The 71,410-nt window shown below is 43.6% G+C and overlaps 1 protein-coding gene across 1 annotated transcript; it reads left to right on the top strand.

Moving 5' to 3' along the window:
* The first annotated feature begins 22,729 nt into the window (after positions 1-22,729).
* Ube2d2 (ubiquitin conjugating enzyme E2 D2) lies at positions 22,730-62,114 on the top strand. The gene is made up of 7 exons (XM_057789037.1): positions 22,730-23,219; positions 47,368-47,431; positions 54,597-54,628; positions 54,708-54,785; positions 54,866-54,971; positions 56,612-56,705; positions 60,451-62,114. The coding sequence occupies exons 1-7, from the start codon at positions 23,196-23,198 to the stop codon at positions 60,494-60,496; spliced, it is 444 nt and encodes a 147-aa protein (XP_057645020.1). The 5' UTR covers positions 22,730-23,195; the 3' UTR covers positions 60,497-62,114.
* Positions 62,115-71,410: the final 9,296 nt, after the last annotated feature.

The raw sequence follows: 71,410 nt of genomic DNA, 5'->3' as shown, positions 1-71,410 counted from the left end.
CTACTTCCTGAAACCACTCTGAGCAGAGTTTGGTGGAAGAAGCCTGGAAGAGGAGGGGTGTTCAGGGAAAGGACCACGCCTATAACTTAGCTCAGAATGGCAGGCTGTGCAGATATCTGAACTCTAAATCCTGAATCCCGTTTTGCTCAGTCCCCCCAGACTCCCTGGGCAGGTGGCTCTAATTCTCTCCTTGTTTTTTGTTTGTTTTTACAAGTATAGCTATTTATTTATTGTTGGGGTACTAAAATAAATTATTTGTTCTCTCCTTTAACCATGTGCATACCAGGGATCCAGCACAACCTTAGGCTTAGCAGTAAGCCCCTCTTCCCTGCAAGCCATTGGGCCAGCTTGGTATCCTTCTAGTACGTGAGGGTGATCTGAATTCAAAGAGGTACACTAACTTTACCAAAGTGAGTGAGACCTTGAAGCCCGTGAGTTGCTCGGAAGCTGTTGGCTCTGTGCCTTGTTTTAGAAGCAGATGGGAAATGCTGGGATGGTGGCTCCTGTGGTTTCCCTGGCACAGGGAGAATCTGGTTGCTGCCGCCCCGGGGCAGGAAGAAAGTCCGCTCCTGAACTCCACCCCGCATCACAAGCAGACACAGAAAAAGACAGACTTTCAAAGATTCCCCTTGCCTCCCAGGAACATTTTGGCTTCCTGGAAAGTCTCTGAGTTTTTTAAAACAAGTTCCTTAAACTGCAGGGAACTTCCTAACCACACTTTCCCTTCCCACAGCTGGCTCACATAAAGGGTTATAAGGGTAGATGAAAACAGGAGACATATGATCATTCCTTGCAGTAGGAATCTAGGTGATTTTTATTCTGTTTTCCCTTTAATCACTACATGGAAGAAAAAATTATGTGTATGATATATACTGTATACAGTAGCACAGAAGGGTGGGCATGATGTAATCCCAGCACCCGGGGTGCACGACTGTAATCCCAGCACCAGGACCTGAGATGGGGAGTTTCAGGAAAGCCTGGTCTACATAGTGAGCAATAATAACAAAGTATTCGTCAAGAAAGGGCCAGAGAGATGGCTCAGAGATTAACAGTCTTGGCTGTAGCTGAGCAGTGGTGGTACATGCCTTTAATTCCAGCACTCAGGAGGCAGAGGCAGGTGGATCTCTGTGAGTTTGGGGCCAGCAGTCTGGTCTATAGAACTAGTTCCAGGTCGGGCGGTGGTGGCACACGCCTTTAATCCCAGCACTTGGGAGACAGAGGCAGGTGGATCTCTGTGAGTTCGAGACCAGCCTGGTCTACAAGAGCTAGTTCCAGACAGGCTCCAAAACCACAGAGAAACCCTGTCTCGAAAAACAAAAACAAAACAAGACAAAACAAAACAAAACAAAAAAACTAGTTCCAGAAAAGAATCCCCGTCTAAAAAAAAAAAAAATAGTCCTAGTTTCATTTCCAGAAGAACTAAGTTAGGTTTCAGTATCTATATCGTGGTTCACAACCATATCTAATTCCATTTTCAGGGATTTGATGCCTCTTCTGGTCTCTTCTAGCATGAATCATGAAAGCAGTACATGCAGGCAAAATATCATACACATTAAATAAGTAAGTAAGTAAATATATAGATATGCCTGTTTGTTGTTTAATATCCAGTTAGAAGCAAACTTTTTGGCATTGCCTCTGTCTGGGCCTGTCTTCTACTTGGTCCCTCCCCTTTATTCATCTGCTACTCTGGGCAATGGAATGGATGCCTGCTACAGAAGGTGCTGATACAGGTTCCTCAGGAACAATTGGATGTGCCTGCAAGTCAGGGGCAGGGAATGAAGGAGACGGAGAGTCTTAGTTCAAGTTTTTATAGCTGTGACAAAACACCATGGCCAAGAAGCAGGGGCTGATGCAGAGGCCATGGAGGGGCCACTTACAGGTTTGCTTCCCATGGCTTGCTCAGCCTGCTTTCTTACAGAACGCAGGACCAGCAGCCCAGGGATGGCACCAACCACCATGGACTGGTCCCTTCCCCAATGATCACTAAATGAGAAAATGCCTTATAGTTGGATCTCATGGAGGCATTTCCTCAGCTCAAGGTCCTTCCTCTGATGACTCTAGCTTGTATCAAGTTGACACACAAAACCACTCAGTGGCCTGGCGGTGGTGATGCACACCTTTAATCCCAGCACTGGGGAGACAGAGGCAGGCCGATCTCTGTGAGTTCAAGGCCAGCCTGGTCTACAAGAGCTAGTTCCAGCACAGGCTTCAAAGCCACAGAGACACCCTGTCTCGAAAAACAACAAAAAACAAAAGCAAACACCCAGTACACCAAGGAAGCAAGGAAGCCAGCAGCGCCTGCTGAATGCACTGTGATCTACAAGCTAACTTGGACTGATTAGCGAAAGGTCATATGGGGTGGGAGAGAAAGTTGCTGAGGGACGTGGCCACTGCCTGGGCCTTTAAACATCCTGCACAGGATCTCATTTAGCCCAGGGGGTCTTCAGTCTCCCTGTGTAGCTGAGGATGACCTTGAGCTCCTGATCCTCCTGCCTCTACCTCCCAAGTGTGGGGATTGCAGATATGGACACCACGCCAGTGCTGCACGTCCTTTATCCAGTGCATCCTCCTAGAGACTACGCTATGCATGAGCACGTCTGCTGGCGGATCTGTCAGGCCAGGACTTGAACTGGCACCAACACTGAGCAGGGCAAATGGGGATAACTATTCAAGTAAGTACTTAACTACATACACGATGAGGACTACCAGAGATGTATTCGGTTTGCTGCTCTGGTAGGCAACCAAAATGTCCAAGTCCAGACCTTCCTGCAAATGTGTCATTTAAGCCAAATTAGGAAGAGGTATGGGAGCGATGGGGCCAGCAGGTATAAAACATTCTGAAAAGAGCACTATTAGCCCTGGGGTCAGCTAGATCTTGGCCAATGGAGGATGGAAATATTGAGAACATTTCAGGAGAGGCCTCTAGATACTCTCTCCAAGACTGCAATAACTGACATAAACTTGGTGGCTTAGAGCAACATAAATTAAACCAGGCAATGGTGGCACATGCCTTTAATCCCAGTACTCAGGAGGCAAAGGCAGGAGGATTTCTGTGAATTCGAGGCCAGTCTGTTCTAGAGAGGGAGTTCCAGGACAGCCACAGTTGTTACAGAAAAACCCTGTCTCAAAAAAAAAAAAATAAAAAAATCCATAAATCTATTCTCTCAGAAGCTTGGTGTCCAGAAGTTGGGGACCGAGATGTCTGAGGACTCAAGGAGCATCTCTCCTTGCTTCCTTTACTGCCAGCAGTCCTAAGCATCCCTTGGTTGGCAGGAACTGAGCGTCCACCTCCATCCTCAGGTGCTGTACTTCTGGGCGTCTGTCTTCACCTGGCGTTTCTTCTTCCATGGTCAGATTGATTAGGGCTCCACCCAGCGTTGTCTCAGTTACATTCAGAGACGTCTAAAAAATGTCCACCAATAGGCTGATTCTTTCTTTCCTTCTTTCTTTTGTTCATTCGTTCATTCTTTCTTTTTTCCCCCTTTGGTTTTTCCAGACAGGGTTTCTGTGTTTAACCCTAGCTGTCCTAGAACCCTCTCTGTAGACCAGGCTGGCCTGAAACTCACAGAGATCCGCCTGCCTCTACCTCCCAAGTGCTGGGATTAAAGGTGTGTGCCACCACCACCCAGTGAAGGTACTAAGTGGTGGGGACTTAGTCTAACCACGATGTATAAAGATGAGGCATTTCAGGGGTGATTAGGGATAGAGGAGGTCATTAGGGTGAAACATCTATTATGTAATACTGGTGGATTCATAAGAAGAACAGAAGGACCAGTGGAAGTACATATATCTCTTGTCTCCGCCAGGTATCGTGGTATACTCCAGTATCTCTAGCACTTAGAGAGTGGAAGCAGGAAGTTCAAGGTTATCCTTGGCTATCTACTGAGTTTAGGACAGCCTGGATTGAAGAAGAACCTGTCTCGCAAAACAAAATGAATAAATAAATATGCCTATCTTTGGCCCCATAATGCCCTGCCGCGGTATTTTGCCAGCAAGAAAGTTAATACTGAGTGAGGTCCTTTGACCTTGGACCAGAACCACAAATTGAAAATAAACTTGTTTTCTTTATAACTTACCCAGTTTGTACTGTGCCCTTAGCAACCGAAAACAGACACAGGCGTACATACTAGAGGATAGGACTTTAGCTCATCTCCTTGGGGACACAATCAAATTCCTAACCTGATCAGTAATATAAGAAGCCTGAAGATTTGACTAGCACCCTGAGGCCAGGCCTGTGAGATACCGTGTGGCAAGGCTTGCGTGCGACTGTCCTCAACATACAGACAGACCGACTTTGCAGACAAGCAAGGAGCTTGGATCTGTCCAAGACTGACCAATCTCATCAGCAAGGAGAAGGCCACGGAGGGAAGCTAGCTTCAGGTCGCTGTCTGGCACTCAGGCTGCTACTCTCAGGCAGTTCTTGGAGCTGCTGCTTCCGTCCAGACACCCGGAAGTGCTGGTCTGAACAAGTTCTTATTTCTATCTCCAGGCCCGTTCTGTCTCCTCTGACACTAAGTGATGTTCTTTGGAGAGAAATAACCTCATTCACCCATTTAGAGGAAGTTTCATCCTGACAAAGTGTAACTGTGGCCAGTGGCCTCTGACCTCTCAGTATCACTCCGGCCCACACAATCTCAGCATCACTTAATCCTCACGGGATATCAACATTGGAAAACTTTTAATATCAGTGACCGTATCGAATCTGTAATCCAGTCTAACTTCTATGTCTCCTGGCTGTGTGACCTTCGCCAGATGTGATGATATTACGCCATAATCCCAGTATTTAGGAGGCTGAGGCTGGAAGACAGTGAGACTAGTCTACAAAGCATGATTAAATAGCATAAATCATGCTTGATCTTAGACAAAAGGCAAGAAATGATAGGAGCATAAAGCACATTTTTGGAGGCAGGCAGTGGTGGTGCATGCCTTTAATCCCAGCACTTAGAGGCAGAGGCAGGTGGGATCTCTGTGAGTTTGAGGCCAGCCTGGTCTACAAAGTAAGTTCCAGGACCACCAGGACTACACAGAGAAACCCTGTCTCAAAAAACAAAATTAAAAAAAAAATTCTATTTGTGGTATGATTGAATCATCACCATTTTCGTAATTTTTCCATCACCCCAGATAGAAACACATACGATACCCACTGAGTAACAATTCTCTCTTCCTCTCTTCCTGCAGCTCTGGTTGATCTCTATGTTATGCTCTAACCTCTAACTTCTGCCTTTTCCAGATGTTCTTTTCAGACCATGTGGGGCTTGCTTGTTTCTATTTTTTCGAGTTATTATTAATGGTGTGTGTGAGTGTGTGTGTGAGTGTGTGTGTGTATCCCAATGGCTGGGTTTTGTAACAGGACCCCAGACCATTAGCACAACTGACTCCATGATGAAAGTACCAGTCCATAAAACTGAGCACATAGCTCCACCAGTCAAAATGAAAACAAAACCCTAATCTGTCAGATTCCTTAGTTCTAGAAAAGTTTCTAAATATACTAACCTTGCTTTTGCTTTTTAGCTTCTGTAGTTCTGCTTCTGGCTAACTGTCCTTGGTAACTGAAGTATGTCAACTCAGAATATGGTGTGTGTGTGTGGGTGTGCGCATGTGTGTGTGTGTGCGCACGCTTAACAGCTCATTCTGGGAAAAGCTCAGGGCTGCACTGGGATCCTGAACACCCAGCATAGTTGCCAACCAGCTAATAAAGACCTTTTTTTTTTTGGCTTAAATCCATGTCTGAGTAGTTTTCTCTGGTGAATACCCACAACAGGTTTCATCACAGCAATGTCAAACAATGTGAGTGTGTTAGCAGATTTTCTGCGGCTTCAGACCCCCCCTCTTTCCTCCACCCTTTCCCGTAAGTGCCCCTCAGTCTCCTTTCTGCTTTCACTTCACACTTCACAAGGCTCTTTTTGCCCTTCCCCCCACTTCCTCAGTACCTCTACCCCCTCTTGGTCTCCTTTCTAGTTGTTTAGGGGTTTTTTGTTTGCTTTTAATGGTTTTAATCCAATTTACAGGGCTTTATATACTACATGTATGAGAGCCACTAGATGGTGGCACGTGTCTCTAATCCCAGCACTTGGGAAGCAGAGGCAGGCGGGTCTTGTGAGTTCAAGGACAGCCTGGTCTACAGAGCAAGGTCCAGGATAGGCTCAAAAGCTACAGAGAAACCCTGTCTCGAAAAAAATACTACAAGCCTGGATCAGAAGTTCAAAGTCATCCTTAGCGGCACAGTAAATTCCAGAAAAGCCTGGACTTCCTGAGCTCCTGTCTCAGTACAGGAGAGGGTATACAGGTGTCTCAGTGTATAAAGGAGTTATTACTAAGTCTGACAACCTAAGTCCTGAGTTTGATCTCAGACCTACATGTTGGAAGGAGAGAACTCTTTTCCAAAAGTTGTTCTCTGACCTCCACACCTGTTTGCACACACAGACTAATAGATAAGTAAATGTAATTGCTAAATTTAATTTTAAAAAGCTTCAGGAGGACCGGGTGGTGGTGGCACACGCCTTTAATCCCAGCACTTGGGAGGCAGAGGCAGGCGGATCTCTGTGAGTTCAAGACCAGCCTGGTCTACAAGAGCTAGTTCCAGGACAGGCTCCAAAACCACAGAGAAACCCTGTCTCGAAAAACAAACAAACAAACAAAAAGCTTCAGGAGGGGGAGAAAGACTCTGTGTGTGTGTACTTATATGTACATATATATGTATATATATATTTTATATGTGTGTGTGTGTATATATGTATATATACACACACACATACATACACACACACACACAGAAGGCTAAATCAGGAGAAGCTCAGGTTCCAGGTCACCCAGAACTACAGAGTGAGTTCAAGGCCAGCTTAGGCAACCCTAGGGAGACAATCTCAAAATCAAAAGTAAAAAAGGGCTGGGTATGGAACTCAGTGTTGGCGTTGGGTAATAGCATTTGGTCATGAGGAACTGAGTCAGGCTATGCTGGGCAATAGCCCCTAGTCATAAAGAATGGATTAGCCCCAGCCTGAATCATTCTGCTCCACCTGTATATGGAAAAGAACCCACCCTGCTCCTAGTCAAACCACAAAAACACAGCTGTAACTTCCTGGTAGCTACTCACACACATGTGTCTGTATATATACCTGCCCCTCAGCCCCTCTAAATGAGCTCAGCCTTCATCTTGCGGTAAGACTGAGACCCCTCTCTGTTCTAACAAAGCAGCCTGTTGAGATCAAGTGCTTTCTGGCTCTTTGTTTTCTACAACAAACTTTCTGTAATCTGTCCACAGAGAGACCTCCCTCAGGAAGTCCCCTAGGCCTCTTGCCTCTGCCTGCCAAATGTTGGGGTAACAGGCATGCACCACCACTCCCAACTTGTTTTTATAGTGTGTGTGTGTGACATGCACATGTGAACACGCCTGTGTGCAAAACCCAAACGAGGTCCTCTGGTGTCCTCTAGCACCGTTTGCCTTATTCCTTCCAAGAAAGGTCTTCCTGAATTCAAATTCATATCTTGTATTTTCAGCTTGTCTAGCATCCAGAAAGTCCCAGAGATGCTCCTGTCTCTATCCCTCAAATATTGCTGTTGCAGCATATGACAGATCATGCCTAGCTTGTTGCATGGATGCTAAGATCTGAACTCAGGTCCCAAGGTTGTACAGCAACACGCTTAACCATGGAGCCATCTCTTCAGCTCCCTTTATGGGTTTTGTTCTGTTTTGATGTGACTATTGTTTTGTTTTGAGAAGGACCACTATATAGTCTTGGCTACCCTTGAAATCATAAAGATCCTCGTGTCTGCTTCCACAGTGATAGAGTTAATGGAGTACACCACCATCCTGGCTTGTGTGTGCATGTGTGTTTGAGTGTGTGTTTGTTTTAACAAGTTTTCACCTAGCCCAAGCTAGACTCAAATTCAGTATATAACCCTGGCTTGTCTTGAATTCCTTATTCTCCTGCCTTAGCCTCCCATCTTCTGGGATTACAGGTATGAGCCATCATACCAGGCTTTATCTGTTTCTTGGTTTTTTGTTTTTTTTTTTAAATTTTTATGATTTATTTATCTTTATTTTATGTGCATTGGTGTGAAAGTGTCAGATCCACTGGAACTGGGTTTTCAGACAGTTGTGAGCTGCCATGTGGGTGCTGGGAATTGAACCCAGGTCCTCTGGAAGAGCAGTCAGTGCTCTTAACTGCTGAGCCATCTCTCCAGCCCCTGTTTCTTGGTTTTGTTTGTTTGTTTTGAGACAGGGTTTCTGCCTGTAGCCCTGGCTCTCCTGGAACTCGCTCAGTAAACCAGGCTGGCCTCAAACTCAGAATTGCTTATCTTTGCCTCCCAAATGCTGGGATTAAAGGTGTGTGCCATCACCACGTGGTTCTATTTTTTTTAAAGATCTACTTATTTATTTATTATGATTTTATTTAACTATTTATTTGCCTTTGTGTATGTCTGTGAGGTTGTCAAACCCCTGGAACTGGAATTACCGGCAGTTGTGAGGTGCCATGTGGGTGCTGGGAAGTGAACCATGGTCCTCTGGAAGAGTAGCCAGTGCTTTTAACAACTGACTCATCTCTCCAGCCCCTAAGATTTATTTTTATTATCTTGAATTACGTGTTGGTTGCATATCTGCACGTGAGTGCAGGTGCCTGAGGAGGTCAGAGTCCATGAGTCACTGGAGCTGGACGCACGGAAGGTTGTGAGGTCCCTGATTTGGGTGCTGGGAAGGGAACAAATGCTCAGCTGCTGAGCCATTTCTTCAGTCCCTCTTTGTTTTTAGGCGGGGTCTCACTCTGTAGCCCAGGGTGGCCTCAAGTTATTCTTATAAATATGACTCACCAGGCCCACCAGTCCTTGGCTTCTTGGACAGACTATAAGCCGTTGGCGGACAAAACTTAACCTTGTTCACTTGCTGAAGTCATCCTAAAGCCAAAGCACAATAAGTGTCTTTAGATCAGAAACTAGTGTCAAGTAAACTCAGGGGAGCCCAGCAATTCCTCTAAACCTTGAAAGAGTCTTCCCCTTTTGACCATAGACCGCATGCATAAGGGAAGCTAAAGTGAGTGTCAGACATGGGCTGGAAACTAGGAAATGCTTTCTAATGACACACACTACATTGGGTGAGAGTAAGAGGCGCTTACAAATGGGTTTGCAGGAAGCCTGGTGAGCTCTGTGAGGCACGAGCTACAGAAAAATTCCAAACCGATCTTAGGTCCTACATCCCTGAGGTCCCAGGCCAGCTAGGCCGTTAAGGAAGTCACAAGGGTGTCTTGGTCGTGGGAGGAGGGGGAGGGGTGTTTTTTTCCCACTCTGGGAACTTGCGTTCTGATTCAGGCTGGTGGAACACAGCTGGTCTAATTCAATTCACATTTCCCCATCTGACTGCCTCTTCTCAGGTCTGTGAGATGCCATGTGACTGGCACTAGTGACACCTGGTGGCCAGTTAAAGTAAAAGGCAGCTGTCTATTGGGTTCAGGTTTGTAAGCCAGGGCCTAGTACAAGATCTGACGTAGAGAAGACCCTATCTTTTGAAAGGTAAAAGAATGACTGGACACGGACTGTAGGAGGGGGTGGGGGGATGCTGTGTCCACATGCTGGAGGCCCACCATGGGATCAAGCAGGACCCTAAAAGGGGCCAAACAATTCACCTGCTCAGGCATGTTCATGAGGGAGCCTCTGGTGGTTTCTCCTGTCCCTCTTCTGTGCCTGTCCTGTGTCCCAGGGACACCTGTGAGGCAGGTAAAGAGCTATTTGAGGAAAGCTGCACCTGCCTCTGGGCTCAGTTGTGCTAGGAGCTATGAATAGAGCCCAGGGGCTTGGGCTAGGAACGACTGAGCAACACTCCTTTCAGGAGGAGGCCTCTGGGGTGGAGTTCTGCAGCAGGGTGCATGCTCAGCATCCATGAGTCCTCACCAAAGGGAGGAAGGGAAGGAGGGAGGGAGGACAAAGAGAGGGCTCGGAAGCCCAGGGAAGGCAGAAAGGTAACAACCAGACTGCCTCAGAACCAGGGCTCTTAGACTCTCTAAGACAGAAAACAAAAGGAGTCCCATGAAACAAGCAAGGCCCCTTAGACGCAGACAGGAGGTGTGACATCTACCACGGACTCTGGTGCATACCCTTGCCCTTCAACCAAGGAACTATTGTCTCCCTAAACTGAGGGGGAGTCCCCTCTCAACCCATCTATGTCCCTTCCACCAAGCCCTCTGCCTTATCCACAGCTCTCCAAGGGTATGAACTGACTTTCCCTCTCAGAACCTTTTCCTTGACCACAAAAGATTGCTGGAAATGTGAAAGAAACTAAATGCCAAGTACTTAGAAGAGTGTTTGGTGCATGACAGACATCTAATATGATCTGTAACTACCCAGTACTTGAAAAGTTGAAGTAAGAGAATTTTTGCCACAAGTTCAAGGTCATCCTGGGTATGTAGTGAGTACCAGGATGGCCTGGATTGGGCTACAGAGTGAGACCCTCTCTCTCAAAATATTAAAATGGGGGTGGGGGAGGCCAGGGAGTGGGTAGAACACTCTCCTAGCATGCATGAAGTCCTGGGGTCAGTCATCAGGGTGTGGCCGTTCTACGCTGTAATCTCGGTACTTGAGAGGTGGAGTTCAAGGTCATCCTTGGCTACAGAGTAAATTTGAGGCTAGCCTAGGCTACAGGAGACCTTGCCTCCAAAAAACAAAAATACTAAACAACACTGCTATTGGCATTGCTATCTTCTTTAAGACCCAATTTAAATCTTGCCCATAATCCTCAATTAAACGGCAACATCCTCAAAGACAGAGGCAAAGGAAGGATAGGACCTCACAGCAGTCAGTGTTAACTTCACACAGCATCTCTTGTTATCTTGGCATCAGTCCTAGGGCTGGACAGATTCTTGCTCTCACCTGAGCTTGCTTTCAGTTTTCATTCCTCCAGGCTATACTGAGCTATTTATCTGGGCTGGGCTTGATTTTTCTCTGATAGATCAAAAGCCAGAGGCACTGTGCCATTGGAGTACAAAGATACTATCTCCAGTTGCCCTGGGTGAGACACTCAAACCCCTAGCTCAGGAAGATAAAGCGTTGAGGTCTCAGAGAAGAGAGCTGAATCGTGGGCCTTGGGAGGAAGTGTAGCCCCAAACTAGACCTCTGTGAATGACAGCTGAGGGAAACTCTTAGAGTCCTTTATGCCCAAATCACTTTCTGGGTTTCTGTTGCCCTTACTCCTGATGCCAGGTCCTCATATATATTATCTTAGCTTAGACTATGCCCAAATAGTCATCCATTCCATCCTCAACAAGTATTTACTGAGTCTCTTCTCCCTGGTGGCACCTAGAGCACCGGGCTTGCTCCAAGAGCAGTGCTCAGTAGGTGGAATTTTGAGTCAGCTTTTTGCACAGCTAGAGTGTGTACTCTTCTTGTCGGTACTGGGACAGTCTTGTACACAGAGTGAAAGCCCAGGACTTCGGGAGAGCAGGATTGGGCTGACCTTTCAACTCAATTTAAAGGATCAGTCGTGTCCTTTGAAAAATGCAACCTGTGTGAGCCTTGGTGTTCTTGAGTCCCTACAGCACCGGCTGCACCATTAGCAACTTGTTTGCGAACATGTTTGGTGGATCTGGGGTAGCGACTCAGAAACTGCACACTTAACAAACCCCAGTAGCGAATTTGGGGCAAGTGAAGACTGTGGGTCCACAACCGAGGGAAAGAAGGGCTGTTGGGCTCCGGGGGCCTGGTGGAGGAAAGGAGGTAGGATCTGATGCAGGGATTTGAGCTTTATATCCCACGAAAGTCCCCAAAACAGATTCTTTACAAAGATCTCTCCTCCAGCTGCTGAGCAAGAAATAGTGAAGTGAACCCGATTGCTGGCTGAACGACACCCATCGCGGTGTCCGGGCAACGGCCAGAGTTCACTGGATGATGAGGATGGTGCTGCAAGGTTCTCGGAAACGCACTGTCGGATGTCCAAGACCCAACTCAGGAGGTCCTCCACTCGTGGTCAGAGTTCCCCAAAGGACATTACCAGATAGGCGGAGGCCCCAAAGGTGTTAATCCCTCCCTCTGCCCTTTGGTAAATTGTGCCCCCGGCTCGCCTTCCCGGCATGCCTCCCGGGAGTGACCTCATCGGCTCGGTGCCGAGAGCTAGGCTTCGCTAGATGGCGCTGCTCTCAGTCGAGAGCTTAACTGTAGTTGGTCACCGGGCACCATCTGGCCTTTGATCACTGCTGACTGCTTGCTCCCAGCTCACGTCTCTGCTTTTCCACGCTTCCCTCAGGCGCCCAAATCAGGAGCCTGGGCTTCATACCGCATCCTTGGGAGCACTTATCCTCAAATGGACAAGTAGGCAGAAGCGGTCGAAGAATCTGTTGTTCTGTTTCGGAATAGTCTTGGAGCTCTTTCCTGAGGACACCCAGTCGGCCCCAGCGGACAGTCTCCAATTGTGACTCCAGGAGACTATCTTCCAGGACCTTGATTTACCTTAAAATGAGATGGAAATATATAAAAACTATCTTAAAATATTGTTAATGGTGGTGGGGCATGGGGCTGCCCCACGCAGCTGCCTGAGTTGTTGTTTTTGGTGTGGGTGTATGTGTGATGCTTGTGTGGGCACTACTTACCTGTGTATGTACATATGAAAGCCAGAGGTCAATTTTGGGTGTCGTCTATCACTCTTTGTGATATTTAGTACGTGTACATGGGTGTAAGATGCCTGCAGAGGCCAGAGACATCGGGGTCCCTCCGAAGTTTCAGTTACAGCCAAGTGTGAGCCACTGACTGGGGACTAGAAATGGAAATCTAAGTCTTAGAAAAGGCAGGATGTATTTTTAACCCCTGAGCAATCTCTCCAGCTTCTCATCTTAGTTGAGATGGGGCTGCCTCATTTAACCCGGAACTTGCCATTTCAGCTGAACTAGGGGGGCCACTTCATTGGCCCTCAGCACTGGGGTTAGCCCAATTTTACTGGGTGCCGAGGATCCAGATCCAGGTCGCCATGCTTGATCAGCACTTTACCACCATCTCCTCTGGCCATGAGTTCAGAGACTACACTCTAAGATCTTATTTAGAGTCTCACTATGTAACTTTGGCTGGTCTGGAACTCACAGAGGCCTGCCTGATTCTGCCTCCCAAGTGTTAGAATCAAAGGTGTGCTGACCAACCTGCCTGGCAGAAGATGGGATTCTGTGTGTGTGTGTGTGTGTGTGTGTGTGTACCTGTGCACACCACCCTTGAGCACATCCCTAAGATTCTCAGAAGAACTGTTGGATACTCTGGAGCTACAGGCTGCAGTGAGCTGCCTGATGTGAGTGTTGAGAACAAAGCTCCAGTCCTCTGGAAAGCAGTAAGCGCTGCTGCTGAGTCACCTCTCAGTCCCAGAAGCCAGGATTCTTTATGGCACTGTCAAAAAGAATTTCAGGGCGGGGGAATTTCAGAATGAGCTTCTATGAAGCAGAAGTGGAATTTATTTAAAAGAGGGTTTTTGGAGCCAGGCGATGGTGGCGCACGCCTTTAATCCCAGCACTCGGGAGGCAGAGGCAGGCGAATCTCTATGAGTTCAAGACCAGCCTGGTCTACAGAGCTAGTTCCAGGACAGGCTCCAAAGCCACAGAGAAACCCTGTCTCGAAAAACAAAAACAAAAAAAAAACAAAAAAGAGGGTTTTTGGGTTTTTTTTGTTTGGTTTTTCGAGACAGGGTTTCTTTGTGTAGCTTTGGAACCTGTCCTGGAACTCGCTTTGTAGCCCAGGCTAGCCTCAAACTCACAGAGATCCTCTGCCTCTGCCTCCTGAGTGTTGGGATTACAAGCCTGGGCCACCACCGCTCAGCTAAGAAGAGATTTTTTAATATAGATGTTAGCATGGATTTAATAGAAAGGTGTTTGGGGAAAGGATAAGATACAACCTGGGTATGGGCTTCTCAGGGAAGAATCTTGCTTAACTGACTTACAGTGACCATATGTACAATTTCAGGCTTGCTAAGAAACTTTCATTTTTATCTTTTGCCTTTTCAACAAATAAGATTATAGGGTGGCTTTGGTGATACTTGGATAGAATTATAGTCTGTTAGGATAAATTCATGGGTCACAAGGGTTGCACGTGGGGATGAAGAGGTAGGTAGCATTTACTGTAAATGGGATTTCTGTGTGATTCATAGAAAACTACAGGTTTGCTGAGCGTGGTGGCGCATGCCTTTAATCCCAGCACTCAGGAGGCAGAAGCAAATGGACTTCTGTGAGTTTGAGACCAGCCTACACAGTGAGTTCCAGGAAAACCAAGGCTACAGAGAGGGACCTGTCTCAACACTACCGATCCCAAACAAACAAGCCCTGCAGGTTTATAGCTAGGGAAGGAGAAAGACCACATCCACTTAGGTGTCAAGTGTAACTCATTGCTATTTTAACATTCTGTTTTGTTTGTGTACTTGGGACTAAACCCAGGGCCTCTCACAGCCTAAGTATGTGCTCTGCCACTGAGTTAAGGGCCAACTTTTAGGGATTAAAGGTAGCACTACTTCTTGGTATGCTGTGGGGGGGTCAGTGGAAGACGGTTGGAGAGGTGCAATCTGGGGTACAGGAGAAGAATGAAGGAGAAAAGTAGCACACACTTCCCTAGGATCTTCAGGTTTTGATAGGGCTACCTCCCAGGATGGGACTGAGTCAGGTATCCTGGGAAAACTGATGTAGGCTCTCTGAGGCGATTGCTGCGGGCTCATTTGAATAAGCAGGTCCAGCTATGGAAATGGGTGCTCGTGAGTCCACTGTCTTCTGGTATCTGATGCCCTGAAAGCCAGAGAAAGATGAACATCAGGCCAGTCAGATATAGGCAGTGCAGATATAGACCCACAGACCCCACAAGGACTGAGTCTAGACCCCAGAGATACCCACCTGTAAGTAATCTACTATGCCATGCCAGTGTCCTTCCAGATCATCAAAGTCTTCACGGGGCTTATTTTCAGATTCTCACGGCAGAGACGTGGCACACCAAGGCTCTCTGCCAGGATGCTGCAGAGTTTATTATTATGTCAAGATTAGCTTAGCAAATTCACACCCAAAGACGAAACCCCTAATATAGGGTACATTGCCTTATACACCTTTTTGTCATTTTCCTTTTATATTTTAGTCCCCCTTTTCTCTCTTACATGGTAACACACATTCCAACTGAGCGCTCTGTGTTACGTGGTTATGACAGTCACACGTGTACACACAGATACTGATTATGCCATGTTGCCTTCCCTTTCTCCTAGGCGGGCCAGGGGCTCAGAACGTACAAGTCCTTGACTATCTCAGCCCTTCCCCAATACTCAGCATCATGTGAACCAGACAGTCAGACTTGAGCAGAGCAAGGCCCTCAGATGGCCAGATAGAACAATATCATCTTTTCCTTCCTTGCAGTCTAGTGGAGGAGATAAGTAAACCATGAGAACAAGATGTGACAGTGTAACTATCCTGGCAGGACTAAAGATATTCTAAAGAGACACTTGTGTTTCTTTGACTATCGGATTATTGAAACAATAGTCCCCGAGATAATTGGAATTTCCCCTGGAATCTAACGCTGGGAGAAGGAAATACAGACGGGCCTTTTGACAGTCTGTGTTAGGGAGGAGATAAACCCAGTGGGAGGTAGAGAGGGCTGAGCAGCCAGCAGTCAGCCTGGACAAGATTCCTAGGGAGCCTGGGAATAGGAAACTCGAACATAACCATGGGATCGGTCAGTCAGCCGTGTAAGCAGGTTCCCTGAATGCTGGCTGACCCTGGCACCCAAGGCTTCCCAGGGGATTCAGAGAAATGTTTATCACCAGAAGTGGGGTGTTAAGATTCTCTCCACATGTCTCTAAACTTACATGGAAACCATCCCTCTCTCACAGCACTGGTTTCTCGGCGTGAATCCGATCACCAAAGGCTGCAGAGATGGGTGTTATCTTTATTCCCAGTTTATGGATAAGGAGACCGGGGCGGAAAAGAATTTCAGTCATTTTTGTCATAATCAGATAGCTTGCAAACGGTGGGGCCAGACTCTGTTTGCTTCCACCCCCGGCTCTACCACGATGGGTTGTTGGGGTCAGATCCAGATCTCCCAGGAAGGGAGAACCTGACGAAAGGGGACTTGAAACTTCAGAATAGATCAGTTCTGTGGCCAGGGCTAAGAAAGCACTGCTAGAGCCCTTTGACAGCAATGGTGACCTTTGACCTTCCCTTTGAGGTCAAAGTTGGCTAATAGAGGCACCAGAAAGGATGGAGACTTGACTGAATAAGGAAACAATCCTCAGCCTGGCGGTGGTGATTGCGCAGGCCTTTAGTCTTTTTTTTTTTAATATTTATTTATTTATTATGTATACAATATTCTGTCTGTGTGTATGCCTGCAGGCCAGAAGAGGGCACCAGACCCCATTACAGATGGTTGTGAGCCACCATGTGGTTGCTGGGAATTGAACTCAGGACCTTTGGAAGAGCAGGCAATGCTCTTAACCTCTGAGCCATCTCTCCAGCCCCCAGGCCTTTAGTCTTAATCTCACTCAGAAGGCAGGCCACCTGGTCTACACGAGTGAGTTCCAGGACCGCCAAAACTGTTACACAGAGAAATCCTGTCTCAGAGAAATAAAATGATCCCTTTGGGATCTTAGGGGCATCACGAATGATGAGAGAGACGATGATTGATGACAAAGGCTATTGAGCTGGTAACTGCAGCTGAGATAAAGGAGGAACTTTGAAGATACCCTGAAGGCCGGGGAAACTAGAAGGCCAACAGGAGGAAGAGGTGAGAGGAGCGGCTCTCTGGAGCTGCAGGCCAGATGCCTGGAGCAGTTAAGGACCTGCAGCCTGCTTTCCTTTGTTACAGTGTCTCCCTCCCAGAGACGCTGGTGTTAGCCTTTGTTGTCATTAAGAGCTTAAGAATGCAGTAAAAGCCAGGGAGAGGACCTCTGTTATGCAGTATCTAGCCACCTCAGGAGGTCCAGCCTCGGGGTGAATTGAGATAAAGGAGGCCTGAAGATCCTAGAGGAGGATGCCTTGAACAAGGAGTCCTGGGACCCTAGTCAAGAAGGCCTTTGTGATGATGATTATTAAGGTCCAAATAGGCCCCCTACAGTCCTCCTGCCTCCCTTGCTGGGAGTCAGCCCTTGGCTCCAGAAGTGGGGGTGGGGGTGGGGGGCAAAGTTTGGAGGTAGAGGGTGGACAGGTTAAGAACAGCTCCACACCACATTCAGGCCCCAGGAGAATGTTATCCTGCCCATTCACCCATCCTCCACCGCCAGCAGGTAACACCTGGGTATGCAAAGACTTCAAGGTCCTGCCCCTTTCTCAGGCTTCATTGCTGCCCCACAAACTCTAATGGAGGTTTCTGAATCCACTGACAGGCCTCAACTATAGGCATCCTTTAAGAATGGCCTGTGGCTGGGCAGTGCACCTTTAATCCCAGCACTTGGGAGGCAGAGGCAGGCGGATCTCTGTGAGTTCGAGGTCAGCCTGGTCTACAAGAGCTAGTTCCAGGACAGGAACCAAAAAGCTACGGAGAAACCCTGTCTTGAAAATCAAAAAAAAAAAAAACACACACACACAAAATAATCCATACTCAGGAGGCAGAGGCAAACAGATCTCTGTGAATTCAAGGCAGCCTGATCTACATAGTTTCAGGGCAGCCACGACTAGACCCTGCTTCAAACAAACAAACAATAAATAAACATTATAACAGAAGACCTCTTGGGCTAGAGGGATGGCTTAGCCGTTAAGAGCACTGACTGCTTTTCCAGAGGACCCAGGTTCAGTTCCCAGCACCCACATGGCAGCTCACAGTTGTCTGTAACTCCAGTTCCAGGGGACCTGACACTCTCACACAGACATACACGCAGGCAAAACACCAATGCACATAAAATTAAAAAGAAAGAAAGAAAAAGCCCTCTCTAATTGAAACACTCCAATGCATGAACTGATACCCCAGGGAGAGGACCCGAAATTGATTTGTAGTAGGGATTCCTCTCACAATTGACAACGATACATGAATGGCTCATACAGTTCTGTGTTGTGATAAGAGCGGCAGGGCTGCGTCCCCCGGCACCCGGCCGCCCGCATGGCTTTACCAGAAATAATTACACGGAAACTATATTCTTTTAAACACTGCCTGGCCCATTAGTTCCAGCCTCTTATTGGCTAGCTCTTACATATTGATCTAACCCATTTCTAATATTCTGTGTAGCACCACGAGCTGGCTTACCAGAAAAGATCTTAACCTGCGTCTGTCTTGAGTGGGAGAATCATGGCGACTCCCAGACTCGGCTTCTTTCTCCCAGCATTCTGTTCTGTTTACTCCACCCACCTAAGGGTTGGACTATCAAATGGGCCTAGGCAGTTTCTTTATTAATTAACCAATGAAAGCAACAGATTATAAAGAAATCACTCCCACATCAGTTCTGGTTAGTCTTTTGTTGACGTTCTGTAAGAATGATAACACGAAATACTATTCAACCAGAAAGAAGAAACAAACTGTGTCTTTCGAAGAACAAGTGGTGAAACGAGATCATTGTTTTCAAGGAAATAATCCTGACTCCGGAGAAGTGTCGCCTTTTCTCTCATAAAACAAGTTATTAAAGCTGGGTGGTGGCAGCACACGCCTTTAGTCCAAGCACTTGGGGAGGCAGAGGCAGGTGGATCTCTCTGAGTTCGAGGCCAGCCTGGTCTATAGAGTGAGTTCTAGGATCTCTCAAAAACTGTTGGTAAAGCTAAGGGGAGGCTATTAGAGAAGAAGAAGGGCTCAGGGGGAGTAGAATCAGAGAGAGTAGTGGGGAGATAAACATGGTGTAATGGTTTAAGTAAAATGTTGCAGGTCCCCGAGCAGTGGCAGGCAGCAGGTTCTGAGACTATGGCAGGCCAAGAAGGCAGCTGTGCCCCAGGCAGGAAGCGGCAGGGCAGGTGAGAGACAGAGACATGGATAGGCACACCATGTAGAGTGAAGTTGCATATTTATTTAGTGGGTTATGGAGGGGAAGGAGAGAAGAGGGAAGAACAGAGAGAGAGAGAGAAACAGAGAGAGAAACAGAGGGGGAAAGGGGAGAAGCAGGGAGAAGGGAGAGATAGAAGCTGCCTCTGAGAGAGAGAGAGAGAGAGAGCGCTAAAGGGAAAGGAAAGGACTCAGGTTGGAAGCTGAAGGTCAGCTTGCCTCAGCAAACACGGGGAGGGAGTAGGTGTGGCTTGTGTCTTAAAAGGACAGGACAGACGATTACATATGGTCAAAGTATACTGTATGTCTGCATGAACATTCCACAAAGAAATGCATTGTTTTGTACAATATATGCTAACAAAAATGTGAAGAAGACCAATAGCAACACAGCCTTCACCCCCAGAGCCCCAGCACAGCCTCCACCGATACAGTGGCCCTGTGTAGTAGAGGACAGCCATATTGACAGCTTTACAGCACCCTAAAGGCTGACACAGAAAGACCATGACTTGGAGGACCCACCTGGACTACTCAAGGGGACCCTATCTTCAGGGACTGGTGTGGGGGTGAATGACAGATAAAGAGACAATCTCCTGTAATTTCAGAAGGAGTGGTGTCAAGAGTTTGCAGTAAGTCTGGGCCACATGGTGATTTTACAGCAGCCTTGAGGCCCACTGAAGGGAAGCTCTTTCCTCTTGGTGAAGAAAATGGAATTTCTGGCTTGCTTAGAGACCTAACATTCCAGTTAGGCTAAGCAATCGCCTGATTGAGGGAGTATCCTCAGGAAGGTAGATTTACTCTAAACTTGGCTGAAGAGATAGGAAGAATAATTATACCTTCAGGGAGGTGATGTACTTTTCCTTCCCAGAAAACACAGCTCTATGAAGTCATTTTCAGAGCCACAGGCTCGCAGAGATTCCCTTCCTGAGCAGGCTTTCCCTGCCGCTGGGCTTCGCTGTCTCCAAAGCGCCTCTCTTGCCATGTGCTTGGCTTCAGTGCCACCTTCACTCCCTGGCACAGCCTTTTCTTTTCCTTTTAATCAATCGTCCTCTGTGCACCTGTCCCAGTTTCTGCCTTTCCTGCCCTGGGTTCCTGTTTTCAACTCAAATAAAATTGTTCTGAGTCCTTTTTTTTTTTTTTTTTTTTTTTTTTTACAAGACCAGGGAAATGGCTCAGTGGCTTGGAGTACTTGGTGTTCTCACAGAGGACTGGGTTTGATTCCCAGAGTAGCGCGCAACAACCCGTAAGTCCAGTTCCAGGGGATCTGATGCCCTTATTGGCTTCTGTGGGCACCAGGCAAGCACATGATGCACACACACAACACACACATATATGTAAGCAAAAACACCATACATATAAAATAAGATAAATAAATCTAAAAAATTAATTAAAAAGCAAGACCAGACCAGCACTCGGGAGAGGCAGAGGCAGGCAGATATCTGTGAGTTTGAGGCCAGCCTGGTCTACAAGAGCTAGTTCCAGAACAGCTAGAACTGTTACACAGAGAAACCCTGTCTGGGAAAAGCAAAAACCAAACCAAACAAACAAAGGAAAAATCAACAACAACAAAACAAAAGCAAGACCAAGACTCTCACATAAAGGGACCCCAATTTCCAAGGTAGAAGGTGAGGCTCCAAAAATTTTCCAGTAACAGTATAATAACTTGCCTCAAAAAAAAAAAAAAATAAATAAATAAAGAGAAAACAAAACCAAAACAGCAACGGGCTGGGGTCTTTGTTGAGTCGGTAAGCAGGTAAGCGTATTTGCTATGCAAGAATGAGGGCTTGAGTTCAAATCCTCCAAATTCATGTAAAAGTTGGGCAAGAGGGGCTGGAGAGATGGCTCAGAGGTTAAGAGCACTGCCTGCTCTTCCAAAGGTCCTGAGTTCAATTCCCAGCAACCACATGGTGGCTCACAACCGTCCGTAATGGGGTCTGGTGCCCTCTTCTGGCCTGCAGACATAGACACAGACAGAATATTGGATACATAATAAATAAATAAATTTAAAAAAAAAAGTTGGGCAAGAGGCTGGAGAGATGCTCAGTAACTAAGAGCACTTGCTCTTACAGAGAACCTAGGTTCAGTTTCCAGCACCCACAGGTGACTCAACACCAAGATTACTTCCAGTTCCCGGGGCTCTGACATCCTCTTCTGGCTTCCAGTCACAGAAGGAGTACATAGACATCCATGCAAGGCAAGATACCAAATCACATAAAATTAAAAAAAATTAATAAATCACCAGGCGATGGTGGCACACACCTTTAATCCCAGCAGGAAGGCAGAGGCAGGTGGATCTCTGTGAGTTCGAGACCAGCCTGATCTACAAGAGCTAGTTCCAAGACAGGCTCTAAAGCTACAGAGAAACCCTGTCTTAAAAAACCAAAACCAAAACAAAACAAAACAAAATTTCTGAGACAGGGTTTCTCTGTAGCTTTGGAGCCTTTCCTGGCAGGTATATCTCTGAATTCGAGGACAGCCTGGCCTACAAAGTGAATTCCAGGACAGCCAGAGCTACTCAGAGAAACCCTACCTTGAAAAACCAAATAAATACACATACATACATACATACATACATATCTTTAAAAAGAGAGAGAGAAAAAAGAAGAATTGTCTGGTGTGGTGACACACTTCTTTAATCCTAGCAGTCAGAGTTCAAGGCCAGCCTGATCTCTTTAATCAGTTCCTGGCCACCAGGGCTACTGAGATGATGTCTTAAAAATAAAAATAAATATGCAAGTAAAATAAAGGCTGGAGAGATGCTCAGTAGTTAAAATTCTGACTGTTCTTCCAGAGGATCCAGGTGAATTCCCAGCACCCACATGGCAGCTCACAACCATCTGTAACTCCAGCTCGAGGCAATCAGGACCCCTATTCTGACCTCCCTGGCACTAGGCACAGCCACTAGGCATGCTTGTGGTACAAAGATATACATTCAGGAAAAACATCTATATATATAATGATTTTTTTGAGACAGGATTTCAAGTCAGGTCCTGGACCAGCTGTGTAGATCAGGTTGACCTCGAACTCACACAGATCTGCCGGACTCTGCCTTCTGAATACTGGGATTAAAGGCATTCGCCACTACTGAGCTAATTTTTAATTAAAATAAATAGGTAAGCAAGCAAACAAACAAATAAATGTAAAAACATGCAATATATGAAAAAATTACGTATAAAAATCGAAATGGGGCAGCGGTGGATGTCTGTTAGTTTGAGGCCAGCTTGGTCTACAAGAGCTAGTTCCAGAACAGCTCCCCCCCTCCCCCCAAAAAAAGCCGTCTCGAAAAACCAAAAAAAAAAAAAAAAAAGGGTTACAAAATCCTTTCCATATTTTCTTATTCTCCATGGCATATTTCCCAAGGCTAACAGGCCGGTGGCTGCGGAAAGAACATTCGAGTCATGTCCAGCCGGGTTCTTGGTTGGATGGCCAGCCTCAAGGCTCCCCTTTTGCAAGCTCTAGGACCCTAAAACTGCCAGTAGATGCAGAGTTGTGTGACCTTGAAAGTCCCTTTCTCTTTCAGGAAAGTAGCAGTGGGATTTGGTACTTCCTTATGAGTCTGCTGGGGAATAAACAATGTGGGGAACGCGTCCTTTTAAGCATTTATTGATCTTCGAAGCGCCACGCGCACAGGGTACCGGGGGCCAACTTGGGGCCTTGGCGGAGGAGCATCTAGAACCCGCGCCTAAACTCTCGCGAGATCGCCTCCCTTGCCTCGCGACGTCATCCCCTCCGCGGCCGTGGCTGCGCCGGCGCCGGCGCGTAAGGTCCTCGCAGGGGCGGCCCGTATCCCTCCGCCGCCGGTCCGGCCCTCCCTCCCAGGCCCGCCAATCCCGGAGCCTCCCGACCTGCCCCTCGGCCTGGGCCCACCCCGTGCTCTGGCGGCCCCACCCCGGTGGCGCCGCCCGCCCGCCCGCCCGCGCGTCTCTTAGTCCACCTGCATCAGGCAAGCCAGCAGGCTTCTCAGGCTCCGCGACCGTAAGGCGCTCGGCGAGCCCGGGGTCTGGGACGCTTCCTCCCCGGCGGAGGGATCCACGGCGGCTGAAGAGGCGGCGCTGAGCCTACGAGGAAGAGGCGGCTACGGCGGCGGCGGCTGTGGCAGCAGCGCATAAAGGGGCCGCCGCCGGGTGATGCGGTGACCGCTGCGGCAGGCCCAGTAGCTGAGTGGGCCTCGGCCCTCAGCTCGTCGGATCCGCGCTTCGGAGCTCCCGGTCTTCTTCGGCCGACTCGCGACCGCTCGGGCGGTCTCAGGCCCCCCTCGCCCCTTCCCCGTCCCTCCCCCGTCCCCGTCCCCGCCCCGGGGGCCGTCGCCACCGTTTCCCACCATGGCTCTGAAGAGAATCCACAAGGTAAGCGGCCAGGGTGTTGCTGTGGGAATGGGCCGCTGGGAGAGCCCGCTGAGTAGGCTGCGGCCTGCACTTCCCGCGGTCGCCTCCGCTGGGCTCGCGGCGTCTGCTTCCCGCTGCCGGCGCCGGCCCCACGGGGCGGCCTTCACACCCCACTCCCAGAGATGGCGCCCGCGAAGGCCGGAGCGCGGGGACCCTGCTAGGCCGAAGTTGCTCCGGTCCTCGCCGTCGTCCACCCCGCCGCCTTTCCAGGCCTTCCTCCAGCCTGGGACTTGCTGCTCTCTAGGGCTATTGTCCGCCTGGGAAGGGGACTTGGACGGCGCGGGAAGGGGGGGTGGGGGCAGCGACTGGGGCGTTGGGCGGCCCTATGGTTTGAGGTCGATAGGGCTGCTTGTCCAATCTCTGTCCCCCTACTCGGGCGCCCTACCCGGAGCTCCCTGAGATCGAGCACCCAGACAGGGCGACCGGAGGGTCCCTTTGCCCGATCCGTGACTGTTTCCTTGAGTTCACTTAACTCTTGGGCAGCTGGCTGCACGCTGAAGTCCTCCTTACTGGTCTGGAAAGTCAGAGGGAAGAGAATGCTCCTCCGGAGGGAGGAGGGGGTTAAGTGGAGAAGCGTTGTGTTCCTCGGGGTTGCCGCACGTCGTCGGAGACTAACCCTTCAGTTTTGCAGGACTGGAACAACTGTTTACCTGGTAGGGTGAAGCCAGGCAATTCCAAAAACCGAACGTTGAACACCGCCGGAGAAATTCCTTTCACAGACTTCTCCCAAAATGATTTTAACGCTAAAATTAGACGATATATTCGTGAAGACCTAATTTAGAAGGGATTTTACTCGATTTTTGGTTAGGAATAATTTCTTAGTTCTTTTAAACGAAAGGTTAGCCATTTAGTTATTGATAAGATTTAGTATTAGGAGAGCATAGGCTTGGCGTAAACTTTAGTGTCCTCCCCCCTCAATATTAACCTCTCGGTGTCACTATTATTTTTTTCCTTGGACGTAAGAAGTCACCCACTGTGAATTTTGTTTGGTATTTTATTTGGCTCCTCAGATGGGCCATATTAAATCTTCACCTTATTAGTAAGTGGTAGGGCCTGGGATTACCCATAAGGGCTGATAGGATGGGGACACAAAGAATGGAAAACGAAGTCAGAATGCAGATTGAAAGATGGGAAACCACAGTTCAGCAATTGGTCCTCATTTTATTCTTTTATTTGAGACTCGGAATGTGGGATTAATTCCATTCCTTACCGTGAATTAGCACCTTACCAACTTTTGCTTGATTTTTTTTTTTTTTTTTTTTTGGGTTTTTCGAGACAGGGTTTCTCTGTGGTTTTGGAGCCTGTCCTGGAACTAGCTCTGTAGACCAGGCTGGTCTCGAACTCACAGAGATCCGCCTGCCTCTGCCTCCCAAGTGCTGGGATTAAAGGCGTGCGCCACCACCGCCCGGCGATTTTTTTTTTTTTTTTTTTAAAGAAATCAAAGGATAGGCTTTAGCAATAAGTCTTGCACTAAAATGAAGCAGGGTCTTTGCTAAAAGAAGAATGGACTTGGGGCTGGAGAGATGGCTCAGCGGTTAAGAGCACTGGCTGTTCTTCTGAGGACCCATGTTCAACCAGCACCCACATGGCAGCTCACAACTGTGGCTCCAGTTCCAGGGGGTCTGATACCTTCACACCAATGCACATAAAGTAAAGATAAATAAATTACTTTTTTTTTAAGTATGAACTTAGTGAAAGATCTCTTGAAAAACCATGTAAAGGATAAACATCCAAGTAATGTGTATATATATCTTCTCTTCTCCGCCCCCCTCTCATTTTGGAGATGGGATTTCTCTGTGTAGTAGCCCTGATTGTCCTGAAACTTACTTTCTTTGTAGACCAGGCTGGCCTCAAACTCAGAGATCTTCCTCCCAAGAGCTGGGATTAAAGGCACCTGCCACTGCCACCCAGCATGTGTATGTATTTCAAAGACTTTAACAGTCATAGATCCTTATAGAATCTAATGGGAAGTTAACAATTTGAGTTGCTGTTTGAGTTATACCTATAGAAGAGCCCCCAAAGCTGGGAGAGAAAGTGAGTTTGATGTGTGATAATTTGCAAAGATTCTTAATATTTTTCCTTAAGGTAGGGTCTTCCTAGCTCTGTTGGCTTGCAACCTACTGTGATGTAGACCAAGCTGGCCTCAAACTCCAAGAGCCATCTGCCTCTACCTTCAGAGTGCTGAAATTAAACAAAGAGTTAATAGCTTTTAGTGTTTGTGTTAATATCTGTGCTGTAGAGACTTCTTCAGAGAGGGCGATAACACTGACTCAAAACATACACTTAAGTCTTAAAATAACATTTGCCGCCAGCTGTTTTTGAGATAGGCTGTCACTGTTGTTCAGGTTGGTATTTATCCTCAGTACTGGGATGCAGGCAGGTACCACCACACCTGCCTTCACTTTAAATCTTTTTGTACAGTACAAGGAATTGAGCCCAGAATCTTATATATGCTAAGGCAAACACTCTACCACTGAACTACATTCCCAGTTCTTATAAATCTTTAAAAAGGCAATCAGGTTTAGAAATGATCACTTGACCTTAAAAATATTTGTGTATGTTTCACCCATAGCCCTCACTTGAACTATTTTATACCTTTCCATGGTCCTAGAGATTGAGTTTTTGTTCAGGGCTTCTCTTTGTAGCCCTGGCTGTACTGGAACTTGCTTTGTAGACCACTCTGGTCTCGAACTCAAAGAGATCTACCTGCCTCTGCTTCCTGAGTTCTGGGTTTAAGGATGTGTACAACTACCATCTGGCTGTTTGTTTCAATAAACCTTTTACAATTATGTGTTTTACTTTATGAATGTTTTACTTTCATGCATCGGTGTGCTCACTGTATATGCCTGTTGAATCACCTGGAACTGGAGTTAGAGGTGCTTGTGAGCCACCATTCAGGAGCTGGGAATCCAACCTGGGTTCTCAGCAAGAACAAAAATAACAGCTCAGCTGTCTCAGTTCCCCAGTTATTTTCCTGATACAGGTTTGCACGTATTCCAAACTGGCCTGAAACTATGTATGGGGGCATGACTTTGAATTTGTGCTCCTTCAGCCCCTACCTCCTGAATACTGTTAATTTTTTTTATTTTATTTTATTTTTTTTGGTTTTTCGAGACAGGGTTTCTCTGTGGTTTTGGAGCCTGTCCTGGAACTAGCTCTTGTAGACCAGGCTGGTCTCGAACTCACAGAGATCCGCCTGCCTCTGCCTCCCAAGTGCTGGGATTAAAGGCGTGCACCACCACTGCCAGGCCACCCTGTTAAGTTTTAAGTGGTCCTGGAATCAATCCCAGAGTTTGAACTCCGCCATCTGAGGTGCATTCTTAGCTCAGTTTTTTAAATTTATATATGTGTCTCTCTATCCCCATTTAGTAACCTAGAACCTTTGTTGAAGCCAAGTATGACTTGACTTCTCTTAGACTGCCAAAGACTAGAAAAACCCCTCTTTTATTTTCATCAAAATTATTGTGAAAACAAAAGCAGAAGTTGTGTTTCTCAAATTTTTTTTTTGCGTGGCGTATATAGTTTATATTGGCTTAATGGATACAGTTAAAACCATTGCTATCTTATCCTCAGCCCAGTATATCTGATCTGGAATCCCAAGACTTGCTTGGTCTTGTATAATCAGTCTTAGTGTTGCCTTTCCTGTTGTCAGACTTTGAAAAGAGCTATTACTTAAATATCCCTTCAACCTCAAATGCCATGAAGTGGTTTTTTTTCCCCTTTTGTTTTAAAGATTTATTTATTATGTATGCAGTGTTCTGCCTGCACACCAGGAGTGGGTATTAGATCTCATTATAGATGGTTGTAAGCCACCATGTGGTTGCTGGGAATTGAACTCAGTGCTTCTGGAAGAGCAGTCAGTGCTCTTAAACTCTGAGCCATCTCTCCAGCTCATCATGAAGTGTTTTATCTGTGAGTTCGAAGCCAGCCTGGTCTACAGAGCAAGTTCCAGGACAGGCTCCAAAACTAGAGTAACCCTGTCTTGAAAAGCCTCCCAAAAATAAAAAATAAGAACTCAGTATCTTACTTCTTTGATATATAATGCAAATTTTTGTCTGAATTTGGTACTTTTTGTCTGAATTTTGGTACATATTTTTTATTCTTTGAATTTCATACATGCATAGTCTGTTTTGGCCAAATTTACAGCACTTTTTATTTTCACTGCTGAGGATTGGACCAAGGCCTTGTACATTCTTAGCAGATACCCCACTACTGAGTTACCCCAAGTCCTGGAAAAAGCTTTTGATGGGCATTATTTTGATGTATATCTTGGAGATTCCTGAGCTAGTCTTTAGCCAAAATTTACCATGGAGACACATTATGAATAGTATGGTTCTAGAAGGGATTTGAATTGTGTGTGCACATGTATGTCTTCATGTCTGTGTGTCTGTGTCTATACCAAATAGCCTTCTGTGTTTCAGTTTTCTGCTGACTTTATAGGTTTTGATGCTTTGAGTCCTGCCTGCCTCTTCTAGTACCACCCCCAGCCCTTTTCCAGTTGGCTGCATCTCATCTGTTGTGAGCTAAGAAACCAGATCACAGAGCTTATTAAAATTGTGTCTAAAATAAGATCCAGTAGGTTTTGAGTGAAGAGGGTTTCATGTGTTCTCTGAACTGTGTGGTCTCTTTGACTGATCAAAGACCTTTTTGACTTCCTGTTTTTCCTTTTACCTTTAGTTGTAAAGATGCAGGTGCCCTTGTTGAAATATAGGCTTAATTTTTCTGTTTTTGAGAAGGTTAGCAGGCTGAATATTTTGATTCCTTCAGGAGTTGTAGAGTGACAAAAGAGAAGGTACTAGTCTTGGGGGTGAAGCACAGTAGGGAGAGTGCTTGATTAGTTTGCAAAGCCCTGTTTTGATTTCTAGCACCTTGGGTACTTATGTAATCCCAGAACTGAGAAGATGGTGGCAGGAGGATTAGAAGTTCAAGGTCATCCTCAACTACAAATTATATGAGGGCAGTCTGCTACCTATCTCTTGAAATGTTGCTGGGATTAAAGTGGGTAGTACTGTCCTGATTCCTAATATTACTAAATTTAAAAATAGTATTGGCCATTGAATTAAGAATAATTGAAGGTAAAATGTTTGCCACTCCACTTAATCTCCTGAATCTCAGAAAATAAAAATGATAACTGCTAGAAATGTGTGCTGTGTGTTACATTAATATTCATAGAGGTATGGGTTGAGTAATTTTTGGCAAAATGATGAAACAAATTATAGATATTCCTGTAGAATACTGAATACTAGCATGAGTGGTTGGTTTACTGCCCTGGAAAGCATGCATAGCTTACTCTAAAAGATAAACGTCATGATATAGTTTTCTGGAAAGTCTCCTCTCATTAGACAAAGATACTTAGGTGGGCATATTCCCAGCTAAATTAAGAGGCAGAAGCAGGAGGATTGCTTGAGTCTAGGAGTCCAGGACCAATGTGGGAAACATTAAGAGCCCATTTTTTAGAATAAAACAGCTGTAGGCATAGCCAAATCCTGGAACACACTTTTAGTGTATGCTTGGTTCATGCCTATTTGCAACAGGAAAAGTCTTGTCAGTGTACTATTTTGTTTTGTGTTTTTTTTTTTTTTTTGTTTTGAGACAGGGTCTCTTATGTAGTCTTTACTGTCTTGGAACTCACTGTGAATTCACAGAGATCCTCCTGTCTCCTGCTCCCCAAGTGCTGGAATTAAAGGTGTGGGCCATATAAATCATTTTATTAAGGAATAAGAAGTTTTGGAAGGGCCGGGCGGTGGTGGTGCACGCCTTTAATCCCAGCACTTGGGAGGCAGAAGCAGGTGAATCTCTGTGAGTTTGAGACCAGCCTGGTCTACAAAAACTAGTTCCAGGCCGGGCGGTGGTGGCGCACGCCTTTAATCCCAGCACTCGGGAGGCAGAGACAGGCGGATCTCTGTGAGTTCGAGACCAGCCTGGTCTACAAGAGCTAGTTCCAGGATAGGCTCCAAAACCACAGAGAAACCCTGTCTCAAAAAACAAAAAAAAAAAAAAAAACTAGTTCCAGGACAGGCTCCAAAGCCACAGAGAAACCCTGTCTCGAAAAACCAAAAAAAAAAAAAAAAAGAAGTTTTGGAAGCAAGTTCTTTTTAGTGTGTATCTCTGAGTGCTAAGGGGTAGTTTTGATCTTACAATTTTGAATATTGTAATCAGGGAGATGGCTGCTGAAATATCCTAGGTAGTTCCAGAACAGGAATTCCTGACTGAAGCCTGTTGCTGACAAAACTATTACAGACCTCATGTTGGAAATGTAGGTGTACACTTGCTTTTTCTATAAAAATTAAGTTTTGATAGTTTATAGCGTAAGGAAACAAAATACCGTTTGTTCTGTCTAGAGAGTCAAGTGAGATGCCATATAGTAGATTTCTTTCTTTCTTTCTTTCTTTTTTTTTTTTTTTTTTTTTTTGGTTTTTTGAGACAGGGTTTCTCTGTAGCTTTGTTGCCTGTCCCGGAACTAGCTCTTGTAGACCAGGCTGGCCTCGAACTCACAGAGATCCGCCTGCCTCTGCCTCCCGAGTGCTGGGATTAAAGGCGTGCGCCACCACCGCCCGGCTCATGTAGTAGATTTCTAATACTAGCACTGCAACATATTCCAGGACTACGATCTGACAAGACGATGTGACTTGATTAATAAGACTAGCGCTAAAGGGCTGCGGGAATGTCTCAAGAGTGAAAAGCACTGGCTACTCTTCCAGAAAACCAGGGTTTGGTTGCCAGTACCCACGTGGCAACTTATATTGTCTGTAACTACAGTCTCAGGCACACATGGTGCAGACATACATAGAGACAAAACACTTTTTTTGTTTGGTTTTTGAGACAGAGTTTCTCTGTGTCTGGCTGTCCTGGAACTTGACTTTGTACACTAGGCTGCCTTGAACTCAGAGATCCCCCTGCCTCTTTCTGAATGCTGGAACTAAAGGTTCTCCACCACTATCCAGTTTAAAACATTAAAAACAAACAAACAACAACAACAAAAAAAAAACCTCTGGCTGGATGGAAAACTGAGTTTCTTTCCTTTTTGATTTTTATTTAGTTTATGGGTGTTTTGCCTGCATTTACAGCTGTGTGCCAGACCACATGCTTGTAGTGTTTGAAGAGGGTGTATGATCGATTTCCTGGAACATAGTTACATAGTGAGTCTAGGAATCTAACCCTAGAAGAACAGCCAGTGAATGCTCTTGACTGCTGAGCCTGTTCTCCAGCCTCCTGAAGATATTTTCAAAATTCTCCTTTGAAGCCAGGCAGTGGTGTGCAGGCCTTTAATTCCAGCACTTGGGAGACAGAGGCAGGTGAATCTTAAGACCAGCCTGGTGTACACAGCGAGTTCCAAGACAGCCAGGGCTAAAGAGAAACCCTGTCTCAAAAACAACAAAATAATAATAGTAATAATAAAAATTTCCTTTGAATTGAATTAAATATTTTTATTTTCCTTTTGAAGAGGGAACAGCATCAGGCATCAAGCATATGAAGCATTCCCTTTGCCACTGAACTACAGCCCTAACCCCCCCTTGTATTGAGTTGTTTGCTTGTTGAATTTTAGACATGTCACTCAGCATCTCGGTCTGTCCTTTAACTCTCGAGTTCCCTAAGTGCTAGTTGTGATACAAACATGAGCCATTAAAGCACAGCTTACTTGAAATTTTTATTTATTTTTTTAAGATTTTTTTTGGGGGGGGGCTGGAGAGATGGCTCAGCGGTTAGGAGCAGTGACTGTTCTTCCGGAGGACCTGAGTTCAGTTCCCAGCAGCCACATGGTGGCTCACAACCATCTGTGGTGAGATCTGGCGCCCTCTGGCCTGCAGGCATCCATGGAGGCAGAGTGTTGTGTACATAATAAATAAATAAAATCTTAAAAAAAAAAAAAAAAGATTTTTTGGGGGGGCCATCACTGTTGGTACACACCATTAGTCCCAGCAATCAGGAGTCAGAGGTAGGTGGATCCCTGAGTTCTAGGACAGCTAGGGCTACACAGAGAAACCCTGTCTTGGAAAAAAAAGAAAAAAAAAATTATTTTTGGGTCCTGAGTATGGTGGCACATCCTTTAATCCTAACACTCTGGAAGGAGGTCAAGGCTAGTGTTGGGTCTCTGTGAGTTTGAGGTCAGCTTGGTCTAGATAGCAAGTTTCCAGAGCAGCTAGGACTACATGGAGAGACACTGTGTTAGTCTTTCTGCTTGTGGGCTTATGCATATGAGTGTAGGTGCCTAAGAAGGCCAGAGATGTTGGAATCCCTGGAACTGGAGTTACAATTTTCTGCCACCTGATGTGGGTGCTGGGAACCAGATCAGTTCCAGTCTCTTCAACAACAATAGAGCATTTAATATCCACAGTTTTAATAAAGTAACTGCCTTATCAGCCTTAGGGCTTTTTCATTTGTTAAATTTTTAGGAAAATTTAAAACTCAGGCCTAGCCGGGTGGTGGTGGTACATGCTTTTAATCCCAGCATTCAGGAGGCAGAGGCAGGCAGATCTGAGTTTGAGGCCAACCTGGTCTACAAGAGCTAGTTACGGGCCAGGCTCCAAAGCTACAGAGAAACACTGTCTTGAAAAACATACAAACAAAAAAACCTCAAAACTCAGGCCTATAGAAAAATTAAAAATCTAGTGTTATTTTTCTTTAGCTGTTTCTGAGGAATCTGCTGATGTGATTCCATGGCAATCCCTAGTTTTATTTTTTTCCAAAGTGTAGGGTCTTGTCACCTGGGCTGGACTCAGGCTTGTCTCTCTAGCAGAGGATGACTTCAAATTCATGTCTCTACCTCCTGAGTGCTGGAATTAAAGGAGTATACACCATGCCTCTTAGTTTTGGTAGTTTAGGCTTCTTTCTTCCTTTCTTCCTTTTTTCCTTTCTAAGATTGATTGATTGATTGATTGATTGATTATGTGTACAGTATTCTCAGTATTCTGTCTGCGTGTATTCCTGCAGGCCAGAGAGGGCACCAGATCTCATTACAGATGGTTGTGAGCCACCATGTGGTTGCTGGGAATTGAACTCAGACCTTTGGAAGAGCAGGCTGTGTTCTTAACTGCTGAGCCATCTCTCCAGCCCCTGACTTTTTTCATATTTCCAAATATTAGGTTTAATTTGTTTGCCTTAGGAAGGAATGTTTTTGAAGCTCAGTGCCGTATATCTCTGCACTTTAGGTGGCAGATGATTTGTTTAGTTGGCTGCTTTTCATTGCCTCCTGTCTGTTGGTATGCTGTCATTTTCCCGTTTTATAAATACTTGTTACCTTGTTTGTATTAGCTATCTATTGCCACTTAAGAAAGTGACTGTTTAAAACATACCACACTTCTTCATACAGGAATCTGAGAATGGTTTATAGCTAGGTACCTCCTGAGTGCTGGGATTAAAGGTATGTCCCATCATGCCCAGCTCTGAAGTTTTAATTACATGTATGTATTTGGTTAGGTGCTTGAGTGCAGGGTGGTTAGGGAGTTAAGAACTGAACTCAGGTCATCCTCAAGAGCAATAATATACTCTTTTTTTTTAATATTTATTTATTTATTATGTATACAATATTCTGTCTGTGTGTCTGCAGCCAGAAGAGCGCATCAGATCTCATTTCAGATGGTTGTGAGCCACCATGTGGTTGCTGGGAATTGAACTCAGGACCTTTGGAAGAGTAGGCAGTGCTCTTAACCTCTGAGCCATCTCTCCAGCCCCAATAATATACTCTCTTAACTGTTAAACCATCTCTCCAACCTTCCTACTTTAAGAGGGCCTTCTCTTAAATGTTCTGTGTTTAGTCTTCAGCTTCACAGATAGTAACAGTTATGCTAAAGTGTTGATTTTTATATGGATGTACTCTCTTGTATGCATATAAAGCAATGGAATCTAGGCTTTGTTTCAATTTGGGCGATTGTTTATAGTTCTGTCAGCTATTATAAGGGTTCTAGTATCTATCTTCACCATTATGCATTATCAAAAAGCAGAGCACAAGCCGGGCGGTGGTGGCGCACGCCTTTAATCCCAGCACTTGGGAGGCAGAGGTAGGCGGATCTCTGTGAGTTCGAGGCCAGCCTGGTCTACAAGAGCTAGTTCCAGGACAGGCTCCAAAACCAGAAAAACCAAAAAAAAAAAAAAAAAAGCAGAGCACAAATCACAAGGACTGTAGGATATCATTGACACCCACTAGGAAAACAGTAACTGCTTAGCTATCTTGCTGGTCCTGATAGTGGTTTATTAGCTGTGTTTTATTTAGTAGATGCTACTGCTGGAAAACTTAAGGAGAAGGAAGAAATAATTGGTAACTTTTTGAAGAATGTGTGTGTGTATATATATATATAAAATGTAGGAGCTGAAAAAAATGACTCAGCAGTTAAGAGCACTTACTGCTATTTTAGTCTAGAGGTCCTAGGTTTGTTTCTTAACTCCCACATGGCAGCTCACAACTGTCTGTAACTCCAGTTCCAGAAGGTCTGTAACCCTCTTGACTGCTGTGGGCAAAACACCATTAATTAAACATATATACACACACATACATATAAAATGTGTTAAATCATTATCTTAACATCTTAATTTTTATCATGTGCCATAAATTTAATTTTGTACTATATATGTTTAAGTTTTAAGATTTTATTATTAATTTTTCAAGAAAGGATTTCTTTCTGTAACAGCCCTGGCTGTGCTGGAACTTGCTTTGTAGACCAGACTGGCCTCAAACTCAGAGACCTGCCTGCTTCTGCCTCCTGGGTGCTGGGATTAAAAAGTGTGTGTTTTGCCGGGCGGTGGTGGCGCACGCCTTTAATCCCAGCACTCGGGAGGTAGAGGCAGGCGGATCTCTGTGAGTTCGAGACCAGCCTGGTCTACAAGAGCTAGTTCCAGGACAGGCTCCAAAACCACAGAGAAACCCTGTCTCAAAAAAAAAAAAAGTGTGTGTGTTTTTTTTTTTTTAAAGATTTATTATTTATTATGTATACAACTTTCTGCCTCCATTTATACCCACATGCCAGAGGAGGGTGCCAGATCTCTTTACAGATGGTTTGGAGCCACCATGTGGTTGCTGGGAATTGAACTCAGGACCTCTGGAAGAGCAGACAGTGCTCTTAACCACTGAGCCATCTCTCCAGCCCCAAAAAGTGTGTGTTTTGAGATAGGGTTTCTCTGTTTAGTAGCTTTGGCTGTCCTGGAACTCCCTCTGTAGACCAGGCTGGCCATGAACTCAGATTTGCTTGCCTAAACACACAAAAGCTTATGTTAATTACAAATGCTCGGTCAATGGCACAGGCTTATTACTAGCTAACTCTTATATTTATAAAATTAACCCATTTCTATTAATCTATGTATTGCTATGTGACTTGTTACTTTTATCTGTCCTCTAGCATCTCTTGCTTCTTTGGTGGTCTGGTGTCTCTCTCTGACTCTGCTCTTCTTTCTCCCTGTATCCTCAGTTTGATCATCTCACCTGTACAATTTGCCTGGCTATTGGCTGATAAATTTTTATTAGCCAGTGAGAGTAATACATATACATAGTGTAAATAAAGATTGTTCTACTACACTCGAGCCCTGAGGTATTTTTAAAATTTTAAATTATATTTTATTTAATTTATTGTGTGTGGGTGCATGGAGTTATGCATGTACCACAAAGTGCACATGGAGGTTAGAAGGCAATCTGTGCAAGTTGTTTTGTTCTTTCACTGTGTGGATCCAAGGTAGAGAACTTGGGTCGTTAGGCTTGATGGGAAGCGTCTTTTGTGCTTAGCCGTCCTGAAGACTTTATACTACGTTATAATTTTGCTTCCTTGGATTCACTAAAAGTAATTCTAATGCTGAATATGGTGACAACACACCTGCCATTCTAGCACTTGAGAAGGGGAGGCAGTAGGAATTATGAGCATTTTGTGTGAATGATATATGTGTACCATGTATCTACTTGGTGCCTATGGAGTTCAGAAGAGTGGAGGGATTATTGTGGGCCCTCATATGGATGCATTGTAGTATTTTGTTTGTTTTGAGACTGGGTTTCTGTGTAGCCCTGGCTGCCCTGGAATCTGTAGACCAAGCTGGCCTCCAACTCAGATTGTCTGCCTCTCCTTTTCAAGTGCTGGGATTAAAGGAGTGCACCACCACTGTACATGGCTGCATTATATTTTCATGCTTCTGTTATACTACAGAATACCTCTGCTTGCTACCTTTTCTGTATTTGTCCGGAAAATGCTTTTAGAACCCACAAGTGGCACTGTATGGTTTTTAAACATTCCTTGAAGAAAAAAGAAAACAGATGATAGTAGGCACCTTTTATTAGTGTAAATCCATGAGGGATACAACATCACATGAATTCTGTGTCCTGTTGCTTTGGAATTTGTCTTTAACCATGTCACTGTTTGCATAGGCCTGAGCTTCCTTTCGCCAGATTGCTCTGGTTTTGTTGTTTGCCTGTTCAGGAGTCCTTGCGTTGTTTTTTGTTATTTTGTTTTGGTTTTTGCTTTATGCATATGAACGCATCTCTTGCCTAAGTAGAATTCAGTTTTATTTTGGGCATGAATATCTTCAGTTTTTTTTTTCTTAAAAAAAAAAAAGATTTATTATGTATACAGTATTCTGCCTGCACACCAGAGGAAGGCACCAGATCTCATTATAGATGGTTGTGAGTCACAGTATGTTTGCTGGGAATTGAACTTAGAACCTCTAGAAGAGCAGCCAGTGTTCTTAACCTTTGAACCATCTCTCCAGCCCTGAATATCTTCAGTTTTAAGAAGCACACTCAGAGCCATCAAAAATGGCCTTGAACCACAACCTTCTAGACATACTTGCATTTCCCAGCATGCCTCTGCAGGTGCCAAGATTGTGGAAATGAATTTTTTTTAAATGTGTATAAATTTTACCTGTGTGTTGAGTATGTGTACCTTGGTCTGTTGCCCCAGGAGATTAAACAAGAACATTGGATTTCCTACGACTGGGGTTAGAGATTTGGGGACTGCCACATGGATGCTGGAAATTGAACCTAGGTTTTCTGCAAGAGCAGCTCAGTGCTCTTAACCTGCTGAGCCAACTCTCCAGCTGTGTGTGTGTGTGTGCCTGTGTGCCTGTGTGCCTGTGTGTGTGTGTGAGAGAGAAACAGAGAGACAGACACGAAGAGATCACACATGGTTTCTGTGGTGATGGGGATCCAACCCACTGCTTTGTGTATGTTAAGCACTACTAAGTGACATCTTCAGCCCTTTTAATGTAGTCTGGGCTGTGTATGAGTGCTCTGTTTGCATGTACACCTGCATGCCAGAAGAGGGCATCAGATCCCACTATAAATGGCTGAGCCACATTGTGGTTAGTGAGAATTGAACTGAAGACCTCTGGAAGAGGAGCCAGTGCTCTCCAGCCCTGATCCTTTCTAATGTGAGCCACCATATCAGCTTTATTCTTTTTGTTTGTTTTGTTTTGTTTTTATTACAGGGTTTCTCTGTAATCTTGGCTCTCCTGGAACTTGATCTGTAGACTGGCATCAAACTCACAGAGATCCACCTGCCGCTGCCTCCTAACTGCTGGGATTAAGACATGCCCTGCTATTGCCTGGCAAAATATTTCTTTATTTTATTTTGGTTTTTCGAGACAGGGTTTCTCTGTGTAGCCCTGACTGTCTTGGCACTCTCTGTTGACCAGGCTGGCCTTTAACTCACAGAGACCCGCCTGCCTTTGCCACCCAGAATGCTGGGATTAAAGGCCTGTGCCACTACGACTGACTTCATTTGTTTTTAAATATGTGTGTATGAGGGTACACATGGGAATACAGTTCCCACAAGGCCAGAAGAGTGGGTTCTCCTGGGTATGATTTACAGGCAGTTGTGAGCTGCCAAGTATGGGTACTTGTAACTGAACTCTTGTTAACCACTGAGGCATTTCCTCAGCCTTCCTCTCTTTCTTTTCTTTTCTTTCTTTCTTTCTTTCTTTCTTTCTTTCTTTCTTTCTTTCTTTCTTTCTTTCTTTCTTTCTTTCCTTCTTTCCTTCTTTCCTTCTTTCCTTCTTTCTTTCTTTTTTTTTTTTTTTGAGACAGCCTTGCTATGTATAGCCAGTCTAGTTTTGAACTCATTCCTGCCCCCACTTGCCAAATGTTGGTATTAAAGGCCTGTACCATTGCACTTTATTATTTTTTTTTTATTATGTATACAACTTTCTGCTTTCATGTATACCCACACGCCAGAGGAGGGTGCCAGATCTCATTACAGATGGTTTGGAGCCACCATGTGGTTGCTGGGAATTGAACTCAGGACCTCTGGAAGAGCAGACAGTGCTCTTTTTTTAAAAAAAAAAAATATTTATTTATTTATTATGTATACAATATTCTGTCTGTGTGTATGCCTGCAGACCAGAAGAGGGCACCAAACCCCATTACAGATGGTTGTGAGCCACCATGTGGTTACTGGAAATTGAACTCAGGACCTTTGGAAGAGCAGGCAATGCTCTTAACCACTGAGCTGTCTCTCCAGCCCCACCATTGCACTTTATAATTTAAAAAATTCCAACTTTTACCACTTAATTCTAAAAATTATTTTTTTAAGAGACCCTACTTTCTAAAGGTATGCTTTGTTTCTGATTATATACATAATATTTGTTGATACCAAATCTCTCCTCAGTTTAACTATGGATTTTTGTTTGTTACAGAGACAGGGTTTCTCTGTAACAGCTCTGGCTGTCCTGCTGCTTTCTTTGTAGGCCAGGTTGACCTTGAATTCACAGTTTACCTCCCAGTGCTGGTATTACAAGGTGTGTGCCACCACCATCCCCAACCCAGACTTAGTTTTTCTTATTGTCATGGTTCTATAATCTTTCCCATAGACCTGCCGTCTTCTGCTGTTGGTAGAAAATACTTTATTAAATGCCGTCTTTTTTTTTTTTTTTGATTAGACAAAAGGCTCCTAGTTCTAAAGTTTATATGAAATGCAATCTTAGACATTTTTCACATTTGTTAATACAGTCTAGCTTTGTAGATGGGAATGTTCTGGAGAGGTGAAAGAATCTGTCAAACAATAATAGAATAATTGTTTTGAAACATTTTAGATCTGAAATTTGGTTTTGCCTTTGTTTTTGTGTTTTTAAGATAGGATTTCACTTTCACCCTGGCTGGCCTGGAACTCTATAGGCTAAGGTGGTGACTCAGACTCAGAGATCTGCCTGCATCTGCCTCCTGAGTGCTAAGATGGAAGGCCATACCCAGCTCCTTTGATAGAAGAACTACAATTTTGGGGTTTTTTTTTTTTTTTTTTTGAGTTTTGATTAATTGGGTGAGACCATTTTGCATATATATAGCCATTTGCATGGCAATGTAAAATTTAATAGCTTGGCCTGTAACACCACACACACACACACACACACACACACTTTGAGTGGTGTTTGGGATTGAGCCTTTTTCTTTTACCATTGAGCTATACTCTCAGCCACCAGTCTACACATCTCATATCATAGAACCTATTGGTCTGCAAGAATTGTGATGTAGGGCTGGAGAGATGGCTCAGTGGTTAAGAGCATTGCCTCCTCTTCCAAAGGTCCTGAGTTCAATTCCTGGCAACCATATGGTAGCTCACAGCCATCTGTAGTGAGATCTGGTGCCCTCTTCGGGCCTGCAGACATACACACAGACAGAATATTGTACACATAATAAATAAATATTAAAAAAAAAAGAATTGTGATGTAGCCAGGCATGGTAGCACATCCTTTTAACCTTAGAACTCAGAAGGTAGAGGTAGGCAGTTCTCCGTGAGTTCCAGGCAAGTCAAGGTGACACAGGAAGAACCTGTCTCAAAAAAATAAATAAAAATAAATCACGTAAATTCTCTGCTGAGAGAAAGCCACAGTTTTACAGGATATATTAAGAAATAGGATGCCATTGTGCCTCTTAAGTTTTTTCTATAATTATGAGAAAAATCTGTTTTTCAAAAATAATTTAGCATCAGGTATTTTGTCATAGCCACAGAAGCAGACTAAGACATTCTCTTTTACTCATCTCCCCCAGCTCCTATTTTACCTCTCCTGAGAACCCCATTATCGAGCCACCTTTTTTTTTTTGTTTGTTTGTTTGTTTTGATTTTTCGAGACAGGGTTTCTCTGAAGTTTTTGGTGCCTGTCCTGGATTTTTTTGTTTTTTTGAGACAGTGTTTCTCTGTAGTTTTAGAGCCTGTCCTGGAACTCACTCTGGGGTTTGGTTAGTATGAGAGAGAGTGGCAGTAACCCCTTACAAATAAGTATTTCTAGTTTCCTATGTAGTTGCTTTTGAAAGTAAGATTGAAATACTGGAAGGGACCATGGTAACTTGAGTAGCAGAATAGGAACTCTTTTCTAGTGTCTAGCTTTTTCTTTGGGACTTAGCAGTGGTGCTTTTGGCATTGATATCTGTCTATTAGCATAGACTGTTGTCATCTACCTGACTATGTGACACACTCATTTTGGAGAGCAGAGATAACCAATTACTGAAAATAGATTTTGGATCCTAACAGATCCTATGTCAGGGGGTCAAACTTGCCTTGAAACAGCCTCCACTGTTACGAACTTAAAGAATTGGGAAGTAGCAGTTCTTGGCAGCTTCTGCTCTTGCAAATGTTTGTATTCATTTATTTGAAGGATTTTTTTTTCCTCTACCTTTGCCATTACTTAGTGATTTTCTTTTTTTGGTTTTGGTTTTTCAAGACAAGGTTTATCAGCCCTAGCTGTCCTGGAGCTCACTTTGTAGACCGGGTTGGTCTCAAACTCAGAGATCCACCTGCCTCTGCCTCCCGAGTTCTGGGATTAAAGGTGTGCGCCACCACTGCCTGACTGCAATTTTTCTACTTTGGCTATAATTGTAAAATTCTCATTTGTATTTAATTAGGTATGTGGTCTTATGGCTATAGTATCAGAATGAGATGGTTGATTTTTCCATGTATCTGTCTTTTTTATGTCTAAAATGCAATCAAAAAAGAAAACATTGGCTGGGTATGGTGGTACATGCCTTTAATTCTAGCAGAGGCAATTGGGTATCTGTAAGTTCAAGGTCAGTCTGTTCTACATAGGTGAGTTCCAGGCCAGCCAGAACTGTCTCAAAAGAAAAAAGAAGGGAAAATAATATTGTCAGTTGCAAGATATGTTGAAGAATATTTGTTATGCCAAAAAATGAGTGTGCCACCTGACAAGTATGGTGGTACACACCTGCAATCTTGATACTTGGGAGGTGGAGGATAGGTAGATCTGGAGTCCAAGGGCAGCCTGGGTTACAAGAGGCCATGTGGGGCAGGTATTGTCCATGTAGTCAGTAAAAAACAATATTACCTTTCTTTGGGTACTTAGTATGTATGTATAGTTCAAGTATATGGTTTATTTATTTAATAAATAAGATTATGTTTGTAAGTATTTTGTCTGCATGTGTAACTATGTATCATGTGAGTGCCTGGTATCCAAAGGAGTCAGAAGAGGGCATTGGGTCCCTTGGAACTGGAGTTCTAGTTGTGAGTTGCCATGTGGGTGCTTGGAATTAAAACCCAGGGTTCCCCACAAGAGCAACAAGTAAAGCACTCTTTAACTGCTGAGCCCTATCTCTAGCTTCTCAGCTATATGTTGCATAGACATTTTTTTTTTTTTTTTTGGTTTTTCGAGACAGGGTTTCTCTGTGGCTTTGGAGCCTGTCCTGGAACTAGCTCTTGTAGACCAGGCTGGTCTCGAACTCACAGAGATCCGCCTGCCTCTGCCTCCCGAGTGCTGGGATTAAAGGCGTGCGCCACCATCGCCCGGCTGTTGCACAGACATTTAACTGGGCAATTCCTATGGATGGACTTCAGTGTGCAAAAAGCTAAAGATTAGATTCCTTCTTGTTTGTTATGGCTTAATAGACAGTATATAACTACAGAAAAATTTGGACTATACTTAGTACTTAACAATAAACAAGTGGAAAGAGAGTAAGGGGTTAATATATTAAAAGTTCTAAAGCTGTTCATCATGCCACATACCTGTGATCTTAACACATTGGAAGCTGAGGTAGGAGGATAAAAAGCCTTAAAAAGAAAATCCTGTTATTTATAATAATATTTAAGAATATGGAATACTTACTGTTAAATTAGTCTAGATGCAGACAGAGCATGATATGAACTTACTTGAATATGGAACCTAAAAATTCAGACTCAACTCATTTAAGTAGAGTAGAATGGGGGTCTCCAAGGGGTCTGAGGGTGGAGAAAAGTTGGTCAAAGTTTTTTGTTACTGTTTTGTTGAAGATCTTAAAAAAATTATTTTTAGTTTATGCATGTATGTCTGCACCATGTATATGCAAGTGTCCAGGGAAGGCTGGAAGAGGGTATTGGAGCTGGATTTACAGATGTTTGTAAGCTGCTGTGTGGATACTGGGAATTGAACCTCGGTCCTGGAAGAGGAGCTAGTGCTCCTATCCACTGAGCCATCCCTATCCACTCTAGCCCCTGGCCAAATTTTTGTTAGATTGGAGGAATAAATATAAATTTGTTGAGACTGGAGAGATGGTTCAGTGGGTAAAGGTGCTTGCCATTCAAATCTAGTGAGATGCAAGTTTGATTGCTGGAACCCATGTGAGAGTGAAGGGAGGTAACAAAACGACTCCATGGAGTTGTTCTCAGGCTTTTACCTGTATGCTATGGTTGACGTGTGCGCATGCGTGCGCGCGTGCATACACATTATGCCCCTGCACGTACATAGTAATAATATAATTTTATAGTTTTTAAAACATTTTTAACTCTAACAATGTTTTCTTATATTTTGTGGTATGGGAGAATGTTATAATGTATTATTGAAAATTACTAGAGTACTTTTAAGTATTCTTCTTATAAAACAGTAAATGTTAGATGATACTTACATTAATTAGGCAGTGAGCCATTTCACAGTGTATGTGTATTTAAGCTTTTCATGCTGTGTATCATATACATATATACATAATTTAAATCAGTAAAATAAGGTATACGTATATACACACTTGTGCTTGTGTGCTTTGCTATTTCCACGTTACAGTTCCAGCCCTGACAAAGTTCTAAGGCTTTGCTCTTTCTTTTTCCTCCTCCCTTCTCTCTTTACCTTCTCTTTTACCTCCCTCCCTCCTTCCTTCCCTCTCTTGCTTACCTCCTGGAGCTCCCTATTCTCTTTATAGATGATCTTGTACTTCTGATCCTCTTGAATTCTAGGATTGATCACCGTTTTGCACTGTGTCTGATTTATGAAGTATTAAGGGATGGAATCCACAGTTTTGTACATACTAGGCCAGCACTTTATTACTTTATTAATATATATCCCAACTCCTGTTACATTTCTTTGAAACAAGGTGTTTTTTGTTCTTGGTTTATTTTTTATGTATACAATGTTCTGCCTGCACATGTTCCTGCAGGCCAGAAGAGGGCACCAGATCTCATTACATATGGTTGTGAGCCACCATGTGGTTGCTGAGAGTTGAACTAAGGACCTCTAAAATCTAAAAGACCAGCCAGTGCTCTTAACCTCTGAGCCATTTCTCCAGCCCTGGTTTAGGTTTTTCATGATAGGATTTGTAGTCCTGGCTGTTCTGGAACTCAGTCTGTAGATCAGAACCAGCCTCAAACTCAGAGGTCCACCTGCCTCCACTTCCTGAGAGGTGGGATTAAAGGCATACACCACCATGACCAGCTAATTTTTGGTTTTTTTGAGACAGAGTTTTTTCTCTCTCTGTAGTCTTGATTGTCCTGGCACTTTTGTAGACCACGCCCACCTAGAACTCACAAGAGATCCTTCTATCCCTGCATTTTGAGTGCTGGGATTAGAGATATAAACTGTGCCTGGTTCATGACCCAAATTTGATCCTTGGAACCACATGGTAGGAAAGAAGCAACTTCTGTAAGTTGTCTTTTAACCCCATGTACACTGGTACAGATACTGTACACATGTGTGTACACACAGAGGATACAGTATTTTCTAATTATCTGAATCTTTATTTTGGGGGGGGGGATTGTTTTTGTTGTTTGTTTTTTTTCTGAAACGGTTTCTCTGTGTAAACAGTTCTGGCTATCCTGGAACTCGCTTTATAGGCCAGGCTGGCCTCGAACTCACTGAGATCTGCCTGTCTTACCTCCCAAGTGCTGGGATTAAAGGTGTGTGCACCACCACTACTCGGCATTATTTGATTCTTAAACCAATGGCTTTATTATACTTTATAAATTTCTACTTCAGTCATGATGTAGGTATGAAAACTCATCTCAAGAGGCCAAGTAAATCAATCTTTAAAGCTTCTTAAGAGCATAATGTTGAGAACATTAATGTATGAAGATTTAGAAACCTTTATTTTGCTGTTGCCTTTAAAGATGTAGAGAATATCTTTTTAATAAACTTAGAAAATGGTGACTTTGTACGTAAATTCTTCTGTAATAATGGAAACATCTGCTTAATGGCAAACAGTTTATTGTGTGAAACATTTAAATTGGCAAGAAAAATATACTTTGAAGGGCAGGGTACTTTTTTTTTTTTTTTTTTTTTGGTTTTTCGAGACAGGGTTTCACTGTGGTTTTGGAGCCTGACCTGGAACTAGCTCTTGTAGACCAGGCTGGTCTCGAACTCACAGAGATCCGCCTGCCTCTGCCTCCCGAGTGCTGGGATTAAAGGCTTGTGCCACCACTGCCCGGCGGCAGGGTACTTTTAATTAATTTTAAGGGTTACTTTGGGTAGTGCTGGAAAATGCTTTATTATAACCTTGGAACCTCAGTGGCAGCAGATGATCAGAGCACTTTGAAAAAGGACTTATGCAGGGAATCTAAGCCTGTGGCCTTCTGGAGGCTTTGACCCAAATTTATTTATAGAAGCTCATTTTATATACAAACACATGCATACATGCACAATACACACCAAAAACAAGGATATTTACCAAAGCATCACAAGTAAAGTAATTTCAGTTGATCAGCTAAAGGGCTCTGTAGTAGTTTAGGTACAGAGTACCCAAGTGAACCGTGATAGGAAAAATAATACATGGAAACATACTAAAGTATTTTGAGCAGAATATACTAAGGTGGTATATTCTTGTAGTACTTAGAAGGCTGTGGCAGAAGAATCAGAACTTCAGTGCCAGTCTTGGTTACATAAGTTTGAGAACAGTTTAAGCTATGTGTGACCTCACCCTGCTCTAGCGTAAATGTTTTTTCATAATTTAAGGATGTGCTGACACATGCCTTTAATCCTAGCACTGGGGAGACAAAGGCAGGCTATCTCTGAATTCAAGGTGAGTTCCAGGATAGCCAGGGCTACACAGACACACACAACACACACGCCTCCCCACCCTCATAAAAAAGTTAGATTTGGGGCTGGAGAGGTGGCTCAGCAGATAAGAATACTGACTGTTCTCTCAGAGCAGGCTTCAATTCCCAACACCCACATGGTAGCTCATAACTGCAATTCCAGTTCCAGGTGCTCCAGCACCCTCTTCTGGCCTCTGCATGCACTTAGTTCATATATGGTGTGCATACATATACAGACAGAACACACAAAATAAAAACGTACAACTTTTTAATGTTGGATTTTTACTATTTTTTTTACTGTTGTACTTTTAAAATATGTTCTAAAATTAGTTCTTCCTAACAGCTTTTTGATCTTTTAAAACCAAGCCAAAGGCTGTAGTTAAGTTGCTGAGCATATGCCAGACTGTAAGTTAGATCTGCATCACTACAAAAGAAAACATGAAAAACAAGCTGAGGAGAAAGAAAAGAGAATAATTTCTTTCATATAGTTTTCCAAATATCACTATCCATTTCCAGGTTCCAAGTTTGTGTTAAAATAGCTAAAAAGCTGACATGTGACTGTGGAGCCAATACTATAGATAAATCAGTCTCAGTGCGCCTTTATAGTATATTCTCTTTGGAAGTTCTATAGACTGACACTAGGACTAACCTGATAAATAGTTACTCTACCATTGACCTGTATCCCCAGTTCTTAGTGGTTTTTATTTTTTGTTTTATTGTGTTGTTTTTTGCTTTCACAAAACCAGACCAGCCTTGTACTTCGTCATAATTCAGGCAGCCTTAATATTCCAGTAGCCGATATTATATATCTGCCCCATCTGACTGGAGTGTACCACATCCCTTTAAAGGTTTTCTGTTTGGTACACTGGTGCTATGACATCATATGACATCAGCTGGAAACATGTCAGCATTGGTTGAGGTGTGGTCTAGAGTAGTTTCAGAACCCCCCCCCCCCTTTATGAGTTTTAAGAGCTGCTCTAACAGTTTTGTGATATAAAAATTGTCATTGAGATGGGCATGGTGGCACACAGCTTTAATCCTAGCTAAAGTGAAAGCAGAGATAGGTGGCTCACTTAGTTCAAGGCCAGTCTGATCTACAGAGGAAGTTCCAGACCAGTTAGGCTATGGGTGAGACCTTGTCTTTAAAAAAAAAAAAAAAGTGAGACAGGTGGACCACAAATTTAATGAAGCCAGGCTTGGGCAACAGAAGGAGACTTCATTTCAAAAAGGGAGGGAGGGAGAAAAAAGATAAAAGAAAAATAATGACTTTTCTTGCCGGGCGGTGGTGGCACACGCCTTTAATCCCAGCACTCGGGAGGCAGAGGCAGGCGGATCTCTGGGAGTTCGAGGCCAGCCTGGTCTACAAGAGCTAGTTCCGGGACGGGCACCAAAGCTACAGAGAAACCCTGTCTCGAAAAACCAAAAAAAAAAGAAAAGAAAAGAAAAATAATGACTTTTCTTTAAAATAGGGTAGTAGCATTCAGAGGGTGAAGCAAGAAGATTGCCATAAATTTAAGGTTAGCCTGGACTAATTAAGCAATAAAACAGTTTTGGAGAGCTGGTGGTGTGCCTTCCTCTAGTCCCAGAATGGAAAATGCTGACATGAGAGTACCATTGGAGCCCAGGCTAGTACCAACATCTGAGCAATATAGACTCCTTTTCAAAACACAAAAAATAGGGTCTACAACATGGTTCAGTTTGCCTTATAATCCTGATGGCCTGAGTTCAGTCCCCATAACCCATGTAAAATGCCACATGTGGTAGCATGCATCTGTAAGCCTAGCATCCTTTCTGTGAGATGGGAGGCAGAGACAGAATTAGCTGGAAGTTCATGGTCCACAGACCCTGAAGTATAGAGTGTGGCACAAACAACTAAAGTGGTTGAGAACTAATTCCTCAAAGAGTTGTCCTCTGCTGCACACACACAATAATATAAAACAACAAAAACACTGTTTTGGGCTTTAACTGTTCCTTGTTTTGTTTTTAAAGGAGAAAAATATCTTAGTGAAATTGAGGGGTGGTGCTTATAACCATTTGTGTAAGAAAAGTATATAAGACTGAACCAAGAGTCTGATTTTTTGTTTTTGTTTTTTTAATATGTATTTATTATGTATATAATAATCTGTCTGTGTGTATGCCTGCAGGCCAGAAGAGGGCACCAGACCCCATTACAGATGGTTGTGAGCCACCATGTGGTTGCTGGGAATTCGAACTCAGGACCTTTGGAAGAGCAGGCAATGCTCTTAACCGCTGAGCCATCTCTCCAGCCCCTTGTTTTTGTTTTTCAAGACAGGGTTTCTCAGTAGCTATTGAGCCAGTCCTGGAACTTGCTTGCTCTGTACACTATGCCGTCCTTGAACTCAGAGATCTGCCTGCTTCTGCCTCCTGAGTTCTGGGATTAAAAGTGCACGTCACCACCGCCCAGCAACTATGACTACTTGAGGATGAAGCAGAAGTAGGTGGCCAGCACAATTATATTACATTTATAATTTGCTCAAGTGGCTGGAGAGATAGATCACTCAGCCATTAAGAGCACTTGCTGGTCTTTCAGAGGACCAGAATTCTGTTCTAGCATTCACATAGTAGCCCACAGCATCCAAGCCATCCATCCATTCTAAGGGATCTAGCATCTGACAATTTCTGATATAATAATACATGCAGGCAAAACACTTGTAAGATACAATAAATACCTTTAGAAAGAAAAGAAAAACATAAAACTAGCTTTGCAGGGTATAATGGTACATACCTTAATCCCAGTGTTGGGAAGACAGAGGAAGGTGTATCTTTGAAGGCCAGCCGGGGTTATATAGTGAGCCACCCTTCCAAAAAACACTGACTGAAGAATAATCATAAAAGCTTCACTAGTAAGGCAGAGAGCATTGTTAAACTATGTAAAGTTACATTTCTTCTCTTTGTTTTTTCTTAAGGAATTGAATGACCTGGCCCGAGATCCTCCAGCACAGTGTTCAGCAGGTCCTGTTGGAGATGATAGTAAGTATCTGAATGGAGTTGCAGCATAACAAGACTTTCTCTTTATTTTTGGGGTGGGGGTGTGTGTATGAGAGTGCGAGAGTGTCAGTTTAAGCATCACAATTTTGCATGTGGAGGTCAGTGGCCAACTTGCAGTTTGTTCCTTTCTTCCACTATGTGAGTCCCAGGATTGAACTCTGGTGGTCAAGTTTGACTGTAGACATTTCAGCTGCTGAGTCAACCCTCTTACTGTTATATGTTAAGAGGTCATTTGCTATAGGGAAAGGGGAGTCTTAACTTGTAGTTTCCCATGACAGAATATGTTTTGGTGTGTTTTTTTGCTTGTTTGTTTTGTTTTTGTGTGGTTTTGTTTGTTTTTTGTTTTTTTTATATGGGATTTCTCGGTATAGACCAGGCTGGTCACAAATTCAGAGATGTACCTGCCTGCCTCTGCCTCCTGAGTGCTGGGACTAAAGGCATTTGCCACTATACTTGAACAGAACTTGTTTTAAGTATACCCAGTCATCTTATTATATTTTGAGCTTCTTCTGGCAGCATTATCTTTGTGGTTGCTCTGGTCTCTTTCTACCTGTCCTTTCTTTTGGATATTTTCCTGGGATAAAAGAGCTGTTAACCTACACTTGGCTATTTTGCCCTTTAAGGAAATCATTGTATATGTTTGTATTTAACTATATTCTACTGGGTTATATGTGTGAAAGCAGATATAATTATTAAATTGTTTACAGTACTGTGGGTTGAACCCAGGGCCTTGTGTATGCTAGGCAACCACTCTTATTACTGAGAAACATTCCTAGCTAGAGTAACTTAAAATGTATTTGTTTGTTTGTTATGTGTTGGGGGGAGTTTCTCCTACCCTGTGAGTCTCAGGGAGTTAACTTAGAATGTCAGGCTTCAGCAAATGTCTTTACCTGCTTACTGGCCCTACTAATATTTTAATGCTAGTTTAATACAGTAATACTAAATTTAATATTAAAAACAAAAAAGTAGACTCATTGCCATGCAATCCTTTTGTCCCAACCTCTCCAGTGTTAGGATTCATTGTGTGAGTGTTTTTGTTTTTTGAGACAGGATTTCTCTGTGTAGCTCTGGCTGTCCTAGAACTCATTCTGTAGATCAGGCTGGCCTCGAATTCACTGAGATCTTTCTGCCTCTGCCTGTCAGGTGATAGGATTAAAGGTGTGAGACGGCTCAGGTGTGAGTCTTTAAACCCAGATGATTTGGAGTGTTTTTTGGTCCAACCTCCCCCCTCCCTTTTTTCTTTTTCTTCCCATTCTCCCCTCCCCCCCTTTTCTTTTTTTTCTCACTATGTTTTTCTGTCTAGTCTGGAACAGTATAGACCAGCCTGCCTTGCGTTCAGAGATATGTTTGTTTTAGCCTTCGAGTGCTAGGATTAGCCTGGTCGGAAGCGTTTTTAAGCATGTGAAAATTACTGATTTTTGCTATGCTGCTATTGCAGTTTGCATTATTACACTTATCTTTGAGCAAAAATTGCTGTCCAGCAAAGTTAGGTACCCTCAAAGGGCAAATAATTTTTCAAAGTACACTATTTAGACTTAATTTATTATATCAAAAAAAGGAAGCAGCCTGGTGGTGGTGTCTTTAATGGTAGAGTACTAGTCTGCCAGGTGCGAGGTCATAGGCTCAATCCCTAGTCCTGCTACACATTGGAAGAAGGGAGAAAAGGAAACAGTTCTGATGGCTCAGCAGGTGGGAGAGGCTCAAGCAGAAAGATTACTCAAGAATTCAGGCCCAACCTGAGCTACCAGAGGGAAAAAAGTCTCAAGACAGAAACACGGCCAGCAAGATAGTTCAACAGGTGAAAACACCCGTCACCGGGGTTGACAATCTAAGTTTGATCCCCGGGACACACAAGGTACAAGGAAAAAAGAACCAATTCCTACAAATTGTCCTTTTTACCTTCAAGTATGTTCGAACGCCCACAACCACTCAGGAGGCAGAGGCATGAGGATCTCTTGAGTTCGAGGACAGCCAGGGGTACACAGAGAAACCTTATCTTGAAAAATCGAAAAAACGTCTTAATATGCTACAAACGATAGCACTGAGAAGGAGATCATACACATTGACTATTGTGGTGGCATGTCTGTAATCCCAGAGCCTGGGAAGTGTGGGCAAGAAAACTGTGAGTCCAAGGCCATTCTGTGCTAAAGACCTTGTCTCAAGAAACAAAATTATGAGATGCCACCAAAGTTACCAAAAAGAGAAAAACAAAAAAGGTTGGATGGTGGCTCAGCTTGCTGCTTTTCTAGAAGACCTGAGTTCAGATCCAAGTACCCAGGGGTAGCTCAAATCAACCTGTAATTCTAGTTCCAACACCCTCCTCTGGCCTCCCAATTATCTGCATGTCACACACACAGAAACATAAACTAAAATTATTTTTTAAAAAGTTTCTTAAAAAAAAGAGCCAGTGGGGCTGGAGAGATGGCTCAGAGGTTAAGAGCATTGCCCGCTCTTCCAGAGGTCCTGAGTTCAATTCCCAGCAACCACATGGTGGCTCACAACCATCTGTAATGGGGTCTGGTGCCCTCTTCTGGCCTGCAGGCATACACACAGACAGAATATTGTAAACATTATATATGTATGTATGTATGTATGTATGTATGTATACATATATACATATACGTGTGTGTATATATATATATACACACACACACACACTTTTTTTTTTTTTTAAAGAGCCAGCTGTGGTCCCATATAGTCTCAATAATTGAGAGGCAGAGGTTACAGTGTGAGACACCCACTCCTGTTTTTTTGTTTGTTTGTTTTTTGTTTTGGTGTTTCAAGAGAGGATTTCTGTCTAGGCCTGGTTGGCCTGGAACTCAGATCTCCCATCTCTTCCTCTCAAGCGCGCTGGGACTAAAGGTTTATGCCATCACAGCCCCAGCTAGTGAGACCCTATTTAAGAGAGGAAAATGGTAGAAACTCGGTGTGATGGCATGGGTTTATAATCCTAGTACTTGAGAAATTGAGATGAGAGGATCTCAAACAATCTCTGTGAGTTCCAGGGCAATCAGAAAGAACTGTTACACAAAGAAACTCAGTCTGAAAAAAGATACTGAAGCAACGTAGGCTGAGTACAACAAAATGAATAAGGTAGGAACTGGAGAATGGCCTCCAAAGACTCAGGGGGTAGGTGTATTGGATGTGTGGCCTTGGGGAAAGTGTGTCATGGGTATGGGCTTTGAGGTTTCAGAAGCCCAAACTAGACCCAGTGTTGCTCTTCCCTGAGGTTCTGGATGTAGAACTCTTCAGCTCCTTCTCCAGCATCATGTCTGCCTGTGTGCCACCATGCTTCCCTTCATGACAGCAATGAACTAAACCTCTGAACCTATAAACCAGTCCCAATTAAATGTTTTTCTTTAGAAGAGTTGCCATGGTCATGGTGTCTCTTTACAGCAGTAGACTACTAAGATAGCAGTACTATTGAATGTTGTTATTGTCCCTTTTCTATTAGAAAGAATATTCTTTCCAGAAATGCAAATGCGCTAGTTGTCAACCTGTTGCCATTTCTGTTCTGTTTTACTTATTTTTCATAGATTTGATCCTAGAGCATAAAATAACACGGACCATAAAAGAACTATTTATCTTTTTAGCCAGAATCTTGTTCTGATTTATGTTTTCTCAAGTCTTGCATTATATTGATTTTATAGGCAGTGGTTGTGGGCGTTCAAACATACTTGAAGGTAAAAAGGACAATTTGTAGGAATTGGTTCTTTTTTCCTTGCACCTTGTGTGTCCCGGGGATCAAACTTAGATTGTCAACCCCGGTGACGGGTGTTTTCACCTGTTGAACTATCTTGCTGGCCGTGTTTCTGTCTTGAGACTTTTTTCCCTCTGGTAGCTCAGGTTGGGCCTGAATTCTTGAGTAATCTTTCTGCTTGAGCCTCTCCCACCTGCTGAGCCATCAGAACTGTTTCCTTTTCTCCCTTCTTCCAATGTGTAGCAGGACTAGGGATTGAGCCTATGACCTCGCACCTGCCAAACTAGTACTCTACCATTAAAGCCACAGCACCAACCTCTTAATTTCTTCTTAAATCTGGTATGATTTTTAGCAAGAATAAAGGATTGCTCTCAGAAGGCTAGCAACAAAGAATTAATACTTAGCTGCTGGAAAATTTTATGCTTGAAACCTCAGTGTTTTGAAATTCTTATTTAAATGCTTTATTTTCTGATTCTTGGAATTTGACCTGAACCACAATAGACAGATTTAAATTACATAAGAGGATTATGTAGAAGGGTACAACTTAAAACAGATCTACTTGTTTATTTTTTATTTATTTATTTTTTTAGTTTTTCGAGACAGGGTTCTACTTGTTTATTTGATTATTATACTGCCTGATAGTGATTTAAGCTTTATTGGTATTGGGTTTTTTGTTTAAATTTTTTAATTTATTTATTCTTATTTTAGGTGAATTGGCGTTTTACCATGTATGTCTTTGTGTGTGAGGGTGTTAGATCTTGGAATTACAGACAGTTGTTAGCTGCCATGTGGGTGCTGGCAATTGAACCCTGGTTATGGAAGAGTACCAGAGCTCTTAACCACTGAGCCATCTCTCCAGCCCCTGCTAATTTTTTTTTTTTTTAAATTGAGGCAGGGTCTTAACTATGTAGCTCTCACTGGCCTGGCATTAGTTGTTTGTATCAAAAGTTTTTTTAACAAAAGTCAAAAGGATCCTCCTTCCCCTTCCTCTTTTATACTAAGATTAAAGGTAAGTGCTACAATGTATGACCTAATTTTGTTGTTGTTGTTGTTGGGAATGTAGCTCAGTTGGTAAAGTACTTAAGTAATATACACAGGGCCTTAGGTTTGAACCTCAGGACTACATAAACTGGTTGTGGTGTCACATGCCATCATAGAGGTGGAAAGATCATCCTCTGCAGTTTCAGGCCAGCCTGGCATGCATTAGACCCTGTCTGAAAATGTAAAAATAATTGGAGCTGAAGAGATGGTTCCCTCAGTTAAGAGTAATGGTTGCTCTTCCTGAAATTCAGTTCCCATCACCCTCTTAGTGGCTCACAGCTGTCTGTAACTTCAGGTCCAGGGAATCTTTGGTCCTTTCCTGGCTTCCTGGGAATTGCATACATGTGGTGCACACACATACATTCATACAAAACACCCATTGTCACATATTTGTAGGGCTTCAGGAATTGTACCTGACTGGGGTGTTAAATGAAGAAAATACAAACATACGAAAACAGAAAGAAAGATTGGGTGCACTGAACTTTCTGATGCAGAAACCACAGTACTCCAGAAGCTCATTGTATAAAATGGAAAATGGGGTTATTACATACAGCTGAAGAGGAAGGCAGGGCTGTTACATACAGATAAACAAGGAGGCAAATTTATGCTGTACTACCAAACACTGAAGGAAGTTTAGCTAATCTCTGTAGGAGAAATAGTTGTAGGGGAGTTGTCTTTGTAGATGAGGCTGACCTTCAATTCTTAGAGATCCTCCTGCCTCTTCATCCCAAGTGCTGGGACTAAAGTTAAAGGCATGTGTCTCCACTATCCAATAAATCATTCTTTTGAAATAGCATTTAGAACTTTTCTTTGGACTTTGTAAACAAATTTATCTTCCAGGTATGACTTTGAAACAGGTTTTGTTGGTAAGTTAGTTGTTTGGTTTTAGTGATAGAATCACCATGTAGCTTTGGCTCACCTGGAACTCACCAGGGTGGCCTCAAACCCTTTACTTAGCCAAAGATAAACTTAGATTTAGCATCATGGCTCAGCTTTGCCAGTATTGTTGTTGTAGGTATACTATACTACCATGCTTAGTTCCAATGTGTGTGCACATCCTATGATGAAACATGTTGGAGGACAGCGAACAGCTTGGGAGTCCTGGGAATCATGTCAGGCTTGATAGCTCCTGTTGAGCATCTTGCTGGCTTCAAGAAAAATGTGTGGGTTCTTTTGTGTTGTTGGTGATTTTATTGTGTTTTCGATCGTGGTGGAGTATGTTGAGTTTGGTGTGTATGTACACAAGTGTAAGTATTCAGAGACCAAAAGAGGTTAACGGGTCCTCTGGCACTGGAGCCAAACTCTGGTCTGCAAAAGTAGTGTATATGGTTAACCGCCAAACCACCTCTTTCGCCTCTCCACCTATTTTTAAATTGGCTGTCCGTTTTTGTTTTGTTTTAGTGTATGTATTTGGTTCATTTGTTTTTTCAAGACTTTTTCTATAACAGCCCTGGCTGTCCTGGATCTCAGGCTGGATTCTAAGCCAGGGATCTGCCTGCCTCTCTGCCTCCTGAGTGCTGGGATTAAAGGCATCCTGCTCATCTGTCTGTTTTTATTTACTTATGTGTGTGTTTCTGTGTGTGTGTGTGTTTTTCAGTGGTTTGAGATCATAACTGGTTTAGTCTTCATCCTGCCCATAGAAAATAGTCATTGGACTGGAAAGATGATTCAGCATTAAGAACACTGGCCGCTCTTCCAGAGCACCTGGGTTCAATTCCCAGTACCCACATGGCAGCTCACAACTGTCTATAACTCCAGTTTCAGGGGATTTGAAACCCTCACACCATATCCATAAAATAAAATTAAGTAAATTGTAAAAAGAAAATAGTCATTATTGCCAGGCAGTGTTGGTACATTCCTCTAAACCCAGCACTCGGGTAGCAGAGGCAGATGGATCTCTGTGAGTTTGAGGACAGCTAGAGCTGTTAGAGAAACCCTGTGGTGGGGTGAGTCATTATCATACTGTTTTTTTATTTTTTTATTTTTTTGGTTTTTTGAGACAGGGTTTCTCTGTAGCTTTGGTGCCTGTCCCGGAACTAGTTCTTGTAGACCAGGCTGGCCTCGAACTCCCAGAGATCCACCTGCCTCTGCCTCCCGAGTGCCGGGATTAAAGGCGTGCGCCACCACCGCCCGGCTATCATACTGTTTATAAATGAACTTTGTTTGTTGTAGTCTCTCACCCCCCCCCCCCCCCCCAGGGTTCCTCTGTGTGGCCCTGGCTGTCCTGGAACTCGCTCTGTAGACCATTCTGCCACCCACCTCTGCCTCTGTGTGCTGGGATTAAAGTTGTGAGCCACAACTGCCTGGCATAAATGAACTTTGATTAGGTAGGCGTGATAGGTTTCTACAGTATAGGTGTGATGTGAATGTCTTTAACATAGTTTTCTTTTTCTTGTTCTTTTTCAGTGTTTCATTGGCAGGCTACAATAATGGGGCCAGTAAGTATTCACTTTAATTCCTTAATACTTACTTTATGTAATTTATTCATTTTAAATCTCACTTTCTTATCATCAACAGAATGACAGCCCCTATCAGGGTGGAGTGTTTTTCTTGACAATTCATTTTCCAACAGATTACCCCTTCAAACCACCTAAGGTATTTGGAATATGATAATTGCTTTTAATATGCTCTGTATGAATCTAGTAAATCAATCACAAGGATTTCTTTTTCTTTAGGTTGCATTTACAACAAGAATTTATCATCCAAATATTAACAGTAATGGCAGCATTTGTCTTGATATTCTACGATCACAGTGGTCTCCAGCACTAACTATTTCAAAAGGTAATGGAATAGTTGTTTGATGTCAAGGTGAAATAATTGATTATATTGTTTATTGGTTTATCTTTTTAAAAATTATATTTTTCAAATTTATGTGTGAGTGTTTTGCATTAATGGATGTATTTGTATTGTGTATGTGTCTGGTTCACCCAGAGGCCAGCAGAGAGTGTTGAATCACCTGTTATTGGAGTTAGAGTTGTGAGCATGTACCACAGTACCATGTGGGTACTGGGAATTGAACCTGGGTCCTGAGTGGCTAGCGGTCCTAATTGCATAGCTGTCTTTCCAGCCCCAGTTTATTTATTTTTTTTATAGCTCCTGTTTCATATTCTCTCTCTCTCTCTCTCTCTCTCTCTCTCTCTCTCTCTCTCTCTCTCTCTCTCTCTCTCTCAAAATTTTGTCTGTATGTATGTCGGTGTGAGGGTGTCAGATCTTGGAGTTAGATGGTTGTTAGCTGCCATGTGGGTGCTGGGAATTGAACCTGGCTTCCCTGGAAGAGAAGTCTTAACTGCTGAGCTGTCTCTTCAGCCCCCACTCCTGTTTCTTTTGAAAGAGCCAATCTTCGTTACTGTGGTAGAATTTGTTGATACAATGGAAAGGGGTTGATTTTTTTCAAGAATAGATAATTGTTGGTATAATGCCAACTTGTTGATTGTGATACTCAAGAATAGGTAGAAGCCTGTTATAGTGGTATATACACTGTAATTCTATATTTTTGAGAAATGGGTGCAGAATGATTGATATTAGTTCAAAATTATTCTTGCATAGCAAATTTTAGGCTAGCTTGATATAGAGTGAAGTACTGCCTTAAAAGTGTAAATAAGCCAGCTACCACTGAGAAGGTGAATGATGTGATTGTTTGACTTTATTTACTTATTAATGTATATGGGGTGAGATGCAAAAAGCACTGCGTATAGATCAAAGGCCAACTCATGGAGTTCGTTATCTCCTTCCACTTTTGGGTTCCAGGAATCAAACTTAGCTTGGCAGTCTGTTCAAGTTTTTTACCTGCTGAGCCATTTCACTGGTGCCCTGTTTGGTTATTTTTGCTGTCTTACTCTGTAGTCTAGACTGGTTTCCACTTGTGGCAATGTGCCTGCCTTAGTTTCTGTAGTGTGGGAATTACAAGTGTGAGCTACTGGTACCTGGCTAAAATTTATTTCATTTTTGAGACAATTTCTTCTATCCTGAGCTGTCCTTGAAGTTTCCTTGTATTGGAGGGTGATGTCAGACAACTAATTTTGTCTGTTGCTGGAAATTTGACAGCTGATTTTCTCTAAACTTGAGCTTTTAAAAATTGAAGTTCACTGGCACTGACAAGTGTTCTCAATCTAGGGTTTAGAAGAGCTTTTGTCCTGCTAATAACTGAATTCAGAACAGAATCTCCTGTACATTGTGCAAATTTTCCATCGTTAAGTTACCTGCATTCCCAATTCTATTCTTAACATTGGTAGCATCTCAGGTTGATTTGGGGGCCATTGTTTGTTCTTCCCTTGGAAACAGGGTCTCACTATACAGCCTTGAACTCACAGAGATCCATCTCTTTACCTATCCCTGCCTCCTGAGTGCTGCCCAACTTCTCATGTTTAAGCCCTTTGCTTTTGTCTTCTACTAACATACTTTTTTTTTTTTTAATGCCCTAGTACTTTTGTCCATCTGTTCTCTGTTGTGTGATCCCAATCCAGATGATCCTTTAGTGCCTGAGATTGCTCGGATCTACAAAACAGATAGAGAAAAGTAAGTATCCCCTGTCAGGTGTGGGGTGGAGCTGTCTCAAAACTTCCTTATAACATTGGTGTATGGACTGAATGTTTAAGATAAACTCTACAAGGAGTACATGAAAGGATTTTGTTTTTATTTGGGGCAGGGTTTGTTTTTTGAGACAGGGTTTCTCGATGTAACGGTCCTCACTGTTCTAGAACTTGCTTTGTAGACCAGGGTGGCCTCGAACTCATTATTTTTGCTTTTAGGTATTATTCAGTGAGATTATGATAGGAACCATATCGGAGAACTTAGATGTTTTTTGTTTTGTTCTATTTTTTACTGTTGGAGACAGTGTTTCTCTGTGTAGCCCTGACCACCCTGGCTCTGTAGACAAGCTTGGCCTTGAATGCAGAGATCTGTCTGCCACTGGGCAGTGGTGGTGCACACCCTTGATGTGAACACTCTGGAGGCAGAGGCAGGTATATCTCTGTGAGTTTGAGGCCAGTCTGGTCTACAGAGTGAGTTCCAGGGTTATACAAAGAGACCCTGTCTTGTCAAAACAAAACAAAAAGTAACAACCCATAAGCAGCTGACTCTGTGGTTCATCCCTTTGATCTCAGTTCTTTGAAGCAGGGACAGGTAGATCTCTTTTGAGTAAGACCCTGTCTCTTAACTAATTAGAAACAAAATATTACATGATTACTTAAAAAATGTTGTATTAGAAAATTCATAGAAATAGATAGGCAAAATATTGAAGTAGGAGAATTGTGAATTTGATACCTATCTCAAAAACAACAGAATCAAAAAAATAAATAACAGAAAAATCATAGATTATTGATTGGGTTTTGTTCGTGATAGTGATGTTAATGGAGCTACATCAGGAATGGGGGATTCTGGCACTAATTCTTTAAAGTGTTTTGTTTTATGTCTGAGTAGCATCTATAATCATGTGTTTTGGCAGAATTTTAAAAATTTTAAATTATTGTGTGTATGCTTGTTGCCTGCATGTTTGTTCAGAGGCCAGAAGAGGGCATCAGATTCCCTCGAACTGTCATTAGATGGGTGTAAAGTACCATGTAAGGGATCCTCTGAATAGCAGCTGGTGATCTTTTAACTCCTACATCATTGCCTGCCATTTTCCAGACCCTGCAGCTTCCCTTCCTTCCTCCTTTCCTTCCTTTCCTTCCTTTCCTTCCTTCCTTTCCTTCCTTCCTTTCCTTCCTTCCTTTCCTTCCTTCCTTCCTTTCCTTCCTTCCTTTCCTTCCTTCCTTCCTTCCTTCCTTCCTTCCTTCCTTCCTTCCTTCCTTCCTTCCTTCCTTCCTTCCTTCCTTCCTTCCGGGGGGGGGGGCAGTTTCACTAAAAAGTCTTGGCTGTCCTGGAAGTCACAAATCTACCTGCCCCTACCTCCCAAATATTGTAGCTAAAGATGTATGTCCCAAAACATTAGCTGCATTTATTTTGGTTTTGTTTGGGGTTTTTTGTTTGTTTGTTTTTTGAGACAAGATTTCTCTCTGTAGCTTTATTACCTGCCCTGAAACTCGCTCTGTAGACCAGGCTGGCCTCAAACTCAGATTTGCCTACTACTTTGTTTTGGTTGTTTTTGAGATAGAGTCTCACTATGCTGTCCAAGCTGGCTTTTAATTCCTGTAATAGAATGACCTTTCTGCCTTTCAGTCTCTTTGGTAGCTGAGGCTATAGGATGTCCTGTCAAACCTGTGTTCACACATATGTACACATTTTGAAACAGAATATAGCTATGTAGCCTTTGCTTCCACATTCACTGTCTTCTTGTCTCAGCCTCCCAAATGCCAGATTTCCAGATATGAGCTATCATGCCTAATGATTCATTCCTATTCCTTTGTCCTCTCTTTCTTTTTTGGTTTGCTGTTTTGTGATGGTCTCATGTAGCTGAGGCTAGCCTCGTGATTCACTGTTTAACTGTCTTTACCCCAAGTACTATCCTTCTAGACTTCTATAGCCTCCCCTGTTACTGGAATGTTTTTATGGAGCAATTTTTTATTATATAAATTATTGAAGTAAACTGTGCCAAATAGTTTTTTTTTTTTTTTTTTTTTTTTTTTTGGGGGGGTTTTCAAGACAAGGTTTCTCTGTGGTTTTGGAGCCTGTCCTGGAACTAGCTCTTGTAGACCAGGCTGGTCTTAACTAGCTCTTGTAGACCAGGCTGGTCTTGAACTCACAGAGATCCACTTGCCTCTGCCTCCCAAGTGCAAATAGTTTTATTAATATAAAGGAAGGTATTGTGTCAATTCTATTTCTTTGAAGGGTTTTATTTGGTTTTGTTTAGAGACAGGGTCTCACTATGTACCTTTGGCTGGCTTGTAGCTTGGAATGTGTAGACCAAGATATCCTTCAATTCACAGGTATATCTACTTGCCTCTGCCTTCCAAGTGCTGGAACCAAAGAAGTGCAACACCAAACAAACTTCATTATAATTTTTTATGTTTACTTTATGTGTATGAATAGGTGAAAGTTTTGCTTGCATGTATGTGTATATACCACATGGGTACCTGGTACTCGCAGAGTCCAGAAGGAATTGGATCTCCAGAACTGGAGTTACAGATGGTTGTGACCTCCCATGCAGGAGCTAGGAACAGAATGAAGTTCTCCTTAAGAGGAGCAAGTCTCTAGCTCCCTTATTGTATTTTTGTGAGACAAGAGTCTATGTAGGGGCTGGAGAGATGGCTCAGCGGTTAAGAGCATTGCCTGCTCTTCCAAAGGTCCTGAGTTCAATTCCCAGCAACCACATGGTGGCTCACAACCATCTGTAATGAGGCCTGGTGCCCTCTTCCGGCCTTCAGGCATACAAACAGAAAGAATATTGTATACAAAATAAATAAATAAATAAATAAATAAATAAATAAATAAATAAATATTAAAAAAAAGTATGTAATACAGGCTAGTCTCATTCCTTTTTTTATTTTTATGTGTTGTTTGAGACAATTTTTGGAAATTACTGTCTTAGTCTCCCCTTTTAGTTCATTATTCCATTTAAATTACTGTTAAGTGATTTTAAGAACCATATAATGTAGAATTACATAGTCAAAAAAATCTTAAGGTGTGTTGGCACATACCATAGCCCTCCAAAGGTAGGAAGACTACAAGTTTAAGGTTGCCTTTGGCTGCACTGAGTTGAAGGTCAGTCGGAAACATAGGATGGAAACCAGATGTTGGTGGCAGACGACTTTAATTCCAGCACTCAGGAGCAAAGGCAGTCAGATCTCTTGAGTTCCCCAACCTGGTCTACAAATCTACAAATTGAGTTCCAGGACAGCCAAGTGAGTCCCTGTCTCTGGAATTTAAAAAAAAAAAAAAAGAAAAAAGAAAAAGGTATCAGTAAATTCTAAACTTGACTTGAGTTCTCTAGATACTGCATTTATAGGAAATCGTTTTGGTTTTTACAGCAGTGTCTCACTGTATTATGAATACAGGCTTATTTGTAATTAGAGGTAAAGCTAGGTCAAGGTATATCCCTGTAATGGCAGCACCCAGGAGGATTGCCTCAAGTTTGAGGCCATCCATCCTAATTTTAGATAATCCAAGGCCAGCCATGGCTCTGAAGTGAGACCCTAGCTCAGATAGGGGGGTGGGACTGAGAGAGTAAGGGGAGTATGTGTGAAAGAAATTGGAGGGGAAAAGATGATTTTGCTTTAGTGTTTTCAGTTATTGCCCTAAAATTACTAATTGGGATAATGAATGAAATGTGTTGCTCATTGACTCCTTACATATCTTAAGCCAAGTTCTTTTTGTGTGTGTACAGGTACAACAGAATAGCTCGAGAATGGACTCAGAAGTATGCGATGTAATTAAAGAAATTATTGGATAACCTCTACAAATAAAGCTAGGGGAACTCTGAAAGAGAAAGTCCTTTTGATTTCCATTTGACTGCTTTCTATGAGCCCACGCCTCATCTTCCCCTGTGCACATGTTTACCTGACACAGCAGTGCTGCGTGTTGTACATACTTGGAACAACAAACTAGAAATACTGTACTTCTGTACCAACATTGCCTCCTAGCAGAGAAGTGTGTGTGTGAGAAGCCAGTTCTCCAGGCATAACCTAGGTGTGAGACTAAAAGCTTTCCTTATTGACCTAAATTTGGATAATGGCAAGATGTGAGGGGAAGTGGGTACACAGTGTTTGCTTGATGGGAGGAAAAAAGCTCCAGTGACCCGTAGGAGATTGTTTTTAAGTGGAACCCATCTAATCTCAAACAGTCATAAAAAGCACGGTGAAGAACATGAAGCTGTTTCTGTATTCATTTCACCCTGAAGGACCTACAACTTAGGTGAATGTTATGACCAAACAGATTAGACTCTGCCTACACGCTGTATTTAAGGTCTGAGTTTGACTGATCAACATTTAAATGGACTGGAGCTGTTAGTACATAAAGTGTGGTGGACTTTGTTCCCAACACTTTCACATCTCCCTGCCCTTTCAGCCTTCTTCCTTTTAGCCCCTTTCCATAATCTTTGGTTTGTATGTGGTTTCTCAGTTAATACATAGCTAATAGCTCTTATTTTTCTTATGTTTTTAACTGCTTTAGGCCTATTTTGATGTAAGGGTGAAAATTCATTTGATGGAAATACTTGTGTATATTTAAAGACCCAGTTGCTCCTCTGGAGCTTGTACGTTCAAGAATGATTAATCTGTGTAATAAACTGATTACTACAGTCATTACATATAATTTTGTGTGAATAGGCTTTTTGATTTAAAAAGTTTGTCTAGTTAAGATTAGTGGTGGATTTTTTCCTCATCCCTGAAATGTTTTCATTTATATTTGTTGCATTTCAAAATCATGAAACAATTCCAGTTTACATAGTAAAAAAAGATATGAGAGTAATTTTATTAAATAAGATAGAGGCATAAGCTCAAAGGCATTTTCATGAAACTTATGTGCACCATTCCAGGAACATGACTGTTAAACTAAATAAATTTGCTTTGTTATGAAACTGAGCAGCATTTCACCAAAACCTTGTGATAGTCTCTTGGTACATAGGATATAGAACACAAAGGTGTTGCTGTTTGATAAATTAAGCCTCTGTGATTGTAATCATAAAAGAATAACTGACCAAACCTGGGAAACATGAGCACAATCTTGTATTGGAGAGTCTACATAATTACTTTGCACTAACATTTGCAGGATGTTCATTGGTTTTAAATTGTACTGTATGTGGCTTTTTGAAGTCTTCCCTTGACTCTAGTAAAATGTAGTTTGAAATTTGTAAACAACTGTTACCCAGAAACATACGTGTGAACTAGGCAAGTTACCTGCCCTCACCCCTTTCCTAACCTAACTGTAAACCCGGCCAGCCTGAAGGCCCTGGCTGATGCTCTCTAGTCATCAGCTTCTTTGAAATGCATCTTTACACTCTTGCACAAAAAATGAGGAATAAATGTCCACTGCTTTTGGTTTTAAACTTGTTCCCCTGTCTCATCTCTCAGTGTCACTGTTCCTCCATCTCAACCTGTCTGCTAAAAATCTCTTGGTTAGCAGCTGGCAGCTTACAGACATTTCAGGAATGCTGTATTACTGGTTGTAAGAGAAAGATTTTTTGTTTGTTTGTTTGGTTTTGGTTTTTTGAGACAGGGTTTCTTTGTAGCTTTGGAGCCTGGCCTGGAACTCAACTCTGTAGACCAGGCTGGCCTCGAGCTCAGAGATCCGCCTGCCTCTCCCTCCCGAGTGCTGGAATTAAAGGCATGCGCCACCATTGCCCGGCTGAGAGAAAGATTTAGGATTGAACTCTAACCAGGAATCACCATGTATCATTACTATTATAGGCAGATGGAAATTCAGTTTTTGGGTGCTGTGTGTGTGTCTGTCTGTTTCAGTGGGCCCCTTGCCTTGCACATAATAGTTGCTCTGCCATTGGCTGTTTCCAGTTTTTACTATTAACGCTGCTACTTACTTTGGGTTCAGTTGCACAGCTCTTGAAAGCCCATTCTTATTTGCCTTTCATTTCAGAGAACTGCTAGCTGATTACCATTTATTAGGTCATAGTGTGGGTAATTTTTATGAGTGCTTTGAATATTTTTGTGCTAAATAAAAGCTGTCATCTTATTGTGCAAGTGCCAAATGAAAGGTTTGGATGGTCACAGACAATATTAGGCCAGTGAATGTGGTTAGAATATGAAGACACTTTTGGTCTACTTGTTTTATGAATCCCATCTCACTGTAAGAATACAGATGTCACTCAGGATTCTCATTGGAAATTTCTCTCGTGTCTAAAGATTTATTTTGGTAAGGCAGTGGTTACAAAGGCATGTCAAAGTTACGGGTTTCTGTTTGGGTTTAATAAGAGTTTAGACAGTTTTGTCCAGTTATATTCAGAGCAATATCTTGGTAAAACCATTTCAGATATTTGCACACTCTTATTACAGGCCAGTAGTCAAAGGGATCATTCTCCTGCTAACTTCTACTTTGTCTAGGACAAGGATTTAGCAGGGCTATAATGGTGATGATGGGACAGGAAGGTTATGGTAAAAAGGAAAATAGGACCAAGGGCTGAGACTTTTTTTGCACTGACTTAATGTTAGAAGTGTTTCTTTTCTTCACCCAGTCCCACTTTCTGAGCCATCTGTTTGCCTCAACCAATTATTTTGAGCTTTAGATTGTCAGGAGAAATAAGTTATTTCTAAATTATAATCAGAATGCTTATCTGTTGCTGCTTGTCTGCAGTTACGGAGAAATTCTGATTTGTCTCAGTATATGACTCCTTAATACTTCCTGGAGGTGAGTCAGTCTCAATAGAATTTTCTTCTGTTACTGGCTCTTCTAAATTATAAATGTATTTTGTCTTCCTTTTCACCCCTACTACTTTGACTTTTAGAGCTGTGGAATATACCCCTGTTGACTTGAGATTTCTGTCCTGCCAGGTCCCACAGTCATTCAGTCCCAAAGAAATAACACAGAGGTCTACATTAGCTCAAGCTTGTTATTCTTACATCTTACATTAACCCTTTATTCTTGTCTATGTTAGCCACGTGGCTTGGTACCTTTTTTGCATCCTCTGTGTCCAGGTAACAACTGCAGACTGAAACTTTCCTCTTCCCAGAATTCTCATTGCCCCGCCTATACGTTTTGACTGGTTACTGGCCAACCAGCATTAATTTAAAATACAAGTGACAGGGTACATACAGACCATTGTCCCACAGCATACCCCTGGTGCAGGTTCCTGTTCCCCTGTATTATGTATGCACTTATGTGAAAACTGGCTTTCTCCGTGTTCTCTGTACTTTTCATAAGTCTGTCTGGACTGAGCATAAGTTATCCCAACACTTTAGAAGTACGGGCTTATGGATCGAAAGTCTGGAATATATGAGATCTTGTCTAATTTTTTTAAGCCTTTCAATACTATACCCTTACTTACACAACCGTTGTGTTCTTGATAGTTTTTGAACCAGTTCATTGTTGCTATGTTTTACCTTATTCAGTGTAAATGGGAAAGCACAGCTTTTGAAAACCTTTAAAACTGTTGACCTCAGAGACTGTAATACAGTCACCACCTAGCTTGCCTTCTCAATGACTGCTTTTTAGGTAATTTAGGCAGTTAGAAATTTTGACTAGTAGCTAGGGATCACTTTTCATCTTTGAATTATTCATAGAATTTTACCTCTTATCAGATACAAATCTGTATTAATAGGTCGGGGGTGTAGCTCAGAGATAGGGTCCTTGTGTAGGATGCACAAAGCCCTGGAGTTGGTCCCCATTACCTCAACCTTGAATACATTGGTACTAATATAGCAGCTTAACAGTCTTTGGTTAGTGTTTCATTGTTTGATTTTAACCTATGTAAGTTATTTGTAGAATTTCCTGCATTGTACTCTGAAAGCAAATGGTTGATCACTTGTAGGAAAGAAAGCATGAAGCCACTAAATACTCAAACAGCAGGAGCCTTAATAAATGTTCCCTTTCGACCCTGTGAGGGTATGCAGTATGCCTACTGCAGCTTTCAGAGGTATAGAACCATCTTCCTCCATGTCTTATTCTTGAAATCTCCAATTTGAGCTTCTTTCTGAAGTATTTAGAAACTTTGAATTTCTTTGTTTTTTTATGTGTAGTCTCAACTTTGTTACTTATTTAGATCTTGAACTTCTGAGCTGAATTCTTCCTGAGGCCTGGGGCTATAAGCATAGGCTGCATCCGCTTCAGTTTTTTTTTTTTTTTGTTTTGTTTTTTTGCTTTTTTGTTTTTCGAGACAGGGTTTCTCTGTGGTTTTGGAGCCTGTCCTGGAACTAGCTCTTGTAGACCAGGCTGGCCTCGAACTCCCAGAGATCCGCCTGCCTCTGCCTCCCGAGTGCTGGGATTAAAGGCGTGCGCCACCACCGCCCGGCTCCACTTCAGTTTTAAAAGTATTTGTATTTTTTGAGACAAGGTCTCATGTAGCCCAGACCAGCTTTAAACTTATAGCTATAGATGGCCTTGAGATTTTGATCTTTCTACTTACCAAGTGCTGGAATTAACAGGTACCATGTACCTCAGACCCAATTACGCAATGCAGGGAATTGAGCCAAGGGCTTCATGCATGCTAGGCAAGCAACCACTCCACCAACTATCATTAGCCCTGTTTCATTTTTTTGTTTGTTTTTGTTTTATGGAGACAGGGTTTCTCTCTGTAGCTCTGGCTGTCCTGGAACTTGCTCTCTGTACCAGGCTGGCCTCGAACTCAAGAGATCCAGCTCCCTCTGCTTCCCAAGTGCTAAAATTAAAGATATTTCCAGCCATTTTTGTTTTAAGATTTTTGTTTTTTTATTTTTCAGGATTGTTTCTCTGTGTGACAGACCAGGCTGGCCTTGAACTCCTTGATTCGCCAGCTTCTGCCTCCCCGGTGCTGGGTTTAAGAGCATGTGGCACCATGCTTTGCAAGATTATTTTTTCCATTTTAATGTGTATTGTGAACCTGCCTGAATATGTGTACCACATGCACATATCTAGGGCACCAGATAAATCAGAATCCCTGGAACTGAAGTTAGTGGTGTTTATGGGGTACTGTGTACATACTGGGAATGTACTTGGCAATAGAATAAGTACTTGTAATCAGTCATCTCTCAGCCACTCATTTTGCTTTTTGCGACAGGGTTTCAAGTTACCTGAGTTGGTCTTGAATTTGGGGTATCCTTGCTTCTTCCACAAAAGCTGGGTCTGTCCCACCAGACACACTGAAGTCTTTAAAATGTTTAAACATTTATTTAGTGTGAGTATGTGTGTGGTTATCAGACAAGGTTCTGGAGACTTTTTTCTTCCACCATGTCAGTTCCAAAGGTTGAATTCAGTTTGTCAGGCTTGACAGCAAATAGTGCCTTTACTTGGGGAGCCATCTTGTTGGTCCTCAAATCTTGAATTTAAAATTTTTTTGCAGTATGTAAGGAGAGGATTTTGTTTAAGAAGATACCTCCCCAAATTGCCAGTTTTCTCTGTTCTCCCTGGACATTAAAGTAGTTCTTGACATCCCAAAGGATTATCCGTTTGGGCTTTAAAGCCAGCACTAGCTCAGAAGTAAGAGATGGGTTCTGTGCTTGAAGTAATTGGCAAAAGCTGGGTTCCTTACCCTGTGGTTCTGGTGTCTTGATCTTTCCCCCTGTAGTAAAGTATACAATTCATTGGTTTCACCTGTTTAAACACCCCAGCCCCCCCCCCCCAAGCTAGCATCACAGCCATCTTTGAAGATGTAGCTAACCTGCAGAATATTGTGCCAGTTGTTAAAGGATATTGTGAACTTCCAGGCACTTGCTGCAGAGTGGCAAAGGGGACAGTGGAAACAAAACTGTCTCAGACTTCTTTAAAGTTTAATTTTCTAGAAGTATGGCTCTAGGTTTTTTCACTCAGCCTTCCTTTGGAGCAGATAGGGCAAGGACATGAGAAAAGATAGAATCTGGTGGGGTTTTAGGGTTCTTCAGATGTTTATTCTGTGAGTGGGAGATAATCCCCCCCCCCACGCGCACACACCATTTTTCTGCCTCAGTTTCTTTCTACCCATTCTGGCCCCTGTTAACTCATGGTTCAACAGATAGCTAGCTAACTAGGGTTACAGTTTTTGTGCCTACAGGTAAAGGGGTTCTGTGTGGTTGCTAGTTCCTCTGTAGCCAGCAGAGGGCAATGATGACCCGTAGCTTTTAAAGCTACAAGGTGTGTGAGGTCAGTGAATGTACTTGGACAGAGCCTGAGAAGCTTTTGTTTGGGGTATGGAGGCTTGTTTTAGGTTTGGCTTTTTGTTTGATGTATTTAGAAATAACTGGACCAGTGCCTAGTTCAGTCTAGTACTCAGAAAGGTTTACTGTAAAGAGAACAGGTGTATTAAATCCCATCCCTAGCCCTACCAAAAGTATCAAAGTGCTAGGTCTTTACCACGTGTTCTTGTAGTCATCTCTGTATTACATAAACAGCTTCAACACCAGACTTGTTCACTTGGCTGTGTTCATTGTTTCATGTGAACAAGGGGATTCGCGTTTCTGGTGCCCACTGTTGTCTTTCTCAAAAGCAGACGGTCCCTGTACCCTCATCGACTATCCACTATCACTTGTTTGCCTGCATGAGCTGGGCCAAAGGTCAGGAAGAAGAGCAGAGCACTGGTGGTGAGTGAGGCCTGAGAAATACTCTTTTTTTCAATCTATCTTATGATCGAGGACCCCAGGCTTTCTAGTGTTCCAGTGCCGCAGCTGTGGCCTCCAGGGCCACCATCCGGAAGCCAGCTGCCTCTTCATTGGGAATTCTTTGAAATTCTAGGCTTGGCCATCTGGGTATGCTAATAACTGTAGATTTGCTGAAGTCACCAAGTAGCTGCAACCCAGGCAGAGCTATGAGAACTGCTACTATCCCAAATTGGGAAAGCTTCTAGAGATTGTTTTTGCCCAGAAGTCAGGGTTTTGGCTGTGTACCTCTAGAGAGGGAAGTCTAGGGGACTCCCTGAGTTTTCTTAGTTCCTAACCATGGGAAGGATTTTACACCTGAAGAAAACTTCGGACCTAGGAAAGTCCCTGTAATAATTAGGGAGGCCTTGATTGTAGCTGTACTAGAAAAATAGAGTTACCTGAAGGAAAGGCTGGCTTGCTACAAAACACTGGCAGTAGATCTGGGTCTTAGGCATCCCTGAGTAGGGCTAGCAGACTGGCCCCCAGAATGCTTTGCTCTCTACCACGTCTTTCCCACTGGGGCTGGTTATCAGGCTGCAGCAGGAAGAATTTGTGCTCTGGTGGGGAAGGGGAGTAGTGGGTCAGGGCAGAAACCTGGGAATGTAGACTCCCTGCCTTCCCTGAATGACAGCTATGGAGACTGTGACTGGCTCCAGACTAAAGGACAGCATAGGCCAGCTTCTTTGTGCTGGGTGGAAGGGGCTGTTTATGTCAGGAACTCTTGAAGATTGTGAGCATGGACATTCCTTAGTGTTTATGTATGTGGGCGTGAGCCTAAACCTGTAACCTTTATAAAAGAGAAATTAGATCTGGGTTTGAATCAAAGGCTCTTCAGTCATATAATTTGGAGCAAATAATTTATATATCCTTTGATTTTTATCATACAGAAAAGGAGCACTTGGTTAATCCCAGCACACAGCCAAAGACAGGTGGATTGATTTCTTTGAGTTTGAAGCCAGCCTGGTCTATAGAGTTCCAGAACAGCCAGAGCCGTTACACAAAGAAACAAAACAAAATTTGTGGACCAGGTTCAAGGAAGTAACTATGGACAATTTAAATATGCCCTGTTTTGTTTTGTGTGTTTTCATGGCAAACCTTTGAGCAAGACCAGTATGGGATACCAGTACCTTATATAGACTGGGCCCCTTAGGGGTCATGCATATACCAGGATGTACATGTCAACCACTTGTGACTGATGGATATAAAGCCAGGGGGAGAGGAGTAATGTGAGAATTTGCCTTTAGCTGTGGATAAAGAGTGTTAATGGCAGATCAGATCTCTTCTTCCCCCATGTGTTTCTCAGTTGCTACTGGAAGGGGAATGAATTGGTTGTTAACAGTCACCATGGCCAGATCCTTGCTGTTCCTATCCTAGGTCACAAAAACAGTCTTCATTCTCTAGGCAAGGAAGGCCTCTGTGTTAGGAGAGATGTTAGGTCAGTGTGTGAGACCTGAGAGCCCGTCACAGAAAGTTTAGAGAATCTAACTGGGAGTATTGGGAGTCTCTCTAGGCATGACCTTCCTTTGTGGGGAGCTCCCTTGCTAGAAGAGATTCCTGGAAGTCCTTGGGTGGGCCCAAGTCTGAACATGAAGATAGGGCACCAGCCCAGCTGAGCTGCATTAGCTCACAGTGGAGGTCTTAAAAGGGTGTTTGTAGGACTGAAGATGTTGATCCTGCTCCCGCAAACATGTGCTTCCTCAGGATGGGGGTAGGGGTAGAGAAAGTCCTTGAATTTGGGAGACTGAGTGGGGTAACTTGTCTTCTAAAGCTTGTGAAGGTAACAGGAAGTAAGATCAGTAGCACCTGGTAAGAGGCTCAGTGGCGGCTCCCCACCAAGGTCCCAGAGCCTAAGTTCTATTTGGGCTCACCCTGCTGCTAGGGTATATCCAGTGGGATGGAGGTAAGAGTGTGGCTTCTTTGTTTTGTTTTGGGTGAAAACAACCATGTGAGTTGGGTTTTTCAGATGTAGTGACAGAAGTTTTCTTTGCTGCTGTGGTGAATCAAGTTCCCTGAGAGGAACTCAGTCTAGAGCTCTGTCAGGGCATCAGTCATTGTATAGATAGGACTTGCTAACACGGTGCTTCTAGCCTTCCTAGTGCGGTGACCCCTGTGAAGGGGTCGTTCAACCCCCATTAGGGTCTCTACTCAATGACCCAAGACTCCCGTGTAAAGTTCTTGTGTACCTGGGCCGTGCTGCATCACATGGCGGTACTCTCAGAACTGTGAGTTAATGCTTGTTCACTTTGCCTGTGATCTGGTGTTTATTTGCAGGGTGGCATTCCACATGATGAAGTTGGTTCATGGTGGGTGCTATCAAGCTACTTTATTCCTCCTAGTTATTGAGGTGCATCTTAGGGTAATGGGTGGCCCAGTTGTGTTCCACTTGGCCTCTTGATCCCATAGTGAAAGTGCATATTGAGACCCAACTTTTTGCCTTGTGCAGCCAGACATATCAACTCCCCAATTTTTGTCTAGTTGAGACCAGTCAGTGTAAGTTTATATGCAGGCAAATGGTGGGTGAATAGTGTGGTATGTGTGCCCTGTGTGTGGTGGAACTGGTCGTGTGTTTGTGATAAGCTATATCATTGTGTAGTTATGTGTGACTGATTTCATCGTGTGTCCATGAAGACCAGACATTAACCCTGTTGTGTTGTGACTTGTGTCAGAGACTAGTGTGATGAGACTGCCTCCTTTTGTAATGTGGTACCCTATGTGATGCCTCTCTGTACGGTTTTGTATGCATGCGACCCCACTATGCCCTTTTGCGGCTCTGTGTGTTTTTTGACCTCATCTACGTCGCACCCACCCCTGCTGGCCGCGCTGCCCCTCCCCCCCCCCGCCCCGCCCGCGCGCTGGCCGCCTGCGCCACGCAGCGATCGATCGCCATTGATTGTCCCTGACGAGCTGCTCCACTTTCCAGCCAATGTCAGGAGGGGGGGGGGGGAATCTCCGCCGCCCTGGCGGTGTCATTTCCACACACTCCCTGGGCTGCCGCCAGCACGGCATCTCCAAGAGCCGGCCTGGATTACCCAGAGAGCGGAGTGAACCACTTTGCAGAGGAAGCCCCCACCCCTGACAACACAAGTCCTGTCCCCTGCTTGTTGTCCGGTCACCCCACTCCTAGGGTGGGTGGATAGATAGATGTTGTCCCCACCCGAGTTAAAGCCGGCTTGTGCATCAAAGGGGCTGGGCCGCAGCCGCTGTTTCCAGTAGGCGAGGCACCACCAGGCCAACTTTACTGGCCCAAACAAATGCTAATGATTTTCCGGGAGGCGCTGGTTATCTCTGGCCCCAGCCGGCCAGTTGCAGAGCTGGGCCACTGGGCCGTGCACTTCCTTACCGCTAGGGTCCTTATTAGATGACTACATGGCTCTTAAGTAGGCCGTGAGAGTAGCTGGCTGTACTGGTATCTCTGGAACTATGATTGGACTGTGGGAATATATGCTCTATCCACATTGAATGCTACTAATACCCTTGCCAAAAGGCCCCCACTACATATCCACAAGATGTAGGGGAAACTGCATCTTGTAAATGTCCAAGGTCATGTACCCTTATTCCTACTTAGCTGAGTGGGTCACCCCTCTGAGAAGCCATCCTTTGGGGGACCGCATTCCTCCCCCTCCTTCCCTCTCAGGGGCCAGAGCCAGTTTCCAGACTCCCTGGTGGAAGTGCTGACGTGGCTCTGGGCAGCTGTCTGGGGCCGGGAAGCAGGGCAGATGTCACGCAGCCCAGGGGAGGAGGCGGCTCCCCGGGAGGGCGGGCAGGGCTTCTAGCCAAGCAAGACTACCTCCTCCCCCTCTGACCTGGCTCTGTCTGTCTGGAGCTGGGGCGCAACCACTGGGCCCAGCTGAATCGCGTCAGAGAAGCTCCAGTTCTGTGTGTGGCTATCGACAGTGCCGCAGCCTCTCTGATTCCTCCTCCACTCCTGCAGGAGAATAATGGCACCTGCATTGAACGGGCAGTTCCTCAAGTGGAAGCACGGGTTTGTGAAGCCCCAGCCCAATGCCAGGCACATTGTTCCTGCTCAATAAATGTCAGCTGCTGTTGTCTTTGCAAGTGGGAAGTTGGTATGTCCAAAGGCAAAACTGAGTC

This window comes from Chionomys nivalis, chromosome 14 (genome assembly GCF_950005125.1).
Source record: "Chionomys nivalis chromosome 14, mChiNiv1.1, whole genome shotgun sequence".
NCBI lineage: Eukaryota > Metazoa > Chordata > Mammalia > Rodentia > Cricetidae > Chionomys > Chionomys nivalis.
This window is presented reverse-complemented; position numbering and strand designations above follow the sequence as displayed.

Excerpts from the sequence above, each read along its gene's own strand:
- Ube2d2 (XM_057789037.1), top strand. The coding sequence starts at position 23,196 with ATGGCTCTGAAGAGAATCCACAAG. Across the intron at positions 54,629-54,707 it reads AGGCTACAATAATGGGGCCA|AATGACAGCCCCTATCAGGG; the intron begins GTAAGTATTCAC and ends TATCATCAACAG. Across the intron at positions 56,706-60,450 it reads TACAAAACAGATAGAGAAAA|GTACAACAGAATAGCTCGAG; the intron begins GTAAGTATCCCC and ends GTGTGTGTACAG.